The sequence below is a fragment of the Uloborus diversus genome, chromosome 4 (genome assembly GCF_026930045.1).
Source record: "Uloborus diversus isolate 005 chromosome 4, Udiv.v.3.1, whole genome shotgun sequence".
NCBI classification, from domain to species: domain Eukaryota; kingdom Metazoa; phylum Arthropoda; class Arachnida; order Araneae; family Uloboridae; genus Uloborus; species Uloborus diversus.
The window spans coordinates 144,407,639-144,468,586 of NC_072734.1; the positions used below are offsets into that span (position 1 = coordinate 144,407,639).

A 60,948-nucleotide genomic window follows, 5' to 3' on the forward strand; every position below is an offset into this window, starting at 1 on the left:
ACCAATTGTAACCGAACTGATGCATGCATTATTAATGTTTTTTCACAATTCTTTGTGTGGTGAGCTTGTTGTGTTTTGTAGTATGAAGATCAGTTTAAATACATCGCTTTTTCTGTCAAACTATTTCAAATTTTAAAATTAGGTGAATTTCTTAAAATATGCTTCAGAAACATTATTTTCTCCCCAGTCTAAAAATACAGACCCTCCTTCCCAAACTGACACTGACAGTATATGTTGACCTTGACCTTAATTTTTAAACAAATCTGCTATTAATTAAATTAAAATACACTATTAGTTTTTTTTTTTTTTTTAAATATCTTTAAAAACAATTTTCCTGATATTCACACAAAAAGATTAATCATTGTTCCCTGATCCCAAGTGAAATTTAATAAAAATTCCTTTTACTTGCAGAAGAATCTCTTGTTGAGTCTGAAATACTTGTCATGCAGGTTGCATTCATATCAGTCAGTTACCATGTACTTAACAAAACTTTAAAATCATCTGAAATGTATTTTGGAATTTGAATTGCTCCAATAAATTCAGTATTATACAAAAAAAAAAAAAAAAAAAAAAAAAAAACAGAAAATGTTTTCTTTTAAAATATTAGTATATTTTGTGTTATTTTGTGAATGTCAGTCAGTTAACTGTGGAATTGACCATATGGATGATATTCTCATCGCGTTAACTTCTGAGAGTTACAAGTATGAAAAATTCATCTCAATATTAGTTGGCAGTCATTATCATATAAACACTACACATTTAAGTACACAAATCAATGCTCAGAAACAAAAAAAATTTAAATTTAAACTGCATGGAAATATGTCAATACTGTTCCTTAATTTAAATACTTCCAAAACTCATGAAGATGTTTTTAAACTTCTATTTAATCAATTAATCATGAAAAAGAAACCAAAATATGTCATTTGAAATATATACAATTTTTAAAAAGACTTTTAAAAAACACATATCTATACTTTCAAAGAAATATTTTTATTTTTCATTAGAATTTTTAATTTTTTACACAACAAACACTTGTACTTAAATATTTCCTCAAAATGGAAAACGTTTTAAATATTTAAAATTAAAAAAAAATTAAAATGTTTGTTAATTTAAAATGCAATTTTTGAGTACAGGTACAGAAATTACAAAAAATAGACAGAAATGACGAGAAACTGGGGAAAAGTTTTATAATTCTCCTTTTCCTGTGTTTCAAGTCATTAAATCCTTTAATATATTACATATAACCTTCACTTTTGTAACTTGTTTATATTATTTAAATTGCCTATGGTATACAAATGGAAGGAACTTGGCAAGGTGGCATATTTATATGACAAACAATTTCGTTTTCAGGAACAAAAAAGTTCCTTTTATCATATTAAAGACTTAATAATGTTCTTATTTTATTACAGTTTAAAATTCGACAAAATAACGTAACCAAATAAATCAAGTGCACAAAAACCATCCTAAAACCATTCGGTCACTAGTTTCATCTGAAACTGCCATTAAAATAGGGGACAGAGATGACAGGGACAGAAACGACAAAACTATAGTTTTTGTTCCATAGGTAAAAACTTTTTCATTTTTTTTATATTTAACTATTGATATTTTTAAAAACATATTATTACTTTTCGGTAAACCAATTTATTTTTACTTACTTTCAATTTATTGGGTATTGGAGATAGAGATGACAATCAAGTCTCCCAGGGATTTTTCAAGATAAAACAAAGCTCACAGACCTTAGAAAATGTTTCACTACATTTAAATGCTGCTTTTCTGCAGAGAAGAATGTTCTTTGTACACTGAAAGTTATTTTATAATCAATTCGTGCCACCTATAGGACGTTATTGCCCTTTTTTCTACTTGGGGCAGTATTTACATAAGACCTGGGCACACATACAAAATGATGTAAATAACAAAATGTATAAATAATGTGAAAAATATTGATATGACACATTCAAGTACACAGTTATACTACATCATAACGCATATGTAATCATTTTTGCAACTCTCTCCTAATACAGTTAATTTACTCAAAAGTTTACGAAAGTGTGTAAGGACAGGGGACAGAAATGAAATTTTACCTAGTTTATTTTTTTTTAAATAAAACTCAATCCCTAAATATGGCTGATACACATCGTTAATACTTTTTGGGAGTATTTCAAATCAGATATGTCAATAAATAATGAAAATAAATGATTAATTAAAAGATATACAATTAAGGCGCAAAAGTTAACAAATTGAGAACAATAACCCATATAAATGAAATACACCGCCAGCTCAGTCATTTGCAGTCCTTGGCTGGAAATGACTGAGCTGGCGGTGTATTTCATGCATTTCTGCTTTAGCCCTGGCTAATGGGCGGTAATTTACTGAAATAACCCATATATTATTCGGTTTGGTTGAAGAACAAACTACATCTATAATATAATCATACTGTTTAACATTGCATTTTGTTTTGCATAGAATTAAAACTTTAAAAAAACTCGTGTTTTATCATCTTTTTATAAACTTCCATCACAAGAAAAAGAAATATCCTAAATGGTACTTAAATTATTGTAAATCTCGTTTTTTTTTCGCATCAAAATAAATTTTGTGAAGCACAGAGACTACTTTTTTTTTTTTTTTGCCAAGTTCAAATTTGAAAAGCTTTCAAATTTTTTGTTTGTCTAGGAGAGGAGGGTATTATGGAATAGTCGAGAAGTATGGAATACTAAGTTTTCGGCTGTGCTTAGTACTGATATCTCGTGCGAATATCATGAACTAGTTAAGGAAGGCTCTCATAAGGAAGGCTTGCTGTTGTTGTACAACTCAACACAACAAAATTTGTTTATCTGTTTTCCAAGACTTTTTGCAGTTAAGTTCTCAAACACTTCTATATACTTGAACATTCAAGCTAAGCATAAATTTACTAAAAGCATTGAAGTTTGTTATACTGTGGTCGTTTTTTAGCTGACACTGTTTTATCTGGCAGTTTAAATGTTCACTTTCCAAGATGGCATGTCGGGTATTATGGAATACTCCAGTGTCAGTGTGAGATAATTCCAAGTGCCAGCAGTGATGAATTGTTCCATTCTGATGTATCGTCTGTAATGGATTTCATGCCATCAAATAAATAACCAGAAAACAAAGACATTGAGTGTGCATTTTCTGTAATGGAAAATTCTCCGACAATCAGCGAGGGGAAATTTTAATTCAATCCATCGTTTGTTCTCTGTGGGATCACTTTGATTGCACTGGGGCAGAAAAGGAAGATTACATCTGTGGCTTTTGTAATTCGTCCTGAACCAGACAAGACTTGCACATTAATTTTATAAACGTGTTTTATTTTCTAATCAAAATTAACAAGGTTTTATGACAGCTGATTAGTTTTTCCATGGTGTAAACCAATCATTCCATATTACCTGACTATTTCATATTAATCTCCATTTGTATATTTATTTTCAATACATTTTTTTTTTCATTAAAGTGAAACAAAAATGCATTTTTTCAACAAGTAACATTTCGTAACAATTAGTTGGATTATATACTCACGATGATTTTGTGGATTTTTATCAAAAAACAGTACAGTTTTTTTTTTTTTGAAATGTAAATGGTATTCCATAATACACTCCTCTCCTCTATACTTAAATGATTGAAAATCTTTTTTTCTACAGAATCCTTTAGCATTAACTGTTCATAGCTAATCTAATAAGTGAATTTAAAAAAAGCTGTTTTTTAACATAGATGAGTACAAAATTCAAATCACAAGTAAATTTTTTTATTTACAAAAAATAAATATTGATGCAATGCTCGCAACATATAACTGGCCAGTATTTATTTCTTCCAGAACTGGGCATTTTACATACCATGCGTGGAACAATTCAAATAGTTGTGAATATTTAACGGCGTTTTTAGCTCTCACTGATTCTGCCATAAGCAGTCGATTTGAACACTGACTTTATCAAAAAGGCCATCTGTTAAAAGAAAGTTAAATAAATTGCATTTTCCTTATGAATATTTATCAAAGAGTACAGCAAAATTGAAAGAAAAACTTCAACAATTCGTACCCTAATATTTTTATAGACATTTTAAAGTGGTTATTTTAAGCTATAAAAGATTGTCATGACTTATTAGCATGAATTTCAATGCCTTGATATACCTTAACATTTACACTTATTATGCATAAAATAATCGACGCCCTATGCACAAAGATTTTTTTTTTGCAGTCAGTTACGTTTTCTGAGTGGTTAAAATGCAACAAACGATTGATCAGCGTTACGCAATCAAGTTTTGCATAAAACTATAAAAGACCGTTACCTACATTATGTCAATTATGATAATGCAGTTCAATATTTATACAGTTGAAATTCAAAACTAAGAATTAAATTATACCAGGAGTTTCCTGTTCTTGAAAGAAGTACTTTTGAAAATAAGTTACAATTGTTCACTTTTCTTAGTGCATATGAAATTTATTTGATCATTATGGTGTACATTATTTAACTTTTAATGAGATCTGATTTATTAGTGTTCTGAAAAATTAGTTTTCTGAAAATATTTAGTGAATTACTTTAACATCAAAAGAGTAATTAATGCTCAGAAGGCGGAAAATTCTGAAATTCATACAAAAATATTTTTTAGAACATAGAATAATCAATTAAAGCATGAAAGCTTACAGGCACTTAAAGTTAAATGCAATGTTGAGCAAAACCTCTAATGTAAACAAAAGGCAGAATAGCATATAAAATTTTGTAAAACACAGTTTATACTTTTTCAGTGCATTTTGAATAACGCAGGGATTTGAAACATATATTAATGTCAAATACATTTTCTCTGCTGTTTGAAATTTTACACACAGAAAATTGAATTAAAGAGCAAATTTAAAACTGAGAACATAATATTAAAAAAATATGGACAGTGAAATTGCTTTTATAACGATTCCAGAATTGAAAACTCTAGATCAACTCTACAAAGTTTAGATTTCTGTGCTCTATTCTTGTTTGCTACAATATATGGAATTTCATGACAATAGTTAATAAGTAATTGCAGACCACAGACTACAGTATACTCTCAATATCTCAAAAAATTTGATACAACAAAAAATTATTTCTCTCCTTGATTTTACGTATTTATCTAATGTTATTTTTTGTTCATACGTCGAAGAGTTTTTAATCAAAACCTTGTGATGTTGAATATTTTTCAAAGTCAAATATAATTTTTTCGGCAAAACCGCAGTTTATTGTCTTGAAGCAACTCAAGGAATGTTTCCAAAAATGAATCACACTCTTCGTTATTTCTCTTGGAGGTTTCTATTGATTCGGAGAAGTTTATTCACTGTTTTTTTTTTTTTAATTCTAGAGCCTGGGGGTGTCAAAAAATGTATATGTCCTAAGAAGCCCATAAAACCTACCTAAAACTTTTTGCCTCCTTCTCACTCCATTTTGTTGGACCTTTTGACCCTATTTTCACCTGTATGAAAAGGGGAAATGAACGGAAAACCCCTTTAGAGACACAGGGAATTGTGCAATCTTTTGCCCAACTTCTTTTGTTCCAGGGAGCTTGAAATTTATTTGAAACCCTTCTGCAACTTGATAATCCAAATCTTGGATAAATTTAGTCGTTGTAAATCACTACATTTTGCTACTTCACTAGAGCTTTCTTTTTTCTCTATTATTTTTGGCTCATTTTAAAAATTAAAATTTTTGTTATTGTATTGCGACTTTTTTCAACTTTCATTACGTGTGTTCCACTTAATTGTAACTGTTTTGACTAATTTTTAGAATATTTTATTATGATTATGACCTTGTTATCTCGAAAACTGGATATCTCGTTTTTTTACCATCCCTTCGACTTCAAGCTATCAAGAGTATACTGTACATTCTAACATTCACAATGAAATTCTTAAAACATGTTTTTTCAGGGATCTTTGATCCTAAGTGTTTTTTAATAAAATGCTAAATGCTGAAACTGAACTGGCCCACGAGATTGAGGTCTGAGTGAACTTAGGGCTACCACTGCCGATCCACAGTAGTTTGAATAAAAAATATTCATTTTGCTTAAGAAACACAGAATGATCCGGTGGAAGCAGCACCAGTTTTAGACTTGAGAGGGCTCTTCTAAGCTATCTCAGGTAAGTTGCTTTTTGCTGATCAGACAATTTTTATGTTGCTGGAAAGACAGTACAGTTAAAAAAATACCCTATGCATCTTTTTGTTTTCATTGTTTTAATGTTGAATTGACCTTGAAGGGAGAGGGGATATCAGGGGAGTAATTTAAAGTCCCCCCTTTAAAAATAGTGTAAAATATTTTCAACTTAAGGGGGTACTGGGGTTACTCCCCAGTAAAATATTTTGAAAAACAGATACAATTTTTAGGTCATAGAGGAATACTGGAACAAGAAAAGTATCAGAAAAAAAAATAGGCAGACTAAACTTTCTCAACGTTATACTCTTTTGAAAACTAATATAATGTAGACGAAATTATTTTTGGTTTGACAAATCGTTGACAATAATCATTAGAGGGAGGAGAAAAGATAACTCATTGTCACTTGATCACATCGAGTTTTGGCATAATAGTTGATTTTTGAACTCACTGACAAACACAACACTGAATCAAGTGTGACATGATGAAAAGTAAGAAATGCATAATATGGTTTAAAAGAAATGAGGAAGAGTTTCAGAAAATAGAGAAAATAGAAAAGGGGAATGTAACATTCAAGCCATTCAAGCAATTCAACGTTTATACTCTTGGTAATAAATAAAAATGCAGCACTAAATATAGCTTGCTCAGCTTATATAAGGTTCATTCAAATGAAACCTGGTCGATGCATCTAACTTCACATTAGACTTTAGAGGGTGTCATGTAACTGCCTGTATGGGGGAACCATCTATTGGTTCAGAGACTGACGCATGCGCAATGTTTGATGCTGCACAGCGACTGTGTGGTTTCACACCGAAGAGGTGGAGGTTACACACTTGTCGAGCTCCTGGACCGGGGAATCACCATCAATCCAGTGTTATCAAGTCACTTTACAGAATCTTAGACAGGCAAATTAGCCGAAACCGCCAGGCATGTTGTCCAAAGGTGCCCACACACGGTCAATGTCGTGTAGACGATATTGCAGCAGTTTCGGTGGGAAACACTGGAATATCCAAAGTACAGTTCAGATCTTTCACCGCGTGACTTTCAGATGTTTCAGAGGTCAGATGTTTTTGGACTTTTGAAACAAGCTATTTGTGGACATTGATTTGCAATGTAGTAAGAAGCATGTGACTAGATCCAGGAATGGATCTGACGGCAGCCTACTAGCTTCTTCAAAGATGGAATTGATCGACTAATGTTGCAAAGGGATAAATGTGCCAACAGTTTAAGCAACTATTTTTGAATTAATAAATTTGTTTCATTTGAATGCCCCTTATAGATAAATCCTGCTCTCGGTGGAAGACCTTAACTTAAATGTAAAATATAGCTTTTTTAGTACAATAGATCAAGCGATTAATGCTTAAAAAAGTACATATGACTAAATGAATAACCAACAATTATTTTCACTTTAAATTCAATACATATGATTTAAAAGATACCCCTAAAATTGTGTTCATCATAGAGTGCAGATATTTGAGGGAAATGTTGACAGAGAACCATGGGACGAAAACGAGCTTAATTCAGCAGTGAAAAACTCTGTTTTGGCCTCATCAGGCAAAAAGCAAAGAACAATTAAAGAACTTTTGCAAATTTTAACAATAAGCGTAGCAACAAATCCTGCTAGTGGGTTCAGAATTTTACACTGTTTGCCAATTAGTGTGCCAGGTCATGGGTGCCCATATGCAAAATTGTAAGGGGAGGGGGGGGGCTCAGATATTTTAATCATGGTTTAGCAGGATATTTTCCCCCATGGAAGCAGATTTCAGGACAGATTGGAGTTATTAAAATTCAACATTTTTAATAACTTATTCATTAATGGCTGGAGAAGAAATGTTTTTACATTTTTGCAAAGAAAAAGTACTAAAAGCAAGGAAGTTCTAATTTCTAGGGGGGGCTCGAGCCCCCGTTGCCCCCCTATATGAGCGACCTTGTGAGAGGTGGAGGAAGGGTTTTTCAAAATCAAAATTAATAAGAATTTGTTACGCTTTATTTACAACATTTCAAGATAGGTTAAATGGTTTGCTACACCAAACATGAAATAGCTGAACAAGTGGATTTCAAAAAAAATCATTTAGAGAGTTTGCAGAATTTTAAGTCGGAAAAACAATCTTTTAGATGTTTTGATTGTTGCAAGGTTCATAGTTACCTGATATCCACTGCCCCTCCCCTCCAAAAAAAAAACAACACTAAACTATTTTAGCCCTGGTACTCTTTTTTTCTACTAATAATTTAGTTGATAAAAAAATTAGACAATGGAGATTTTTTTTTTTTTTTTGGAGCTTCCTCACTGGCAGTACAAAAATGTCCCAAAGGAATCATGAGACTTAGGTATAGTCTTTTTAATTGACTCCCAGATATTGGTTTTGCGATGGACTTTTCCTTTAGCATCACTGAAACCAGAAGTTCTTCACACCGTTCTATTCTAAACACAACTTTGTTAGTGTAAATAAATAACCACTATGCATCTTTTATGTCAGTTTTTCATTCTAGATATAAGAAGTTAATGAAACAAATTTTCACACTTAAGAATGCTGTTCATCTCAAGTTTGTAAAATGCAAAGGAAAAGCAGAATTTTCTGACAATTAAAGAAAAGGTAAAGATTTTCAATATGCTTAAATAACTAAAAAGTGCTTTGAATTACTGTATCTACTGTGTAGTGCTATCATAATGCTGCATTTTATTTTTACTACATACTGTTTCATTTCATGCCTCTCTCTCCCTGAATCGTAATGGTATTTCATGTTGAATAGCACAATGTTTTTTTTTTTTTTTTTTTAATACAGTAAAAATTCAGTTCCTTAAGCAAAAAACGGAAACATGAACGTTAAGAAATGGGTTAAAACAGTTTGAGGGATGTTTACAAATGTCTAAAATAATTAGGTATATTCATAAAAACTCTCGTATATACATACCCTTTTCCTTGTGAGGGGTCTTGGACTGCATACCTTGTGTAAGTTGAGACTCCACTGTACTGTGATTTAATAAGTCGTCTCAATCAATGTTGTTTCCTGATTTTAACAACAGCAGAACTGTAGATCTAAGTCCTGCAATGAGTTTGGATTAGAAATTCATAGAAATTTGGATTATAATTCTGCTAAAAAAAATAAGTCATCAAAACAAGGGGAACAATGGAGGACAGAGAGATAGTTTTTGGAGAGGGTACAGGATAGTAAAAAATAATTAATGTAGTGGTTAAAGACAGAAAGCAAAAAATACATCTATGGAGCTTGAAAACACATTAAATAAACAGTTTAAAGTAATTCAGTTTGTAATAAATGGGTAAAAGTAATTTTCTGAATATTACTTCTTAATGAAACTTTAAATGAAGTACAGATCTTTGTCATTAACACTGCTTCACAAGCAGTAACAAGTACAGTATAACCTTGATTTAACGATTGTTAAGAAACAGGAAAAGGTTATCGTTAAATCAAGGAAATCGTTAAATCGAGTTGAATAGACATTCAATGCAGTCCAATCAGAACCAGTGAAATGTTTCCTTAAATTAAGGAAATTGTTAAATTGGGTATTGTTAATTCCAAGTTATACTGCACTGCTTTTGTTCTTTGTCCACAATCAGAAGTTTATTGTACTCTTCCATCAATGCCAAATCATGCTCGGCTTCATTTTATAACAATTTAAAACATTTCCATTTAGAGTAGGATACAACCAAAAGTAGCAGCTTCCACTGCAGCAAATTAAGTGCATAAAAAAATAAGCCATTTCTGCTCATTGATTAAAAAAAGAAAATACTCCTTCTGAGAAATATAACTTTGTTGAATGTAAAGCAATCTTTTGAAAATATAATCTTTTGGGAGACAAAGGAAAAACATGATATATTGGAATGAGTAATATAACAAGGAGAGATGTTACTGTACTTGAAATTTAGACTTCCTAACACTTTTATACAGATTTAGTCATTTAGATTTATTTAAATTGACAAAAAGCACCCTAATAATATTTAAGTAAAGAGCTGAATAGAATCTTAAAAATCACAAAACATGACAAAAAGTAATTTTCTTCAAGCTTTAGACTCAGCTGCTCAATTAATCCGATTACAGCGTGCAGATAAAAGAAATAAAAAAATTAAAGAAAATATAAACAAGAGATATAATATACAATGCATATGTATAAAGATATTATGCAATGCATATAAGGGCAGGGGGATGTAGGAATTTCTACATCATGATTCATCGCCATTCTTACATTGTGATATTGTAATGCATCACAATGTACATTCCTTTTTTTTTTTTGTAGCACCAGCTAGTAATTGTATTAAAAAAAAAGCATTAAAAGTGCAAGAGAGCAATAAATATTAAACATATTTTTTGAGATAAAAATGAAACTATTTTTTAACGCAAATACATGAAAGCTTATGGAAGCAATCTGTTCATAGAAAAAAGGGGTTCCTCAAAACAACAAAATACATGTATGCCATCTTTGTTGATATTTTGCGCTTTTTTTTTTTTTTTGTGAATGATTATAAGATAAACTTTGTTCATCAATATATTTTCTGTTAAGAGCTTAAAAAATTGCATTTACTGCCTGTGTTGGGAAAAGTGAAGGTCTCTGTTCGCTTACGATCTTCCACACAGAGATGCCCAGAACTTAAGTTTTTGGTTGGGAGGGAATTTTTAATTTGCCAAATGATGCTCTGAATTTTACCGAATGACAAAATATCATAATAAGCACAAACATGTATCTTATAGGAAATGACAAAAAACATCATTATTTTAAAAAAATGCAATTTCACAAGGCAGTCTCCAAATTTACTGAATCCCTATAAAAAATTATTGAACAAGAACATTTTGGGTAGGCCACAGTGACCTCCCATTGGAGGCTGAAACCAGGAAGGACCTCTCGTTTATTGAAGGTGAGCTCTATGATTTGCATCTCTCTATTTCATATTCTATTTCTGATTTTGATTCTGTTGATAGAACTTTTTGGTTCGAGAGGTGCATTTTCAGTGGATTCCATCTAACGTTGATGTACACGGTAACGAGATGGCCGATATCTTGGCTGAAAAAGGGACTGGTGAGCCATTATATACACCTGATTCCTTGACTTACCTGGAGCTATTTTCTGAGGCTAAAAAAGACGCAAAGTCCTCCTGGACTGTCCCCCCTACCTCCTACCCATAATTGGTACCAGGCGAAGTGCCCGGGAGGTACATTATCTCTCAAGTGTGGTAGGCGAGATCAGACGACCATCACTAGGCTCATTAGTGGACACCTAAAATCATTGACTTATTGCAGTGGAAAAAAGACTTTTCCAACCTGTGTGAAGTGTGCCGACCATCAGGCCACCCCCGAACTTATACTGAATTGTCTGGGACTTTCAAGATTGGATCTTTTGGCGGATCCAATGTTGGTGTTGGATTTTTTGAGAGTGACGAATTTCATAGACCTGGTTTAGCGCTGCTAAACACCGGAGATTTGCAACAACAACAGAACTTTTTGGTCTGAAAACCCTTTGTTCTTTAGAGAATCATCAATTTATTAGCTTAACTTTGTAAAAATTAAAAAGTTGTTCCTTCTGAAAATTTACCAGCGGTAAATAAAAATGTTGTCATCAATAATTCTAGTGTTTCTTTACACAGCTCTCAAATTAATGCTCTAAAATGCAATGATAATCTTGCTCTGGCCAGTTCCATTCAGGCATGAATCTTTTACCCTTACATGCCCTGCCGGGCATGTAAATTTTTGATCAAATATTTTTTCCAAAAACTTTATTATTTCGTATTTTATTGAAAAATTACTGTATTCTTACTTGCAGCTCAAAATTAATTCAAGCCCCACTGCTAAGATGGTTTGCTGTTTTCGGTTTGCGTGGAAGCGATCCTTCCCGTTATATAATTTATTTTGTTAAATTTAAAGATGGCCTTATATGTACCATTTTTTAATGATTTATATAAAAATAATTTGCTTGATTAATTCTGTACAACAAATTCAAAAGCTTTTATTGATATACAATAAGAAAACCTGGGCATGTAAAAATTCGCGCACATATCTTTTAGACAAACATGCTCCGCAGGGCATGTAAAATTTTAAAGATTTTTCTAGCCCTGTTATCATACACTCAAAAAGATTGCGTTAGGCATCTTATTGCTTCCAATGCAGGCTTTAATACTAGAATTTCCAAACCCGTCTTTACTAATACTGTTAGTCGTACAGTAAAGAATTTAATTTCTAATTCAGATATAGTTGTTACCAAAGGTGACAAGGGTGGTCATATTGTTGTTCTTGACAAATAATCTTATGTTGATTTCTTCTGGTCCATACTAAAAGATTTCTAAACATCCTAGTGATAAGGAGTTTAAGACTATTTCTTCTACTGTCAAGTTTGTTCAGTCTATTCCTTTAAATGTTAAATGCTCTGATATTTTGTCTATTGCTAATTCTGGTAGATTTTTATGCTTTACCCGAGGCACATAAAGCTAGCATTCCTTTCAGGCTAATTGTTTTCAATACTGGTACGACTTCTTATAAACTTGCGAAATATTTAGTCTGCTGTGTTTTCTCCTTTTATGAGTTAAAAAACTCTGTACTGTAAAATTTCTTTCGATTTTGCCATAAAAATTCATAATTCTTTTATGGCTTTTTTTGATGTGAACTCAGTATTTATGAACGTTCCAGGTGAGGATTCATTGTTATGTCTTCGAAAAGTAGACTTCCTAAATTTCATTTTACCTCTAAGGAAATTGAGGATTTAATTTTCCTTACTCCTATTTGTCTAAAGCAAAGTTCTTTTGTTTTTAATGATAATATTTTTTTTTTAAATGTCAGATGGTCTGGCTAATGGAAACCCACTTAGCCCCATCCTTAGTGAAATTTACATGCATTACTTTGAGGTCAAGTTTTTTCAGTAACTAGTTTCAATTCTATGTTTGCTATGTTGATGACTGCTTTATTTTTATGAACCATGATCAACTTAGCATTGATAAGGCTTTATCTATTTAAAATTCTGTTGATCCTCATATTTCATTCTCTTGGGAAAAAGAACAGAACAATTGCTTTCCATTTCTGGATGTTCTCGTTTCGCGAACTAAGTCCAGTTTTGAAACTACGGTCTATTGCAAACCTTTTGCTGTTTCCTTACCCTCACATTGTTTATTGTCTCACACTTCAAATCAAAAATATTCAGCTTTCAAAACATTTGTTAGTTGTGCAATGAATATTTGTTCTTCACCTCAGCTTCTTAATGTGGAACTTAACTATTTAAGATAGAGACTATCTGCCCAAGTTAATTAATTCCATTTATAAAAAACTTTGCAAAAATCTTTGCAAATTGAAGTATTCTTATAAAATTATTAGTTCCGTCTTTAGCCCTTTTTTAAAACTTATTAAGCTATATTTTTTTATTATTTTAAAACAAAAAGCCAAATTTGAAACATAATTAAAGGAAAATAGCATTTACAGTTTAAGACCACTTACTAAATAAAAAAGTGCCATTAGGCGCTGACATTCCCAGGGGGTATACTAGATGGAAATAGCCATCTCCATTGAGCTTGTGCCACAAGAAATTTACAAAGTCGTTGCTTTGAGGATGGCCATACCCAGCTCAAAGCTTTCTTTTCAGCAGTAGAATCATCAGTCATAAAAACAGCTGGTAACTGCAAACAGAAAATTTATTTAAGTTATCATATTAAAATGTAAAATACACTGGAATGCAAGACTTATAAAACTGTAACAGTGAATAGCCAAAAAAAATTTCATTCATTTATTAATAGCAAAAAAAAAAAAAAAAGAATGAAAAACAGTAAGGGTACGTAACGCTGTTTTTTTATTTTTCATCCCATCAAAAAAGTTAAATGAGCAGTTTCATTATGCGTTATTTATGCCAGAGCCATATACATTTTCTAAGGAATTAGTAAAACTCGAGACTTCATCCTAACATATGACTCAACTGAGAATGCTCAACTTATGTGTAGTTATAAACTACATGCACATGACATCAATACTGAAAGTGTTTTACTTAACGAGCCAAGTTTAGATAAAGCGGTAAAATTTCCGTTTTCATACTTTTCTATAAGACTATAATATTTATTATAAGTCGGTCAGGTCATTCGATTTCTCCCTCTTATATAAGCTTTATAGTACCTTGCATATTTGGCAGGGTTGGAAAAAAAAAAAAAAAACAGTTTTTTTTTGAAAAAAAAATGTTTTTTTTTTTGGTTGAAACCAGTTCTTTGGTTTAAACCAGGTTTATTAGGTTTAAACTCTGATAGTAAGAATAACAATTTTATTTTGGGATATTCATGAATATTTAGTGATTTAATCGTTAATGAATGTTTAATATTTACATTTGTACTTAATTACTTGATTATTAATTAAATAATTTAAAGTAAAAACTTTTAATTTCATTTTCTCATAAATAGTGCTTTCTATAGGAGAAATATTGTTTGAAAATCTTTAACTACTAAAAAAGTACCATAAATTTAATAAATAGGCCTTGGCACAAATGAATAATCAAAGAAATATTTTGCTGTGAGAGTTAAGACATAATTATAAATAACCAAGAATAAAATCTTGTAAATCAATTTCTTCATAATTATATATAGCTTTCTAAGATAAGTTAAAAATAAAAGGGAAACTAAAATCAAGTATTTTAATCATATATAGTAAATATTTTGCAGTATCTACAAATAAATCACAAGTCTGATGTACATTACACAATTTTAGAAAGCAAAAGACAAACAGATGTTTTTTTTAAAGATAAAAAAAAGCTAAAGATAATGTAAGAATTTACATAATGTATCATTCAGAGGACTTTTACAAATAGGGCAGATGAGGCAGTGAGAAGCAAAGGGATGCAAGTGGACATTTTTAAGTTTTGAGTAAAACTCGTTTAAAGATAATGTCCTAGGGTAAGACATTGAATTCTTTTTTTTCTAAATCCTGCTGTATAGCAGCACTTACCAAGGCTACTAGTACTATCAACGCTTGTCCCAAGGCAGAGGAGAGGTTCTCCTACCATGTGTACTGGTTATCTCCAAATTTCTAATTTTGTCACTTACATCCCTTTGCTTCTCACTGCCCCAAATAGGCTTTAAAAATAATAATAATGTTTTTCATTGCAGACACTATTTCTCCTGATTTAATGTATTTAAAAATACAATTTAAAAAAAAAAATCATTTCAATTAAAACTCTCAAATAAAATGACAAGTTCTGAAGTGTTTTTTCCAATCCCAAACGTATTCCCTACTTTTTACAATACAAATCCAAATAATGAAACTATTCTTTTAACATATCTGAATAATAAATACATTTTACTATTAAAAATTAGTGTTTCTTGATTCTTTTACCATTCATGCATAATCCTTTTATTATATTGGGATTAAAAAAGTTCATTAAAAGGTGAAAACTTGACACTAAGTTTGGTATAAGAGGACAGAGTTAAGGGGATATTTTCTGTTTTCAAAATTTTATACATCTTTTGTCTTTTTTATTTCTCTTGCTCTGACTGCATCCTCTATCTTAGATGTCAAAAAGTGTAAGATATTTTTTTTCCTTGTATTTAAATATTCTACAGAGATTAGATTTATATACACAGCAAATTGCTTAATTGATAATGATACATGATTTATCTCTATAAATCTTAAGCAATGAAGCAAATTTGGTAGTAAAATCAAGTAATGGCTGATATATATAAAGAGGAAAAAAAAAGGAATAGATAAAGAAATTAAACTACTTGAATTTTTTCTCTATCTAATTTTAGAAAAACATATTTGGTCTGCTTTATATTTATGTGCCTGATAAGAAAAGTTGAATTTAAGAAAGAAAAGAAAAATTATTGAGTAGATTTACATTACATTAAAAAAAGATGGAAATTTATTAAGATGTAATTTATCTCTAAAGCTTTGTTTGTCATTTTGCATTAATTGGATTTTACATCTTCCAATCATATGTAAAATTTATGGAAACATCGGAGGGAAAACAATTTAGTTTTTCAAAAAAACATTTAAAAAAAAACATATGATTTAAAAAAAAACACCTGGTTTAAACCATGGTTTACTACAACGTGGTTAAACCAAACAACCCAGATATTTGGCGAATAGAGGAACAGTAATCTCATTTAAATTTAAAATGTTCATCCATGGGACATTCTTGGCAACCCGAAAACCCAAAGGTGGTACTAAGTTGGCAGTTATCGCTTCTTCTTTTCTTTCTAAGACACGTTCAGTGTTTCTTAAATTGTGTTCTGCAAACCCATGGGATGCATGTTCTCTTAAGGGTTTAAACAAAACTTCCATTATTTGTTTGTCTTCAAGTTAATAGCTTAAAAATTAGATAACAAAGTTTGAGTGAAGCTTTTAATCAGTATTTTTTTAATGAATAGCAGAGAAAATATCAATAAATAAAGAAATACCACAACAGACTTACTAAATGTGACATGAGAATTCAACTTTCATCTATAAGTAAAATGAGTACCACTTATCTCATTAAAATGTAAACTTTAAAACTTTTCTTGAAACAAGTTAAAAAGCATTTTCAGAAGCTTTGCGTAAATTTCCAAAGTTACCTTTTAAAGACAATAAATATTATTCAAAATAATTTTTGTTTTATAGCAAATAAACCATTTTCAGAATGCAGCATTCAAACAACTCTATGGAAGGAAAACCAGGGTTTCCATGAAACAAATAAACATTTAAAAGGATTCCACTAATCAAAAAAGTTAAGAAATATTGCTCTATTCAATGTGAATATTAGCAAAACATGAAAATTATGATGCCAAACAAGCTATTCACGTCAAACAGATAGAGCATATGGTGTCAAAATAGTATGTCTGAAATCAGCCCGTATTTTTATGAGGCTTATTTCTCATTGCATCCGTTATTTTACTCGAGTAAGAGTTGCATTCATCAGATTTGTTTGAACCTTGTTTCTTTTTGTTTAAACTTTATTTAAAAGTAGGTTTTGAAAATCACTACGATGTACTATTTTTTGAATTGCATTATTCGCTGCTCTAGTTTTTTTTTTTTTTTAAGTATTGCAATACACTACAAACTAGAAAAAACAGCAGCTACTATAGTAGTGCACTGCTTACGATCAGTGATTTATTGTAACAACAAATTTCCACATCGTAATTCTTTTAATAAGTATGGGAGCTACCACTCCCTGCTCGCCTTAGCTTACCACACCCCAGAAACTTCAAGCAGTTCCATTTGGATTGGAACTCGACCTTCTTGCTTCGCTACATAGCACATACTTACTACATAAATACTGTAAATGCAAAAATATCATGCAATATATTTGTATAACAGGGTTACTCCAGCACTTTTTTAATTTATTGAGAACTAAAGCATTTTATCTATTTCAGACTTTGCTTGAAATTTTAAACATTGATTATGAAATTCAGCCCATTTTACGCAATAAGTTTTAACGATTTCACTGACTGCTGCAATGTTATCATTAGCAAGTACAGGTTTAATAATGACCAAAATACTTCTGGGCAGTTACATTTCTTGCCTTTGGCAACCTTTCTAGAATAAAATGATAATTGCCCAAAATTTGGCAACTGTGTTGAAATTTAAAGCATCAAAATATATCCAACTATTGAGAACCTACTTTAACTTCAAAATATTCCATTGTATGAATGCAAAAATAACATTTAATACATTTGTACAACAGTGTTACTTCAGTACTATTTTAATGTATTGGATATTGAAGCATTTCATCTATTTGAGACTTTGCTTGAAAGTTTAGACGTTGATTATGAAATTCAGCCCAACTTTTTTCCATCTTGAAATTTCAACAATTTCACTGACTGCTGCAATATCATCATTATAATTCTTGTAATATAGTAAAATATGTGTATACCCACCATTTTCAATATAATCTAAAATAGTATTTAACTAGATTTCTTCCATTAAATTTTCATATTGATAAGTAAAGTAAATAAAGTTATTTTTTTCTGTACAGTATTTATTATTATTATTATTAGTTTTAATATAAATTAAGATGAAAGCAATTACTAAATTTTTTCCACTAAAGCATTTAGACAGTGATTCTTTTAACAAATTAAATGTTTTAACATAATTTACTTCAGTTTGAAAATCATGAAGCAAAATAGCTAAGAGAGTAGCACCTGCATTAGTAACATTCAAAGTGACTATAACAGTAGATTTTGCAGTCTCACAGTTTGTTGTAGAGCCAATAACTATTATTTCTTCAGCTGACTTCAACATTTGAGATTGCATCTTTGTTGGTTAACAATTGTAAATCGTTGCACTTTCTCCAGAAAAATTTTGGATCCTGAAAAAATTGGTATTTTAAAGATTATGAAAAAATATCTATGAAACTAGCAAGGAATCAACAAACTTATACTGAAGTAAAAAAAGGAAGAAAATTTTTAGCTGATAATCTCAGTTAAGCAATTTAATGTAACTTAAAAAGAAGATTTAGCTAGTGGCACTTAGGTCAAGTAGTCAGGGCCTGACTAACACATGGACCCAGAGGCCTGGTTTTTAAATCAAAAGGGGCCCAAAAACAACTGTCAGTAAAATAGTTTGAACGTTTGTTCATTTGTATCTTATATTTTTAACAAAATATCAAAAATTTTATACCTACATCCACTATAATACTCTATATTTTTGAATTTCGCCCAATAGTCAACTCTTGATCTATATAGCCTTATAACTATAATATTCATTCACCTCTAGGTTTTCATTGGGTCCGAAACTCTAGAGATGGCTGCCCATAACTTGAAAATTTTAGTCAGTCTCTTTTAACTTTAAGGTATCAAAAGTTGATTGTATCAGCAAAAATATAATAAATAAATAAAAAAAAACAAATGAACCAATAGGATTTTCAGATATCAGAGTTAAGAGGGAGGGAGCCCTGAACGGAAGCTCAGCCCTTAGTTCCAAATTCATCATTCAGCCAGGCGCTGAGAACCAAGTACTTGACTGAGTACCAAGAACTGATCTTGATTGCAAAAAGAACCATGCGAAGCATTTTACTCTTATTAGAAAAGCAGTATAGACCTTAATTAGATAATCATTTTGTTAAATTAAAACCAATTTGAAAGTCCATTATGGACCTCTAAAGTTTTAAAGTTATTTTGCTTTTTTTTTTTTTACGTACTTACAGAAATCTGACATTAATGTATCACTTTCAGACAAAATAATGATTTCGACAACAATAATTATTATTGTCGATCAATTATCAATCGATAATACTAAACAAATCTCAAGATTAGATAAATTTACCAACTTTAAGCTGTACATACTGAGTTTCATAATAAATTTAAAACTTATATTTATGAACAGTATACTTCCATTGAAACATAGAAAGTATAAAGTTAAATAAGACAACATTAATTTTCAGGAACATTTAATTTTCATTGTACAACTGGCATTTGTCTTGACATGCAGCGACTCCAAAAAAATTCCCAAATTTATGTGAGGGGTAGTCTCTTAAGGAATTTAAAACACTCTTTAATCTTAATTTTGAGCATCAAAGGAATTTTCACAGGTTATTTTCTATGGAGATTTTTCAAAATTTTCCATTCACAAGACTCTTTTTTTTTTTTTGCCATATTTCAGATGTAATAAGCAGTTGGCGCGGTGGCAAATGCTTAGTACATGCCTTTGTGATGCCCAATTGGTTGAGTTTAAAAAAAATGCTTCGGAGATGAAGAATCTCACTGTGTAAATAATATTTACTTACCAGAAGAATTAATGGTATTTTTTCCATAAGCTTAAGAAATGGATCAAAAGCTGGCCCAAATTTTCGCTAAGCAAGATTTGAAACAAGTACTGGACCTGATGAGCAGTGGGATTATTGCTGCATCAGCTTTAATTGTTCAATAAAATTTTCCTCCGGCATCAATTTGTCATGATGGTAGGCTCCAGCTTCTGCAGCCGACATGGCAGAGGAAAGAAAATTCTTTAAACTGTTCTTCTGCCTGCAGAACAAGAGACAAAGAATTAATGATAACTTAATAACAGATAGATATTTTACAGAAATACAGTTAAGCCCTTCCTGCTCAGTCCAGTCAAAATCGCAGGCTGCATTTTCATCTATTTACTGTGCCTGTGATATTTCTGGACTAGAGTTACAAAGTGTGCTTTGGCCTATAACAGTTTATGTAGTACAAATGCATTTTAGAATTATAATAATTTAAAATTTTGTTCTTAGTGTTGCCCATAATTTTACCATAAAAAATATAGTAGAAAATGTTTCTTATTGAAAATGCTATGCATATATTCATTTTATTTTTTTTAATCCAATAATTAACAATATATTCTGTTATACTTGAAAGCTGCTAAGAAATAAATAAGTTACATCAAATATTACTTAGTTAATACTTATATGAACAGCATTAATTACTTTAAAATGAAGCTATAAAAATATTGCATTCTTTGAACATTTCGAATTAAAAAAGGACACTAGTTTTTTCGTTAACATCTATCAGGACAGATGGGCCAGTAGTATTATTATTATACCATTAAATAATATTTTTAAATTATATTTCTTTAATATTCATAAAATTTGCTTTTTTTCTGTAGACAAAATTTAACCCATTTTGTAGACATTGATTGAAATTATAAATCCTAATAAATCAGGATTATGCAACATAATAAGAATTGTCCAAAAGTAAAAAAAGACTGAATTTATACCAGTTGATTCTTATTTAAACAAATGCCAATTCTCTGCACATCCACATTTCATCAAATTTATAAACATTCTCTACAGTTGAGGCGAATCTAACCTGGCAGCATTGTGAAGGCTATGCAGATCCTAATCATAGCATTGCAACGTTGCCAGGTTAGGTTTCCCCAACTATAGATAATTAGTCATATGTGATATAAACATTGAAAAAAACTGTGAAAGGAAAGTGGAGGATAAAAGAATTTTCATTTGTTACTTTTAAATAAAAGGAAATAAAAAGTTTCAAAAATAAACATACTAAATCTTTTATTAAATATAGATACTGAATGACAAGCTAAGGAAGAATGCATGTATATTAATCTTCTACAGGGGTGACCACCTAAGGGGGTCATGGCGCAGACTGCACCAATGAAATTTTTAGGGAAGGGTGTTTTAAAGGGTATTTTTCACTTTTTGGGGGGGCTCTTGCTTTTGGGGGATTTCTTATATTTAGGGGGTGCAGCCTTGCTCTTATGAGGGGGGGGCACCCCTGACTTCTACAGCCACTTCTAGCAGAAGAGGCAGTAAAGAGGCAAGGGAGAAGATAGCTTTAATCAGGTCACTGATCTTCATTTAGGATAAAATGACTAGGCCCAGCCTAGTTGGGCTCAGAGTCTGTTGCTAGTCCTCACATTCGTATTGGTATTAAATTCATACAATATAACTTCAAATATATTGACTTAAGTATGTTTAGGTATCTATTATAAAATTATGATTTTTTGAATGGTGGATGATTTCTTGTTAAACTATTCTGTGATTTAATATCTGAGTAAATCGATTAGTTCTTTTAAACATCAACTCAACTGCAGAACGTACTTTTAATGTGACAAAAAAATTTAAAATATCTGCTTTTCTAGTAGTACCAGTTCAAGCAAAAATAAATAATTTGAGAAATTAATAGAAAGATCAGACAGCAAGCTAAAAATGTTGTACACTAATTATTATGACCATATTGAAAATTTGGATTTTTGTATCATATTAAATTAATATTATGGAGAGAAAAATGGACTATGGTGATCTGTGTGTGTTGAGACTTGATTAAAACACCAGTTACAAAAATTACTTCACTATCCTTAACAATACAGTGTAAAGAAGCCATTCAATCACATTTGCCAGTCGGAAACGTGTCCTAAACACGATACACAACATTCCATTTCTCGATCGCGGAGGAAGTAGGAGTTGTTTTTACTGTTTGCCCGCGGCGCCACTATATATGAAGGAGTACAAATATTCGGGAGAGTGTCCGTACAATAGAGTATCCCTTCACAAGCGGGCAAAACGCCAAAAAATATCCAAATTATTCTAATCATCATTCAACTGTTAGTTTTGAAAAAAAAAAAAACGCAATTTTTGTAAATTTATGTTCTGGAGAAAGTTACTTCGTTTAAAAAAAAAATTAAAGTTACATGCATTTATACATGAAACCTTACTAAAGTTAGTGTTTTTGGGTGAGATAATGAATATAAAAACTTGTTAAACAAAAAAAGCATTGGAATTCAAAATTCTGAACATGTTATTTTGTGCCTGGTCAAAATTTTCAATTTTTCAGGCGTGGAATGTTTTTTTTTTTTTTTTCGGGAAATAAAAAAACCATTTTTTCCCGAAATTTTTTCACTTCCTCCCATATTTCCTTCCGACCGTTCTCATCTTTTTGATATAAAATGTTTCGAATCGATATTGGTTCTGGCAAACAAAATTTTACAATAAAAATTGTTCTAAAAAGTAGTACAACAGGCATTTTTTCTACCCACAGGTATGATAAGGATCAATTAATTAGTATATAACCTTAAAATAACATTTTTTCCTGATGAAGAACCGATTAGTAATAATTTTCAAACCACTTGCCAAAGTGTTATAAAGCTAAATTTTTAATGTGCCTCCGTCTTTTTTTTTAGCAATCACATTGCTTATTGTTCTCATTTGCCTGTGTTGATGTCCTATGATTTTATTCCCCCCCCCCCATGCTTCCCCCACATTGCTTACTGTTCTCATTTGACTGTGTTGATGTCCTATAATTTTATCCCCCCCCCCCCCCCCCGCCTTCCTTTGCAGCACCATCACCGTCGACCGGACCCTCCCGATGCTGCTCCTCTAGCGAAAACCGTCTCCAGATTGCGTCTATAACCTACACACACGCTTCTATACACACACACACACATACCCACATACTCATTCCTGCACTCAGACACAAACACATACGCCTACGTACACACACACATTCGTGATTGCGAAAAACATAATTTGAATTCAAGACGTCAAAATTCAAATTAATTTTCTTGTTTTCTATTTTTGCTCTTTTTTTGAGTAATAGACCGTTTTAGACGTCTATCCGGCCATTAATTGTATTTCACCCCCCCCCCCCACCCGCCTCCCTCTGCTGCACCGACGACGACCGGCTCCATGATGCTGCTCCTCCAGCGAGCAGTGTCCACTGGAATCCGTTATTCGTTCCCTGCCGGGCGGCGGCGTCTATATCCTACACACACACATACGCACAAATAGTACTCAGTATGCGTCAAAAACTCCATTTGTCTATTTGGGCGATTTTTCTTGCAACATCTCGTCTTCTCTTTTCTGTCGGGTACTTGTTCAAAATTAGGAAATTGTATTTTAGAATTGTGAATCTTCTCAAGCACGGTAAACAAATCATGCTATTCTTGTTGTTCTAGGAAGTTGTTAAATTTAAAAAATATAAATGGTTGGTAATAGTTATTTTTAATCCTGATAGAAAAACATTTCTATTCTGAACTTTGTTTCGTATTGAGATCCCACAGTTAATTCTTGCCACTTTACTTTGCAATTGTTTTATATATTAAATAGTAAATATTCGTCAAATAACGTACACAAGGACACCCCGATGAGAGGTGACTGTGACCTCCCAAAAATTTCCTGATTCGGAAATTTTTTCTGACGATTCGTCAAAATTGACATTATTTGTCGATTGGAATTGAACTCGGCAAATTTATCATCATTCGGGGTAATTTGTTGTTCCATTCGAAAAAATTATCATCATTCCGCGAAATATGAAGTTTCATTTCACAAATTCCAACTTTAAAAATTAAGTTCGATGCGCCTCTGGATGTAAAACATTCGGACGGAAAAATAAGCCAAGATCACGTTTTCCACAGATGCCAAAGCGCCAGTGCTCTCAATAGCGCATCACTGCGGGTATAAGCACGGTATTACACGGCATTGTGGGTCCTGTAACAGACGAAAACTCGAGCATTTTTACAAACTCTTTCTATTTAAAATGATTTTTTGAATGTTTTTAGCTTATATTAGTAAAATAATGATGAACGATACGAAATGAATTTGGTACGAAATACTCTCTTAGTAATTGTATTTTCCAGATTTTAAGCGTCTTGGTTCCTCATCAGAGATATGGTGAAAACACATTCTCTTTTTATTTATCTCTTTTCACAGCATTTTTCATGCAGTTATAAGTTCCGGGAAGAAACCACAAAAACTTCTCTCCTAACATCGTTGTAAAATCGACTAAGATTACGTTTTTGGAGCTTCAATTGCGAAAAATTGCAAGACTCCAAATGGCGTTTTTCGAGCTACAATTTCGAAAATGTTCTGGGGGAGAGACCCTAAACCACTCTCAAACTAACATAATTGGAGGAATTCTACACAATTGTGTTTTTAAAACTTTGAATTTCAAAAAATGGCCGGAAGATCGCCACCGAATCTTTTGTCCCCCTAACTTTTACTGTGCGAAGATTGTCTAAACTGTGCTCTTAAGATAAATTCGTGGTTTAAAAAACTTCTGTGTGTGGGGGGGGGGAGGTCCTCTGTATCCCTCCTCCTTTCAACATCACCAAAGGTCGCCTAAAACTGCGTTTTAGAGCAAAAAAATCGTTTTGGGAATAGAGCCCCCGAGCTCCCTCACCTTGACGTAATCGGAGATAGCAATTTTTGCCCTTTAAAGATTCAATTTCTGAATATTGACGGGGCAAAGAGCTTTCGAATCTCTTCTCCCTTTGACATAACTGTAATTACCTAAAATGCATTTTTACGACATCAAATTCAAAAATTTTCCGTTTGAGAATCCCTGGACTCCTATTTCTGAGTGAGTGATTAGATTCATATTGCTTACGTTTACATCAGAAGTAAAGACTTTCTTATAGACCAGAAGATAAAAAAAATTAACTTTCTTTCTCTCTCCTTCTCTGCATTTAACGTGAGTTTGAAAAGGTTTTGCCGTCGTTTTGGCTCTGTGGCTGGATTGCTTAGAAGGTACCTGAGCAACTTCGGCAGATATCGCACCAGCCCGGCCTGAAATTTTAGTTACAATTTTCAAGTCCAGAATGCCATGAAATTCCAGATGCATGTCTCAACACTCAAACTTGTGACAGAAAATTAGATAATGAAAAAAAGTTTTTCACCAGATTTGAGCCGCACTTTTCCTCATTTGTGGAGTCATTTTCTTGGAATAATTGAAAACTACAGACATACTTAAATATTGTCTTTTTTGACCCAGAAAAGTCATTTTGTCCTTTCGAGTGCATTATGAAAAGTGCTTACTACCAAATGGCAAGACCATGAGGGTCACAGATCTGAACGAAGTTCTGGATTTAGGTCAATTCCCATTAGATATCAATCCAGATAAAGCGGTTTAACTGCATAGGCTCTACTTCGGCCGTAATGGGGGTTCAAAGTTTTTAGTTTAGCTTAAAAATAGCAATGTTTTTTTCGTTGAAATTAACTTTTTTTACTCTTTTGTTGATACTGCAGTGCACTATCACCTAACTAAATGTATTCACAGTACAGAATAAATTGCACCACCCTTACGTTGTACTAACAAGAGACGCAGCAGATATTAGCAGGGCCAAAATTTCAAATTCCAAAGAAAACGTTATTGCAGTTCCGGAGCCAAACAAGCACATTTAGACCTTCATTGCTGCCGAACTAGAGACTATGGACTCAAAATATTTTACCTGGGCTCATATCTAGTACCAATTGACCTAAACCTAGAAGTTTATGCAGATCTTCGTAACCCTCAATTTTTTTGCCGTCTGAACTAGATTGATTTGCAGGACTCCAGAATTGCAATGGCGTTTTTATTGGAATTTGAAATTTTGGTACAGTATTTACCTTCCCAAGGACATTCGGCGTCTCTAGTCAGTATAAAAAGAGGGAGGGGGGAGATTTTCATTCTATGTTTTGAATGTAGTTAGTTGGCTCATACTGCAATTCAAATGCAAGAAAAGGGTATAAGAAGTTTAATTTCAAAGGAAAACCCATTGCTTTTCTGGACGCAAATAGCAACTTTGGACCCCCGTTGCAGTCGAACTGGAGCCTATGCAGTCAAACCGCTTCACCTGGGTTCATATCTAGTGAAAACTGACCTAAATACGGAATTTCATCCAGATGGATGTCTCTCAATGTCGTGACGTTTGGTAGTAGTATTAAAAAAAAATCTGTTATTTTTTCTTTATTGTTATTCAATTTTATTTATTTATTTATTTTTTGCCTTTCCAAAATATTTTTTGGCCTACCCTGGACATTCATGCCCGTTACGGCCCTGAATATTCTATAATCAAAATAATTATTTAACTATTAATTATTAGTTTGCTCCAATTTTTATCAACATTTTTGCACAAATCCTCGACTAATAGGACGGAAAAAATGCTCGCAAAAATTGGAATAAAATATCTATAGAAGCCCCAAAGTTTTCTGCATCAGATAAAATTTGTTCCAATGTTCCCAGATAATTAGAACGTAAATTACAATTGTTTTTAACCAATTTCATGATAACATATAGGTAAGACTTAAATTGGAAATTCATTGTTGATCACGGTCGTTGTTGAACAATGCTTTTATTAAAATGCATCTCCAATTTTAAAACCAGTATAAATAATGTTTCCACACACGGGGAAAATTTGACCTAAGTAGGAACTAACTAAAATTTTTCTCTGTATACATTATTTGTTCAGAAATGATTTCAGATTACATTTGGAGGATTTAGTGGGTCGCATGTGATCTACGGCCGAGGCACAGGTTGTTGATGTAGAATTTCTAAGCTTTTAAACTGATCGTGTGTATTGTGATCATCTACCTGCATTAACCTCATGGAGAAAAATGGCGTGTTTTCATTTAACCCCTCGTCTCTGGGATAAAAGGAAACAAGATTTCATTCGATAGCTAACTTTTATAAAGTCAAATATTTCCTACCCAGTTACTCTCAAAAAGTTTAGTTTTGGACACAATGCCCAAAATTTTATGTCTCAATTCATTTAAAAGAAAGAGAAGATTTAAAGTTGAAACATTGAAATTTTGTTTCTCTTTGCCCCAAGAGACCCTACTAATGTGGTAAAGTGATTAGAGTTAAAATAAGGACGATATTTTCCCTCTTACATTTTTAAGTTTTACTGCACAACGATTTTATCATCATTTTGAAGAAATTTCACAAACTATTATGTTAAAAGAAAACAATGTTTTATTGAACTAAAATTGCATACATATTATTTACAGTATGAAAAAATATTTACAGAGAAACCGATGAGTTTGACATTTTTAGTTGTCCCTCTGCGACAGTGAGATTTCTAACCTTGGTGACATTGATGAGGTTCAAAGTTTTACAGCTTTGAATTTAAAATATCATGTCATGCTCAGTTACAAATAAAATGTTAATTTGAAATGTTGTGTAAATAATTATTGATCAAGGTCAGCTAATAGCTGGTTATGGGAATTTGGGCTCTTTGTAAATAGTTGCCAAATTTTAGTGATTCAACAGATTGCGGGACCAAACCAATTTACAAATGTAACAGGTTTACCAAGCTTAATGTTAATCACCAAAAAAAAAAAAAAATAATAATAATAACATTTTGCACAAAATTTGGCCCGTCATTTCAAAATTTTCCATTTTGGGAGAGGGAGTAAAACGTACTCAATAACAAATTATAGGGAAAAAACAACAAAATACATATACGAATGTATATTGAAATGGTGTAATTAGGGACGAAAGGTGGGAGGAGCAATAGACCTACCAGATTACCTAAATGACGAGCATGCGCAAAACCCTTATAGTAATATTTTTTGAGGGATATTTATTCTTTAAGAATTTTTGCTGTTATATATCAAAATATTAGGAAAATAAAACTACACTTAAATAATTCTAGAATTGTACTATTCTTTAAATTTTAACAATAAAATAAACATAAACGCAGATTGAAATGATTTCAATACAAAATACAGCACCTAAGTCTCGCATTTATATACAAGTATGGCAACACATTATCACATCAATGCTTGAAAACTAGTTTGCAAACTTCCTCGGATAAATAAGTTGAGAAAGTTCGATGCAAACAACACATTTTCACAATGCACTAAAAACACAATTTAAAGTCTCCATTCAAATAAAAAGTTCGTAAGAAATAAAAATTGCATTTAATTTATATTTGCTCTATAATTTATATTTTATCTTTTTATTATTGTCTTAATAAGTACGATAGTAAGATGGTTAGACAAAGGTTTTATGCAATTTACAACTCTAAATTCAATAGAAATTAACATTTTAAAATGACAAACAAATTTACAAAGGAAAATCGTACTTTTTTAAATCACACTTTAAGCCTGATGGAAACTCTGTCGATTAATTTTTAGTTAACGGAATGAAAGATTTTAAAATTACATAATGTAACCTTGTTGAAGAATTAGTTTTACATTATAATGGATGAAAATCTTAGCATAAAAATGGTTTCATTGGCCTCTTTATGGCACAAAAAGAAGTACAAAATAAGTAGAGCAGTCAGAATTTTCCTGTGGGGGTTTGAGAGGGGGGGAGAGGACCTTACATGTAAATGTATCAACATACCTGAATTGGAAATATGGCTGAAATCCAAGGGTTCTGGGAGTATTCCTTGGTTTCGTGCATGTACATGATGCAAAAGTTGCATACGTTGATTTTATGCATAACATATTGAGAAATAAATAGGACAAAATGAACATGTTACTGACACCAAAATGACTTAAAACTGACGAAAACTAAAAACAGAAGAATAAGATGAAATTCTGGATCAGTATTATCACAAATGACGATTCAAAAGTAAAATGTTTAAATTAATATTCTTATCTCATTGCGCATTCGTCTGTAGAAATGTTTTTGTAACACTGAATGCACTTTAAGTTGTCTGAGTCGAAAACACACAAAGAAACAACTGCGATTCATCAATATTTACGTTTCAATATTAACCACTAAGTCAACGCCATCTTCTTAAAACAATCCATACAGTTCCTTTCAACAACGGGTTTTCAATTAGTGTCCACATGGCTTTTCAGTAAATATATCAAACATATTTACATTTGAAACTTATTGCTCTTAGCTCAGCAGGACACAGGAATTTCATTATCAGTTTCTGAATCATCTTCTACACCTTCTATTGGGTCGTACATTTTTGTACACTAAAATCAAACAAGAGAAGCAATATAACACATTGTATAAATTAAAAAGTTATCAAGAAATGCATTAATAAGACTAGATCTTCAGTAAAATTTTTATTCATAAGTACTTTCTAAGATATTATGTTCGGCGAATAGGAGGTATACCTTACTCTTCGTAGTCGTGGTTGACTAAGTAGAGTAATATAAGCATTTAGTTTAAACTTTACTTTCCTTACTGGCGTAACCGAGGGAAGGAGGATTTGGGGGTCATACCCCTCATGAAGCAACAAAGATATACATATGAACACACATGCAATGATTTGGAATTACGTCTTTCAGCCTTTAATTTCAAAAACTTTCTTATGATCCCCCCTCCCCATGATTATTTTCTCCTTTCGCGACTGTTTAGTCAATTTTGTGAAGGGCGAAGAGTAAGACAATCGTTTAGTTTAAACCCTACTCTTCTAAGTAAAGTCTGGCTGTTGGAAGACGGCACTTGACCACGCCTTGTTTCAGAAGCGTACATTTTTATGAAAGTGCGATGCGCAGAGGAAAATTGAAGAACGGAATTTTTAGTTCTAGAGCTTGGATTACCGTTATCTTACGGCGATTTCAGAAATTAGTCAAAATGGTAAAATATTTTCATTTTGTGCGTGGTGGGTCTTGGTTTTACCTCCTTCAGCAGCCATTGGTCAGAGACTGCAACGCTTCCTATAGTTAATTTGAACTGAACATTTGCGAGAGTAGGGTTGCAATTAAGAACACAAAGCTGGCGGTTTTTACTTTTTTGCAACTCAATGCAGTTACTGCTGCAACTTGAACATTTCTGTACTAAATAAATACGTGAAAAAATATTAGGAGTGAATTTCTTTTTCCGATTCAACTGATACAAAAAATCTTAGATATCAATCATTAAAATTAAGTACGCCATTTTATAATAAAAATAACCGCCAAGAAACTTCAATTAGCTGACGATAAATAAAGGGAAAAATTATTTCACTCAAGGTATTTACTGGATTCTTAATTAAAATAAATTATTAAATAATAATACAATGCTGCAGACTGTAAATTTAAAACGGTTTGCAACAAGGTTTCTTTCTTTTTTTTTTTTTTGCCTCATACAGTCGATGAATTATTTCCTCTTTTATAAAAATTGCTAAAAAATCGCCAAAATGTCGATAAACTCGTAAATATTGTACACATCATTTCTTCTTTCTCTTCCTATTTTAAGGAGTGGGCTAGTTTCTCAAATGATTGAGAGGTTCCTCATTTTTGCGCTGCCAATATTCTTAATATTTTGTGCACTTTGATTTTGTATGCGAGCTCGCAAAAGAACGTTTCATTAAAATCTCATTACACTATTAAGTTGTAAAAATTCATAATTCAAACAAATGTTGGTAGTTTATTAGTTTTATTTGTCAAAATAGAGAAAACATAACTTCACAAACTCAGTTACTAAGACCACAAGGAAGAAATTAGTTACTAATGTCGCAAAGGATCTCCTGATGCTTTGTGCTATTTGGAGAAAAGCTTAAGAGGTTCATAAAAATTATTATCACAAAACTAATCAATTTATTAGCTTTACTTACTGTGCCACCAATTACTATTGGTAACTGATCTTCTTCCACGTATTTTCTAATTGATTTTTTGTCCACAAAGCAAATTTTCTCCACATACTTTTCTGGAATCCACTGCTTGATTATCTTCCAGAAAGCTATAAAGTGAATATTAAAATATAATGCAAAGACAATAAGAAAAAAAAATCGTATAGAAACAAAGCAATATATTAATTATAACTTAATAATCTTCTTTAAACAATCTTTCAGTCATTAATGCACAGCGATTTTTTTACCTATCGATTGTAGTGTGATGATAATAATGAAATTTTGTTTTCGATAACATAATAAAAAATGTTATTAAATATCAGGCTGCGTCGTTAATTTCTCAATAGAATGTGTCGTTTGTTTAAATCTGGGGGAAAAAAACGAAAACAGCTTACAGCTATTGTAGAAATTGTAGAGTTTAAAACCGATACACTAAATTAATTATGTAGATGAGTGTTTATTAAGTCATCATTTAACACAGTCCCTTCTTGTCAGTTCAGTTCAAGATTTTCTAGACATCGTGGCGCACATTTTTTACTTTAACTTTTATACAGTGGCTCCCAAAAGTGTTCGTACACTTAAAAATTTTGTAGTAAAACCAAAATAACGCGAATCTGAATTCGAATATGAAGTCCATTTTTTTTTCTCACCATACATATGCCATTCTGAACAAAACCTAGTAGTTTTTTTTTAATATTGCCAGATTTTAAATTTGAAATTTGTCAAAAAACGAAGACAAAGAGAAAAAATACGCCACAAAAGTCATCGTACACTGAAATATTTTCGAATAAATTCATGATTAAAATTATCATATGTCGTTTTCTCATTAACTTTGCATTGTGTTGACCCTTAAAAGTCATTTGGCTTAAATTTTTTGTTTATTTATTCCTTAATATTGGGCTTATTACTATAAAATGGCTGGTATTCGTAAAAAACCACAAACACCATTCGAAATTTGAATTTTTTCCTCACAGTAGAGGTAAATTGGTTTGAAATGTCTCTAAATTAGATAATTTATACCATTCTATAGTGAAGTGCTTGATAAAATGCTTTAAAGACAAGAATAGGATCGAAAACAAGGTAAGAAAAGGTCAACTGGCAAAGTTAACAATGCGTGATTCGAGGTTTACAGTTAAAAAAATTATGAAAAATACGCATTTAAGTGCTGAAAAAGTTTCTGCAGAATTGAATGAAACATTTCACGTTTAATTTTCACCTAAAATTGTTCGCCAAGTTCTCTGATAAGCTGGAATATCTAGGACCTCTTCCCGCAGAAATTTTCTTGTTCGTGCAAAAAACAGTAAGCTTACGCTTTCCGTCGTAATATCAATGATAAATAAGCTGAAAACGTTTTGGAACAACGTCTTACTTATAGATGAAAATAATTTCATCATTTTGGGATAAATTGTTGTATAATTGTAAATAGAAGAAAAAATGAGAAATTTAATCTTAAGAACTTAGTTGGATCAGTTTATCAGGACGGTGAAGGTGTTCTAGTGTCAGGGTGCATTACAGTATCAGAACTTGGAAATTTGGAATTTTTTGATGAAATAATGAATCATACTGTTCATTTAAATATTTTAAAAAGCAATTTTAAACTATTAGCCCAAAATTTGGTAATCGGAAACAACTTTGTTTTTTATCAAAATAACGATAAAAAGTACACGTTTGCGTTTGGGGCCTCAAAAATTGTCCTTAAGGTTAGAAATATCTCCTCAATCGCCAGATTTAAACTTAATGGAACATATTTGGGGATATCTGATAGCTAGGTTACGAAAATACACCATTAAAACGAAAATTGAACTAGAAACAGTAAGACTCGAAGTGCGGCTGAACACTTACTCAGAAATTGCACAAAAAAAGAAAGAAAAAACAATGAAATCTATTCCCAGACGTTTAAAAGCTGTTGTTGATACTGCATGATATTCTACTAAATAATAATTTTGTAAAAAGTTAGATTATTTACTAATTTTTTGACATTTTTACAAAGTGTACGAAGACTTTTGCGAGATAAAATTTCCGGCAGTTTTTTGTTTTTTATTTTTTAAAAATTATGTTTTAATGTTTTATTAAAAATTTTCATGTAGTTTTGTTAAAGATAGATCATATATATTATAATAAAATACCTGTTCCGAAATATTATTTTTAACCAATGGATAATGGCCTATTTCATTGAAAGTCGTAGGTGTACGAACACTTTTGGGAGCCACTGTATTTCATTTTAACTTTTAGGTTTTTATTTGTAGTCTGTTGTCTAATGATGCAGTCGATTGTTGTCTGATAAAAATAATGACTTTTTGGTATTTATAAACAATGCCAACGAATATCAGAATGTGTCATTTAGTTCTGAAAAGAGTGTTATTTAAAAAAAGAAAAAATATCCTTTTATAAAACTTTTATTTATATTTTCGTCCAGTTAGTCTTACAATTGGCCATTCAATTCATAAATTATGTAGTTTAATGATTGGCTTATCTTCTTCAGAAATGTATTAGTGTGTTTTACAGGAGAATAAAAAATCTAGTTACATACTAAAAATGTTTTACATCCTAATTTTCAGTTATTGCAAATGCCAGTTTGTGAGTTTAATAAATTACACCACAAGGTGTCATTTGATCTGACTGGTTATTTTTCGCAGTATTCTACTGAAAACCAATTTGTATGAGAAATGTGAGATAAATAGACGATCTATGGGAGCTGCGGTAATTTAGTAGGACAGTTGAAAGCAGAAATCTAATTGAAAATAAACAAAACAATTTGGCCCTTCTTTATACTAGAAAATTAATTTCCTTTATTAGTAAAATATCTTTATGATAAACCATATTGCAATTCAATTTCTTCAGTGGTGCATTTATTGGATGATAAACACACGCCGACTTTCTCTCTATAGGAAGAGAAACAAAAGCAGCGGTAAAATTGAAATGCGTTGAGATTGGAGTTTTCATATACATTGAAGTAATAGAATCTTTAAAAAAATGTTTTTAATAAGAATCTTTTAAAAAAAGTATTCCAACAAACTTTCTTTACTTTTATTACAGAATATAAATAAAAAAAACTATACAAAGCATTTCGGCACTTTTTTACCTTAAAAAATTAATTTTATTTACTGGTAAAATTTCTTTAAGATAAACCATATTGCAATAAAATTTATTCAGTAGTGCATTTATTTGGACACTCGCTGACTTTCTCTCTATAGGAAGAGAAACAAAAGCAGAGAGAAATCGATGTGCGTTGAGCTTGAAACTTTCAAAGTTTGAAGTTTTAAAATATTTAAAAAATGTTTTAAAATAGATTTTTTCAAAAGATTTTTTAATAACAAAACTTTCTGAACTTTTGTTACAAAATATAAGCACATTTGCAATTAACATGAAGATTTTTTAGTGGGATAAACACACACAACAATTTCTTCACCTAGAAATATTATTTATTATTTCATATAATTATTATTTAAAATAAATTTAATTCAACAATATTTTGATGACACGGAACAGATTTGTTCATCTGATGTTTGCTAATAATATCAAAATCATTTTTATTGTGAATTAGCGGATGGAATATGAATCTGAGTCAATTTTGGAAAGAAAATCATACTATCTCCAAGGTATTTTTTAAATGTTGCCAATGAAAAAGATAACTTTAATAGTAATAATTAATTAATATTTAATTAAATAATTAGCATAATTTTGAGCAATGATTACGAAAAATCTAATTCATCCACAGATACAATATTGGTGTTAAATGATGCATCTTACTCCCTTCTATGTTTTAAATAAGAAAATTATGCAAGCCATATAGTTTTTATTGTATCTTTTTCCATCCAAAGTGCATTTCAAAACCTCATGACTTTAGACACTTAGCTCTAAACTGTCTTTAAAAAATGTTTTTTTTTTTTAAATTTATTATTATTATTATTAATATTATTTAATTTTTTGTCTTTTTATTTAGAGTCAAAACATCCAGAAGTTGAAGTAAATTTTATAGCAAAAAACAAAATAATCTAATGATAATTTAAATTCGAGTTACTACTGTTCGAACGATATACAAACTTGAAAAATAATTTTCTGAGAAAAGCGAGTTAAAAGATTTAAAAGAGCACGTTTGTCATTGTGAAAGACTATTCGGGAAATCTAGCTACTTTCTTAAGTGGGATTTTTTTTTTACTACAATCTTGATGTCTCCTGTCCTTTAAAGATACAATGCATATTTCAGGGGAACAGAAAATGAAGTTCAATTTTCGTCGATTTTTACGATTTGAAACCTACACTGCCGTAACTGCTTTTTTTTTTTTTTTTTGCATTTTTGTCATCTATTGTGCTTTAGCTTTACTATACAAGCTTACTTATTTGGTTTCCACTAAAAAGAAAAAAAAAGAAAAGAAAAAAGCGAAAAGAACGTCTAATTAAAACATTTCCCTTTTGTTAGATTTGAATCCAACACAAGTTTCTTCAAAAGTCTCGAAAACACATTTCTGCAGATACTGCCTTTTACTTGCCCACGGTAGTACATGCGTATACTTCAAATAGATTTAAATGGACGAATCATTTATCAAATGATCTAAGGATAACTGAATAATTAATTGATACCCATGCCAAGCCTCTCTATTTCCTTTGTTTACCAACAGTAAAAAAACCTTGATTTTAACTGGCAATACATAAGTCATTTAGCAAAGCTGACCTCGAAACTTGCTGTCTGCCCTAACAGTAACAGACCGCTTTTAGAGTTAATATGTGGGCATCATTCCGGCAACGTAACGTTACGAAGGTAATATACATTCTTGGCTGTTATGCCCATCTCTTAGGCTGGACGCTTGTAACTTCAAGGACAATGCTGCTGGAAACCGGATTGGAATTCAACCGAGTAATAACCCTGATAAATTTCCAGAAGCACCAAACTGCCGAGGTCACTTCATGTGAGTACCTGGGATCTAACGAACTTTCGCGTCGTTGTTGTCTTTTTTTAACAGGCGCTGGAGGGCTTATACACGTGCGATGATAGTGCTGATGGAAAAAGTTACGCTTCAGAAATTTTGGGCTGTCTTGGTGACATTGAGAAAAAGCTGGCCTATGGATTAGAAGAATTAACGATGTAATTATGCAAGCATGTGGGAATTTTTTTGTTATGTTTGTGGATGAGTTTATCGCTAGGTTCATTTCCTTTTTAATCAAAATAAAAAAAATATCTTTTCACGTTTAAAAATTATAAGTTAGTTAGAAAGCTGTCCATAAAGGATGTCATTTTTTTCATCATATTTGACATCTTTCCTTTTTGTCATAACGTGTCACAATTCACCTTACCTTTTCTCCTCCTCTTGTCACATGTCAAGCTTAGTATGTAAGTATATTGCGAAAAAAAATCATTTTTTTTTACTCCAACCCTACTCCTTGTCATTGTTCAAAAGGCCGACAGCTTAAGACCAGACTAGTAGATAAAGTTGGTATCACTCGGACGTGATGCACAGGAAACCTCCGTTTTAAAGCACCTTAATATGAAACAATAACAACATTTGAATTCCTTTATCATTTCATCATTCTTTATTTTCAAAAATATGTTTCACTTGTTCTCTTATGGCTAAAATCTTTAATATTTGAATTTTTAAAAAGGGCAAAAAATAAAGAAGTAAGAAAGTACCTCCAGACTTTACTGTTGTGGTGTTGCAGGTTTGTTGGAAATCGGGCTTCTGGGGGCGCTTATAAGTCCAAAGAAAATATGACTAAGGCACCCAAATTTTATTTGTTTTACTCTAACCCTTTCATGATACGTTTTCTCTCCCCCCCCCTTTTTTTTTTTGTATATTTCGTTGCTTCAGAATAAAGTAATATTTATGCTTTAAAAAACGAATTGCAAAACCATCAAAATAAATACATAAATAAATATAAAAAATCACCACAAGAAATTAAACACATTGTAAAACTCCCACTGAGTAGTTCAATTCACAGAGCAGACAAAGACAGCTTATCTTAAGCTGTAACATAACTTACGTAGTGGGAAGCCTTTTATTTAACTAAATGCTTCAATTTAGCAAACATAATGCTATTCAGATGGTAATTAAAACATAGCATTTATATGTTCTATGCATGCATAAAAGACGTGTGGCAGTTTCAATAAAAAAAAAGAAATGAAATCTTACTTGACATATACCAAGGCATATTGTAGACCAGAAAATAACCTAGAAAGGAGGAAAAAGAGGCATTGAAAAGAGGTTGCTTTGTGATATGAAGGACAGATCACATGCAGCTATTGAAGGACGAATTATTTAATTACAACGTAAACATGATGGTATGACTATAGTACGTTTTGAATTTTTTGTCATCGTTGGTATTATGTTAAGCGAAAACAGCTTTACTGCCATAATTAACATGCAATCAGACCTCCCCTTTCAGGGGAGAGATAGGAGCTGTTACTCCCGCTGATTTAAAAAATGTATTTTGCGTGTGATTGTGTGGATTAGTGTAAAAACTCTTTTGTTTGTAATATATATATATATATATATATATATATATATATATATATATATAATATATATATATATATATATATATATATATATATATATATATATATATATATATATATATATATATATATATATATATATATATATATATATATATATATATATATATATATATAAATTTTTAAACTGTAGGATGCATGCTGAATCATTCATTCTAAACAATGTTTCTTTCTACAGTGGTGTTAGTAAAAAAGAAAAATGCAGCTCAAATGATGTCAAACTTTGCGAAAGGACGTAATAGGATTCGATTTAGCAATTAGTTAGCATTTTAGCATTTTAAAAATAAATGATTGCAGGAGCTTATTTACACCACATTAAAACATATGTGCACGTTATTAAATACAGGGTGACCCAAAACGACCGCATAAACTCTGGACAGCTAGATTCCTCGTTGGGAGTACATAAAAACTGTCCAAAGAAGCGTTCCTGTGCGATCCATAGTTTACCGAGAAAAATATGAAAAACAAAGTATGACGTCACTGCTAGTGCAGGTAAAAAAACATTTTTTTTTTGGATACATCAACAACAGTATTATCATGTCTCTGCAGACGATAATGTTTAAAACGTCATTACACGTATTTGTTGTTATACGTAATGTACATAGTATACTGCTGTTGATATGTTCAATAAAGTGCTTTTTTTTTTTTTTTTTTGCACCGGCAGTGACGTCATACTTTGTTTTTCGTATTTTTTCTCGTAAACTATGGATCGTACAGAAACGCTTCTTTTGGGCATTTTTTATGTACTTCCAACGAGGAATCTAGCTGTGCAGAGTTAATGCGGTCGTTTTGGCAACACCCTGTATTAAAGATTTAAGAATCACGGTCTCAGACATAGTATAAAACTACCAACACCCGCTATAAGCAACAGCTCATTCCACCGAACATTCTAAAACAGTAGTGGGTCAACATATCAACATATCAGTTTTCTTATTCGGGGTGTTTCAACACTTTAAATTACATTATTTAGTAAATTCAAGCTTTTCTACTCCAAGTTTAAAAGACAAATTGAATTTCAATACATGTAAGTAAAATAAAAAAAATAAAATAGAAATAAATAAATAAATAATAAATGAAAAAAAAAAGGTTGAATTAATGTATAAATAACCCTAAATCTGACAAACAAATTCGTGCTTCAAGGCATACGAATTATCCATTGGGCTAGAACAGGGGTTCCCAAAGTGTAGGGGGGGGGGGGAACGAAGTGTCCACTGCATCAATTACTCGTATGATAGAGATGTGCTTGGGTGTCGCAAGATAATTCGTGTTCTTCTAAGGGTGCCACGAATAAAAAAATTTTGGGAACCCCCTGAGCTAGAAATGTAAAAATTTTCCTTTCAAAAGTTTTTTCTATGTCAGTTAATGTGCATAATTCGTACAGTGAAAATAGTTTCATATTATAAATTAAAATTTAAGATCAGTACGACATGTTTAAATGAAATATTTTGCTATAAATCATTTACTTACCTAAGCCCCAAGGGTAATATTTCTTAAAAACGTCAAAAATAAAACGGATCAAATCTAAATCCTGCAGAAAATTGAAGAAAAATCAATACTAAAAAAAGATGGCATAAGTAGTCATTACACATCATTTCATTTTAATCCAAAATGCAACAGACAATTGTATTACCATTAACTGAACTACAAATCTTGCATTATTCTGCCATGGACAGGTAAAGAGCTGTAACTGCAAATTTTTCATTTTTTTGATATTTTTGTCATTTATGTATTATGCGTTAGCTTAATTGCACAAGATTGTACAAGCTTGCTTAATCGGTTTCCGCTGGAAAAAAAGAAAAGGAAAAGACTTCAAATTCCAACAATTTCCTACTGTCAGTATGTAATCCTAAACGCGTTTCATCAAATATCTCAAAAACTCATTTCTATAGATACTGCCAGTTACCAGCCCACGGCATCATTATCATTCCTGGTAGCAGAATTTTCTTCAGAAATCAGCGACAGATTAAAAATCCAAAAATAGCCTGCGGGAAAATCCGACATTTAAATTAATCCTAAAATCTAAATCTGCTCCGAAAAATATTGCTTAAATATATTGGATTTTAAATTCAAACACTGCAGGTACATGCTACCAGTGAATTATCTCCTAGAAAAACGGTAAAAAGCTGGCTTAATGCGTGGTCAAACTTATGCGTCAGACATACATTCTCCAAAAATGTTCAAAATGTTTCAACACACTTCCCGAATAAATCCGTCAAGATCCGAAAGTAGAAACATTTCACAAATTCAGTACTTCATTATATCAAAATTAAAAGAAATTGAGAATATACTGCTTATCACACTAGCTCATTAGCTATCATTAATTAACAGAAACTTAACCAAGTAATATCGGCACAAATGATTCAAATGATGGATATAGTAATATGCAATCAATTATTATAAATTTGGTTTCGTTTAAATGCAAAAAATAATACTAACCATATTAGAGATTCCAGCATCAGTACAGTCAAACAGAATGCTGACTGCTCCCCAGTTAGATGCCCTAACCCCTTTTTCTACCCAGTACAGCCAGTACTGTTTTTGAAGCATTTTTGTGTCTTCTCTCTTAATATGAGTTTTTCCTCGAACAACAACTGAAAGAAAATTACAAAAAAAAAAAAAAAAAGCGAATGATACAGGAGATGTTTATTGGAGCAATTTACTGATTTAAAACTAAACTATAATTTAGTTATCATTCAATTTTATCAAAAACATATTCTATGCAAGCAAACGTCTTATCGTTAGTTGTAAGTACACAAAAAGTAGGATTTTAATTACTACCATATTGTACTAAAGAAGGCTGACACTTAAAAAATTATTGTTTTATTTTATTACAAAAGCGAATAAAATAAAAATTTTGTTGTATAAAGATAATAAACGCTCATTGTTATGATTAAGAGCATATTTTTGTCAAAAATATCCATTGATTACAAATTTTTACATGCACTTTATTTTGCTTTGTTTGCTATACAACAGTTTAAAAATTATACTTTCTACTGTTAAATTTCTGTTCGAGAGAAAAACATGTTGGTTAAGTATTTCTTTGAGCAATATTAATAATATTTTAATCGTTAAATTATTCCGACTGCCTAAAAGATATACATAAACATGTTTGTAGCAGTATAAATGTTTTACAAAGCATTCACTAATAAGTTTGAATTACAGGGATTTAAAGGAAAAATATATGCTCTTTGTCAGCCGCTAAATTGTTCTTTCTCCCCCAAATTGTTTTTTTTTTTTAGGTTATTCCAAAATACAATGAGGGAGCTGGAGAGAAAAATACGGAGAATATTTTTTCAGGTAATCGCACTATTTATTTTAATTGAAATTAAAAGTACTTACTATTAAAAAATAAAGCTTGTAAATTATAGTAACTGTTGCTTTTTGTAATTTACAACAAGAAAATATAATTGCACTTAACTAACTTCACGAAATACAATGTTCATATGAAAATGTTTTGCAACTACACCCGAACCTCTTTTCTTGCGGTCTTTTTTGTGCGAACTTTTTTTGTGCGGCGTATGAAAATTTCGATCAGATTGCGACTCAATTAACGATAGTATTTATAAAACGGAGTTATTTATAAAATGAACAAACTTTTTTTAAGCGATTTTTTTGTGCGGTCCCTATCTTCTGCTCAAAAAGAGGTATGGGTGTAGAAAGTATAAATCAGTAAAGTTACCTAAAGGATGATCCCGATGGTCTTTGTTGTATAAAATAACAGCACGAACATTGAAGTATTCTATTGGTAAATCTTTTTTTCGAATTGCTGAAATAAGAATACATAATAAACTTCAAAATATTTAAAAAACAGGAAAAAAAAGAAGAAAAGAAAATAATCTTTTTTCCTTTGAATACAATGTTTTTCATTTGAGAGGAAAACTAAACAAATAGTATAAATAAATAAATTAAACAGTTATTTATTTTCGTTTGATAAAATTTCTTAAATGTGAAAACTTAACAGGCTTTAGGATTTTGTTTTATTATTTTGTGAAATCTTGTAATTAAATTTCGTAAGACTGCAGGTTGGTAATCTTATACGTGCTATAAATTATGGGTCAAATTACATGAAAAAAATTTGGCTTTTCTTCCTCGTCAAGTTTGCTGTATTAGAAACAGTAGACCATACGCTGTGAACTTAAGAAAATACATTTATCTATCATTTTTGTGTGTGGGAATGAAATTTGAATCTTGATTTTCTCAGAGCTTCAAGAATATATCTCGCTAAATGATTTGTATTTTTTTTTTTTTTTTGAAGTAGCAATCTGTCTGTTAAAAAGACCGAGAATGCTATTCTGGGTAATTAAGTCACCACTTTCATTTCTTTTGACCTAAAAAAATCCTGGCAATTTATTTAGTAAAACCTTTCAAAATTTGAATGATTATTCGAGGAAAAAATCGGAAATAGGACTTGATAGGAAAAAGACTTGAGACGAAATTTCTCCAAAAGGCTTTTAGATACTTTAGCCGAGTGGCGTTAGTATTATTCTCACGTTCGTACTTTGTAATACTATTTAGGAATGAAATTGTTCGACTGAGGTTCTCTAAGTTTTAGATTGTCTTATATTTTAGAAAATTAAAAACGTTAATTTTTTTTCTTTATAAAAACTACGAAAATTAATAAACAATTTAAAAAAAAAAAAGAATCAAATTTCAATACAAAATCGTCCGTCCTACCTCTTCTCTGAATTTTGTATAGTCCAATTATTTATACAATTAATGCAGTTTTTAACAGATTTTTTGAAAACTTACTGTTAACCTCATATTCTTTTCTAAATTTCAGGGAATCCACTAGCATTTTATAAGCTTGTTCGATGTCAAATTCTTGGTGAAGGATGTACCTTACAATGTACCAATCGTTCTCTCGTACTCTTTTTACATCTTCTGGATGAAAAAGTGCTGATTCTGAAAAAGCAAAAATTTTTTAAATCAATAATCTAATTTAAAATAGCTGTTCTTAGTTTTATGAAGAAATACGAATACAGCTGAAAACGAATTGATCACACACATTTCTAATGGATTTCACTTCACGGCGTTATTATTTTTATGAAATCTCTGAAAATATTGTTACTATAGCATTTTTTTTAAGGTCAACTATTTTTTTTTCTTTTTCACACGCCATAAGCGTTTCAAAGCATTCCGCCGTACGACGTTATTATTTTTGAGATATTGCTGAAAATATGTTTTAGCTGTTATTGTTTTTATGAAGATACTAGAAAGTCGCCCGTGTCAAAGTATGACGGATGAAAAATGCTTCTACATTTTAACGAAGCCATTGCCTGTTTGGTGATATTTTCATGGTTGAAACTTTAACCCTAACTCCAGTGGATTAACCCTAAACTTCAGTAGATAGATAGCGTTAACAGTTGACCATTTTTTCGTTTCTCCACTCTCCTAAAACAACACTCTTACCAGTAAAACAGTTAAGTGACCGCATCCATTTCAGCCTTGTCACAATGAAGCATTTCCCTGCATGTCAAACGTTACCGAAAAATATTGTCAAATTATCATGCCGTGGGGCGAGCTTCATTGTTGATGACAGCGTTACTCGATCATTCGCTATTTTTTATGAGGATAAGAACAGCGAAAAACATTCTTATACAAGCTGTTCTTATTTTATCTTTTTCCTACACTGCAAGCGCTTCTAATGCATCACGCATTTTTATTTATTTATTTATTTAAACCCCACCAAATCACCACGGTACCAACCCCGGTGAGGGTTTAACCGGATGTGGTGTCTGGGGGGAACATAACAGATCACGAGCGACACTCGCTGGAACAATTTTGATAATTACAAAAACCAATAACAATAATAAGATAACAAACAATAAAAAGAACTAAATAAAAAGAACTAATATACAAGTGAAGAAGCTAAATAAGACTGGGATGGCTGGTAAATACAATGTAAACGGCAGTTTTGAAAGTTTTTAGGCTGGATATTTAAAGCCATCTGCTTGAGATATGAGAAGCGACATTATTTTATGGATATTCTTGATGCATCACGCATGCCGTCTTTATTATTTTAATGATCATCTCTTCAAATATTATACATATATGTATATTATTTCTCAAAGGTGCTTTTTGTAACGACGCCATAACTTCCTCAGTAGTTCATCATATGTAAGGCATCATTTTAAAGATTTTTCCTCACGAAAAAATAAACAGACAATTCACATTGGCGTAATTTTTCGAAAAAACCGAATTATTCTCTTTTATATGAAGCATTGCTTCAATGCACAGCACCCCACAAGAATGGAAGTACAGCTTAGATGGTCAGAGCGTCGTGCTAAAAGCGCGAAGATTGCGGGTTCGATCTCATCGAGGGTTCTGTCGTTTTTGAATGACCTTTATTTCTTGGATCAATCTTGATCCAAATTTCCAAGAACGTATAGTCTAATCTGAACTCATTGCAGGAGTTTTGAACACAGTTGAACTTTTATATTTAAATCTGAATAGAAAAAAAATTTGTTTTGCATGGTGAATCTTTTTTTTTTTTTTTGTGTTTTCTTAATCTTTACTAATAATAAAGCTGAAAGTCTGCATGTATGGATCTCTGGATGTCTGTTACGCACATAGCGCCTAGATCGTTCGGCCGATTTTCATGAAATTGAGCACCAAGTTAATTCGTAGCATTGGGGTGAGCACCTCGAAGTGATTTTTCAAAAATTCCTTTTTTGTTCTTTTTCTCTTCCAATTAAAAAAAAAAATTATCGAGCAAATTATCACGACATGGACGAGTAAATTATCATAACGTGAATGAGCAAATTACTATAACATGAGCGAGCAAACTAACAGCAAATTGGCGAGAAACTCATCATCCATTATTTGTAAATATACAGGCAAATCGAATGGCCTTTTAATTTTCTACTACGGGCAAAGCCGTGCGGGTACCACTAGTAAATAAATAAATGGAAAGAGGATTTTGGTTGAGTTAAAGATAAATTTTTCCTGTGCCAAATATACTTTTAAAATGAAAAGCTAGTTCTTCATAAAGCTGCCAAAGTAGTTAATCGTTTTAGTTTCTTTTTCACCGTCGCAATCAAGCGCGAACGTTTCGCACCGTTCAGCCGTGTATGCTTTGCTATATGAATATCATTTTTGGAGTTCCCAATTATAACAATATGTCATCCGAATCTATTGCTACAAAATTTTGAAATATTTCTTTCCTACTACTCATTTTGAGTTTCAGTTTCAAAAAAGAAAGTAATAATTGACCATTCCACAGAAAATCAGACATTTTGTAAAACATGTGAGTGTTTTGTATATTTTTTTCAAAAGTTCAATAAAAAAATTTAATAAACAAACATTTTTTACCAAAGAAAACATATCTACACGTGTGATTTCTCAGGCAAAAGAAATTTTGTTTATTGCACGTTATGAATTGATATTGTGATTGAACCGTCACGTGTGGCACAAAATAGTCTGCTGTTTCGTGGAATGGCCGTTATAAAATTTACTTATAACAATACTTATTTTACCTTTTTCACACACTAAAAGCTGTTTAAATGCACATTCCGCTTTTCAACATTATTGTTTTCAACCAGGGGAACTCTGATAGGATGTTACGAGAGGTCACTGCGATCTCCCAAAAATTTAATCATTCGTCAAATTTTGTCTGACGATTTGGCAAATCTGGGGACATAGTTAAAATTTTCGACTGTCCGAATGTCCTTTTTCATCAGATGTACTTTTGCGTGCACACTCGTATTTTATCATTCGACAAAATTTTCAGTTCAAACTCAGAAAATTGAGAAGTTCTTCCCTCCTAAAATTTTAAGTTCGGGGAGGCCTTGAAAACCACTAAGTCATTCAACGGACTTACACAATTATTCATCATCTCCGACCTCTGAAAATAAAACCTATTTGGTTAATAGTAAAAAGCAAAATAACGTTTTCGATTTTTAATTTCCCAAAACTACACGCACTAGATTTTTAGAAGAAAAAACTACATTTCCAATGGTGAGGGAAAGCCTTCATTAAATAAGAAAAGTTGAAGGGAGGGAATTAATAAAAGTCACGTGGTTGTGCTGGCAGCAGATGTGGAACCCATCACAGGCCCCCATTACTTTCACTGAAGGCCACATGCAGCCTGAAGGCTCCTTTTCAGAAAAAAAAGAGAACATTGTCTTGGATTTACAAGCAGTCGTTTGAAGTGATTTCTTGGGGTAATCATTTTTGGTTTTGCTTTTTTACTTGTTTTGGAGATCCTGCATTGAGCAAGTTTAGGTTCATTGGACTTGTTTTTCAAACTGTTGGCGAAATGGTGTAGATACAGTATCATCTGATAAATCAGTCTTGAAAATGCTTCGCATTTTTAAAAAACAAATTTTTATTGATTTTCTATTGCCATGTTTTATCATTTTAGTTTTGTACCTAAAATGACGGAAGCATATTCACGAAAGAATTTAGAAAATATAATTGGGATTTTGACAAAAGAATAAATTACAGGGGAAGGGGGGGGGGGGTTGTTTAAAGAACGAAAAAGGATAAAATACGTTAGAAAATGACAGACTACTCAAAAGACTAATAGAGTGCCGCTAAAAATGGAAATGAGTCGAAAAAAAATGAAAAAATTAACCTATAAATGACTTTTGTTTGAAAACAGGCTTATGGAGATTAAAAAATGTACGTTAGAAAAATTATAGACCAGAAATCTGTGATCTGTGTGTACCTGTAATCTGTACATCTCTTACCAATATTTTGATTAAAATGAAACGCCATTTTATAGGTCTTCGCCAGGGTTATCTGAGTTGTAAGTTTCATTTTTCGGTTTCTGTATTCATTTGACATTCAGAAAGCCAATTAAAAGACTTAGATTTGGCTTTAAATTTTACATAGGAGGTGTCTTCGAACAAATTTTACCGAGAACAACTTTTGACGTAAAAATTTTTTATTTTCTTTTTAACTTTGCTTATTTAAAGGCTATTTTTGATTTGTGCATTTTAAAATATTTTTTTTTCATATTTTTCTCGAGTTCTTCTCACCTGCGGTTCACTAACAGCTAGTGAAAATTAATCTATATAATTTTAGTAGTTGTAGTTATGTTTTTAAAGGAAACTTTTGGATTCATCTCATTTCACCTAATATAATTGTTGTGAAAATATTATTTCTATCGGATAAGTTACGTTAAGGATTCAAAAAGGTACCCAAAAGTACTCTGCAGCGAAATGGTTTTGAAAACTACTGCTTTTCTTTAGATGATAGGTTCCCAACCGGGGGTTCGCTAGAGTTATAAAAAGGTTAGGAAAAATAATATAGTAATGGCGGAATTTTAACATGCTTGCTGTGCTGAGTGTTTTTTGTTCATCATTTATTCGTTTGTTACTTAGTCAATCCAGCCATCAACGAAAGGTTTTAATTCATCAAAAATAACCATAAGAGAACAAGTTTTAATAATCCATATTCGTATTGGTCATACCAGATGTATTCACAGACATTTGTTTAGAAATCTCTTGTGCTAGAAAAAAAAACCTTATAAAATTGTATTACCATTTTGGACAACGGGACCATCATGCGGAAAAGGATAAACGCAGAAGCTAATTAAATGCTGAACTAAATGTAAAACTAGCAGCTATTTGAGTCAATCTTTTAGCTTCATATTCAACAACTATCTAATTAAGAGTTCTTTCAAAGTTGACAGAATCTCAGCAAATAATAACCACTGGGTTTGTCCTTTGTTGAATTAATTATGAATTATTTTTCCAGCTGTTGGTTTGGTTTGTAGAAATATTTGTGCTTTTGTATTTTGCAATTATCTTTTCGTTCTCGTTATAAACTATTGAGCAAAATTGCTAAAAATTTATCCCAAAATTTACTGTGTGCGCGATTTTTCATTTTTTTTATTTGCTACTTAATACTTAATTCACAAAGAGTTAATCAACTTCTTTCGTATTAGGAAGGGGTTTGCAAGGGGGAAAAAGTTGGGAACCGCTGCTTTAGATAACACTAAAGAGAATTCTTTCCGTTAAAGCTAATTCATCACAAAATAAAATAACTGATGAACTTTGTGGTAGTTTCTCAGCTGAATCAAACCAAGAGCAAGAACAAATGTAACAAAAACGTGATCATGTAAACAAACAAGACTAGGCAAGTCATCGGAAGTCAAAATAATATAGAGACGTAACAGTGAACGTGATCTCATTTTTACAATTGCAATTAAGTTTCAATGAACTAGGTAACATTTCACGTGGCGTGTGGTTAAACGCGAGCGTTTCTTTCATACCTAATTTCTTCCTCATAAGAAGATAGCGTGAGCTCTTTATTTGGGTCAAGGTGGTTCTTTCATTTGAGCTTGTTTGAATTTAAAAAAGTGAAAGAAATTCTCTTCAGTCTTGAAGACAAAACTACGCGTTTAGTCTGGACGTGACAATTGTCAGTTTAATTGATGGGAACCAAATTTGATTAACGGAGCAAAGAATTGGGAAGTACAAAACTTTGATTTAACTTTCTGACAGTCCTGGGTCATCAGTAAGATGCATGAAATTCTTCCCCATAAATTTATTTTTAGTAACTTACCATGTTAATCAAGTGCCCTACCTTCTATCAATATCTAGCTATCGCCCTGCGCTTTAGACCATTTGACAACGAACATTTAGCATCAGAAAATAGGTGTAAAATGATTTTGAAATGTGCTCGGTAAAGTGTATAAAACTTCAAAACCATCAGAGAGTTAAAATGGGATAGTTTGACATCATTGTAAAGAGGACGATCTTGTTACAAGGAGAGAAAAAAGCAGCGATAAAATAGTGACTTCTAATCTTTTCCAGAGAATATGGAACCGTATATCGTCTTTGTTTTTCATTGTATTTTTCAAATATTTCAACAAATGCTAATTTTACATTTCTATTAAAGATGTATGTGTAAAACAGAATGTAAAGAAGTTTCAATTCTTTAGAAAAACGAGGTGCTTTTAACTAAAAATCGAAAGCACTTTCGTTTTCGCGGTTTATGCAGCAAATCGAAAGATTTTTTTGTTTATGCTCTATTTGACTTCGATGAGACAAAACCACGAACGCGCGTGAAACTGTATATAATTGAGAAAATACTAAATAAGAATTCAGTTCTTTACAAAAGAAATACTGTTTGATAAAAAAAATCAAGTGGATCTTCCTTTTAATCTTTCCTATTATGTGCAAAACAACAAAATAAAGAATTATATCAGTGAAAATTTCTAAATTTTGATGCGCTTACATGTTTTGAGGGTGCTAACAATGATTTGACCACTCTTCGGAAAATATATTTCTGAATGTATGGTTTTGTGGTTGTGGGTGTACATTATTTTTAGGTGCACTTTTTCAAAAAAGCAATGCGAATAATGTAATACAATTCCATACATAAATGATCTCTAATAATAATTGGTGCTGCTCAGTTTTTGCTGCTATTCGCCTTAAATAATAGCACGAAGATTTTGCAAGTTAAAAAAGATTTCTCTGTCTCAAGCAGTAAGGGAGAGTGTTGTAACTTGGGACACTGCTAATTTCTAAGACTCTATTTTTAGCAGCCATGTTTTTGTAACCTCTAATTGTAACCTTCACCACTAAATAGTGCCATAGCAAAAATCAGCATCAAATGAGTAAAATTGACGATTTTGTGAGCGAAAGACAATTTTGTGACTCCAAAGTAAATATTTTCTTCATTTTAGAGTCATTTTCTGTCTTTGTATTTGTAAATTTAATCAACTGAACTTTATTTTGTTATAAATAGTACTTTAAATATTTTGCTTATGAGAAAATAATGAAAGTGCATCCTGATTGTCCGTCATTTCGGTTTTTCTTAAACGGCGTGGTGATTGTACCTTGGGACAGCCAAACATTTTGTACCTTAGGACACGTTCCAAGGTACAACATATGCATGGTTCTTAATAATTAAGAAATGTTTAGGAACATGAAGCAATGTTCTAATCTTATGTAGTCTTTTAAACACATTTAATGTTAGATAATAATACGTAGTTAATTATTCATAATTCATAATTAATTATTTATGACTTAATTTAATACCATGGATTTTTTTTTTCCGGGGCAAAATTGGTTTAAGTATATGATTGTTTCCTGAAAAAGGATGACTTTCCCATGGTACAACAGGATATGTGCCAAGGTACAATAGGATATTGTACTTTGGGACAGCTTGGAATTTTCATTTTAAATAACTGGCAATATTTTATTTTCAAACTGTCTGAATTAAAAAAAAAATATTGCATAGAAGTATGTTGCGGTATTTTAATGTGACTTTTAGGTTTTAAATTTGATTTAAATAATTGACGTTAAAAATTAAAATATGAAAAGTGTCTCGAAGTAAAACACTCTCCCCTAATGCAAACAATCAAAGTTAGTATAAAGATACACCCAAAACTATCTGAAATAATCAGTTCACGGCATTAGTTGTGGCAAAAAGAGTTTCACAACCGAAAGTTTTTTCTTGTTCAATATGATTTCTTTGGGTCAAGAAGGAATAAGAAGATATCGAACCAAATTTAGTAAATAAGTTGATCTCGACAATAACATTTTCCCCACAAAGTCTACTGCATTTTTGTGAGAGATACGATAAAAATCGTAAGTACTACGGTATGTTAGTTTATGATATGAAATGAAAACAAAAAAATCAAATGCATTGTGAACAAAAGTGATAAACTTTAAATTTACTATTTTCATGAATAACTGCCACTCTATGTTTAGAGTTAAGGTGTTTATGTTTTACGAAATATTTTTATTACAAAACTTTAGGAACGTAATCTTAAATCCTTTAAAATTATTTAACATTTGACACAGCAGAAGGTTACATTTTTTTTTCAAAACTATTTCTAATATCGTCAGAGAACAGCGAATCATTTTAAAAATCTCAGATACAGAAATGTCCTACTAGTTGCTTATTTTCAGTGTGATAAGCTGCTTTGAATGTAAATGTTCATACGTTAACTATTTATATGTGTACTTCTATTTTTCAATACAAAGTAAGCTCCGTATAAAAATGATTTTATTTTAAAAATCCAAAGAAAAGTTCAAAGCAAATAAACTTAATATAACTTCACTCATTTGCTTTGGAACTTTTTTGTTTTTATTTCGACAAAAGTTACTTTTCATCATCAAATACAGTGGGGGGAAAAATTTATATTTGTCGAGAGTGAACTGTTTTGATAGCAGTTAACCTAACTTAAGTATGAAATGAAATAAAAGCTGTTTGTTTTTACGTAAATTCGTAAGTTCTCCATTTTTAAGCACAAATAAAACATTAATCAAGATTATTAAGTTTACGTCACTATATTAGACAGTAGAGGTGTCGCCTAGCTAATATTTTCACAAAGGTAACAACTAAACTTTGAACAAAATTATCATAAGCAATGAAAAGCGGAAAATGTATTCAATGTTGCTTCAACACTAAAAGGTTTATTTATTCTTCAATGTAAATAAAGCACCCGAGAAGCAGCAGAAAAGTCTCTTTTTCTACCATACCGGAACAGTTGCTTCTAATGAGTGGCCAGTTGTGTGGTGTATGTCACAGTTTTTGCCCTGTAGACGAACCTACTTTCACCAAGAACACTCTTGGTTTCATTTCTCCCCACCTGGCTACCTGTTATGATAGCTGTGACCGCTCCTTACTTCCGGTCTTAGGAAGAGAATATGCTTTCGAACGTTCTACTTGTAAAAAGGAACTGAAAACACGAAGCGAAAATATACATGTTGATGCTTTTAAATCCATCAAAAAGTTTTATGTATTGTCATGACTGTTGGAAACTTTTTCACTAGAGTAATGAAAATGTTTGGAACTTCTTTAATTTTGGATTATAAATATTTATAACCAATAACCAGGGCCAGGATGTCGATGATCTAAAAATTCTTGAAGAATTCCTTCAAAAGGTGCCAAAAAGCCTCAACAAATCAGCAAAAATGATCTTAAAATACTAAAAAATGTCCTAAAAAATTACAAAAAAGAAAAAAAAAGAGAGTTTTACGTAGATGTTTTTAATTATCATAAATTTTAACGCATATTTATGAATAAATGTAATGTAAAATCATGTACTCATGTATTATAACTTTAAATCAAAAAGAGTAAGAATTAAAATAATAATTAGATAATTTATAACTGAAATGAATGTAAATAAATACCTGATAAAATTGAGAATTTGTGAACTTCCAGTTTCAATATTCAAAGGCATTAGAGTTACATAATGTATTAACGAAGAGTTTCTGATTTTCTTAAAATTGAAAGAGAACCTAATGTCCAAAAGTAATTTCCTCAATTTTATTAATCTTGAACAACTACGTTCAACATCAATATATCTGTTATTGAAGCACAACTAAAGAAACAAGTTTCTCTTACGGTAATTTCTTCTCGACTCCAAAATTTTCTTTCCTGAAGTCTGCTTGAAGGTATGAAAGTCAATATTTTTTTTGCAAACAAAATGCTTTTAAACGTAAAAAAAGGTGGGGGGAAAAAACAGTCGAAAAAGAAAAAAATTGCCAAAAAAAAAAAAAAAAGAAAAAAGATGCATTTATTATCAACGCTTTGCTCTGCTAACAACAATTGAATGATACATTATATATTTTAGAGTATTTTCAGGATTCTTTTCAAAAAATGAAATTATTTTATATGTTTTGAATAAAATATTCAAGTCATAAAAATGCATGTTTTATTTTCGAACCGGAATGTCCATTTTCCTACGTATTTTACCAATTTTGAGTTAATAGGATATATATATATATAAAAAAAAGCTTTGATAAAGGAATTTTAGCTACCGGTAAAACACAATTTACATACAATCCCGAGTTTTCTTTCAAAAAGTGCAAGGACGAACACGTAAAATTCAAATGCTTTAAGTTTTGTTCTAACACCATTCAAGGATTTCTTTAAGACACTCTGTTAGTATGTCTTTATGATTAATTACAGTCCTTTACAGTTTTTATTTAGTTCGCGCATAAAACGCAAAGCTTCGTGTAGTAAACAAAAAAGAAAAAATGTTTTTTTTTTTTAGCACATAGCAATATTCGTGGTCCATCCTGCACTTCCCATCCACCCAGCCAAGTTATTTACGTATTTATAATTATATATAACTTTAAACACGTTTCTACTTTTGAATTTAGGTTTGAAACTGTACTTTGACTTAGTTTTAGGATTGATGATCACGAGTATAATGTTTTTCTTACAAATAAATATCGTTCCTCTTCCCTGAATACCTATCTAACGATTCACAACCCCTATTTCATGACCCTCTCTAGCCCTTCTTTTTAAAGACAGAATTTACCATTGTGTGCGAAAATATTGTTTGCCTTCGTAAAACAGCATTGTTTGCTATTGTGAGATAATGAAGAATTAAAATTGTTTGAAACTCTTTCCGCATGCTTCTGTCAGACAAGCATTACGAGTCATTATCTTTTGAAGCATGGGGCGATTTAATATGTGATAGTTCATTAGTGCAGATTTTTCCTTCAATTATAAAAGTTGTATTTAAGTTCATTTTTATTCTTTGAGAATTCTTCCTTGGTAGTTGAAATGATTTGCATGTTTTTGCACGGTACAAACGGGAAGAAAATGAAATTTCATGGCATTGAAAGTTATGTCGTTAAAGTTACGCTGAAAAATGTTGAATTCAGATTTACAGCTCATCAATTAAGCTCTTTTTAATGCTTTACATTTCGGTGATTTCATGATGGAAAAGTAGAAAACAGAACAACTAATGATAAAAAACAATAATTCCCTGACATATTATTACTACGGTGTAAAAAATCCTGATATGTTTTGAAAAAGAAGGATTTTTTAAAAACGGATCTTAAAAACTTCAGTTATTGATTAGTTTACGCTTAGAAACATATATAAACTTAACATCGATGTTTTTAACAGTTACAAAACCATTGTATTTCAAGCGACAACAAAAATTAGTAACTTCATAATGTGATGTATAATTAATTTTAATGCAAATGAATGTGATTAAAATTAAATTTGATATAGAGTAGTGCACTCTAATTGCTAAAAATGATAAGAAAATAAGCAAATTTAGTAATGCCATATGAGATAAATGTAAAATAAGATTTAAAGGGGAAAAATAAAAATTCAAATTTTAATTTTTTAACTAAAATCAGATTTTAAAATTGAATTTAATTCATAGTTTTGAAAAATAAGTTAAACTATTCATTGTATACGAATCTGATATCTTAAAACCAGTCCGTTACCCATTTTTATGTAGGAAGGTAATCCTACAAAATTATGTATTACAAATTGTTAAGATGTATAATTATGGTGTTCACTTTACAATATGCTTTTAAAACTTCTAACTTTGTCACTTAATACATTACGTTTTTAAATGCATTTTGATTGTCTTATTTATATGTACAAGCTTTTTTTTTTTACTAGAATTAATGACTGAAGCAATATTAGTTATTTGTCTTTAAATTACCCTGTTTAAAAATATATAGCATGAAAAATACATGCATAAATATAGCAACGAGCCTCATTTTCAAATACTTTTTTTCTACCCATAGCTTACTGTAGTGCCTTACGACTGCCTGCTGGTTCATTTTCATCAAAAATAAAGGTATTAATAAATATATAAATAAAGATAAATCAATAAATAAATAAAAATAAAATGAATAAAATAAACAAAGTTATAAAATAAATAAACTAATGCCGGGATAAAATGGTTACTACAAACAAAAAACAGGCAATTAACTAAGAAGCGTCTATTGTCTACTAAATACTATCTAGAAATTAATATTTTTACACTGAGTAAGGAAAGAAACTTTGAATATCCTTAAAGATATATGAGGATCAAATGAAGATAAATCTTAGGGATCATATCAAAAAATAAGGAAGAAAGGTTGTACTAACTATAAAAAAAGCAAAATGAGTAAAATTTTAAATTTTCAAAATTTTTCCACATTTTAAGTTAAAAAACTATTTAAATCAATGATTAAAAATATGTGTGGGTATATATTTGATTTTACCATCCCCGTTTCAAATATATTGATTTAACCATTGGCACCATAATTATTACTAATTAACTTGAAAAGTTAAATGTTAAATGAAAAAATGTTAAAAGTTAATCATGAGAGTTAAAAACTACTTAGTGAATTTTGAAAATCTTTTTAAGAAAGAAACATTTTAGTTTCATTAGAAAAGATAGTAAGTTTAATGCTCTTAACAAATATTTTTATTGTCACTTTCCGTAAAATTAAAAATAAAACACAATCCTAGAATGCAATCAATTTTTAAATTGTGTATAACACTGCATATGTATGTTGAGATATGAGATAGAGAAAACATATCTTCAAGTGCATTGAGAATTTATCCTGTTTTATATTTTTATGTAAGCAATCGCTATAGCACAATAAAGCGATTTCTCAGTTCTTGAAGCAAATCATAGAGCATAAATTAACTCTATATAGAATGCAAGAAAAAAATATCTTATTTAAATTTTTATAATCTGCAAATGGAAAAAAAATCTCCAGATATGCAAGTTTTCTGCGAACTGAAGATTCATGAAAAATCTTGCATTATTTGTCTTTTTCTTATTTTTTTTCTCTAGAAAAGGAAATTCTTTCTTTGCATGTACGTACACATCAAATAACATCTTTATCGGTTCAAATTTTTAAGCTAAGTTTTGGAGAGGTTTATCTCTAAGATGACCAAAAGAGTTTCTATTGGAAGAGAGAAAAACTAGCAATATGAAACGATAATTTTTATTCTTATGTAAATCTTTACACTCTAAAAGTCTTCTATGGTTCGTTTCCTAGTTTTGCTCCCTAAACATCATTCAAATTCTTAACAACCTCACGCTGTGATGAACTTTTCAAGGGTAGGATTCTCCCGCCAAGGCAGTTTTTAAAGAGAGGATGTGAGAGATTTTGGCGGGGATCACGTCCTGAACTTTAGCCCTCGCAGATATGTACTTGTGTATTTATTTATTTAATCAAACGTTTTCTTATCCCTTAAATTAGGTAAAATTTAACAATGAAACGAAATAGGTTTACATCAACTAATTTATTAATGCATCCTCGATAGACTTTTTAGAGGATCTAAAATGTTTTAAAATTTTTTCACATTAAAGTAGCATTTGATGATTTTTTTCGATGCAAAATATTATTGTTATAAATAATAATTTAAATTCACGAAAAGACGTAGAAAATTTGAATATGACTTATACCCAATCTCTTTGAAGTCATTTCTTAAAATAATTAAAATTTCAATTTTTATTTAATACATGCCTTTCTTTAAAAAGCTTTTCAATGATGTATTTGTACCTATCTGGATTTATTTACAATTTTTTCATACGCTTTTTGACCTCGCGGTAATTTTTCGCCTCCCGTTATTTGAATACTCGTACAAAGTATTCATTCTCTCACAATAACAATTTAAATTTTTTAAAAATTATTTTCATATTTTAAAAATATTTTTTAAAATTTGAAATTAATTCTCGAATTTTGTAAATGTTTCAATATAATATTGCTTTTTAACAATCTATCTTTTTTTGTTTCGTTTTGCATGTATTTGTTCTTTGCTCTCTGTTCTATTTACTTATTTTCCCGTCGTTTTGCACCACATTTCAAAATATTTAATTTAATTTAATTTAAATTGCAGCTCACCTTCTGGACTCGAATTCACTGTATTCAAAACCTTCGTCCTGAGTTCGTCTATCAGTTCCTCCGACACGTGCCATTTGTCTTTGAAAACAGGCATTGTTGACAGAATGCACAAAGAAAGGGAGGACACAATTCTTCGTCCTGCTGGTCCGAGTGTTTTAGAACTCTCACTGGCTATCTAATTCCCGCTCTGAAGTATTTCAGAACCGTAAACTCGTTTCACCACTTATGTTTCGTCACCATCGGGTACATCTTCGTCACCTTCGGAACTCAAAAATACCGTTGTGACGTCATTGGCGTTCCCACCAAGGTCGGAATGCCGAAAAAGCGAATGATTTCTCGATGAAAGATTTTGCTCGATGCTCCATTCTAGATTCTACACGCGGGAATTTCGGGAGTCAGAAACACGTGTGCGGTGGAAGGAAAAAGTTTGCCCAAAGAACTATCTGGTCCAAAAACTCCCTGCAGCTGTATTTGGGTCACACAGATAATAAACTTTCGTTTGTTAAGTTGATGTTTGTTTGAGTGGAATATGTATCCACTTTGGCTAATTTTAAGATACTTAAGTTGCGTGCGATATAATTCGAGTCATGAAAAAGCAGTGAGTTGAAAAGGAAAAAAAATGTATTTAGTTTTTCGCAAGAACACAGTTTAGTTAATCTGATGAATTGCATGTGTCCGAAGAATTTATCAAATGTAGTATTAATGTAAAACAGACTTTTTTTTCGCAATGAATTAAGTTTTTTTGTGGGATACAAGGAAGTATCAATGAAATAAATGTTGCCAAACTCAAATGTGAATTTGTGTCGCTAAATTTTGGAAACACATTTCGCAATATTAATAGGTTTGTTTTCATACAAAGCTGAGGAAAAAAAGGTTCCTAATATTAGCCTCCGCATTTTTATTTAGAACAAAACAAAAGTTTAAGCCGCAGCCACATACGGGGGCTGGACAACACAATATGAACACATTACAATGTAGAGAAAATATCGAACAACTTAAGCACTACTCAGTGAATGGTTTTCTCAGTGAATGGTCTTTGGTAGGCCTAATCAGGATGTCGGTAGATAAATCTTTATCTTTACTAATAATAAAGCAGAAAGTCTCTCTGTCTGGATGTCTGTAGGATGTCTGTGACGCACATAGCGCCTAGACCGTTCGGCCGATTTTCATGAAATTTGGCGGAAAGTTATTTTGTAGCATAGGGGTGTGCACATCGAAGCGATTTTTCGAAATTTTGATTTTATTCTTTTTCTATTTCAGTTTTAAGAACATTTTCTGGAGCAAAATTATCATAAGATGGACAAGTAAATTACAAAATTATCCATTATTTGTAAAGGTACAGGCGAACCGAATGACCTTTTAATCTTCAACTACGGGCAAAGCCGTGCGGGTACCACTAGTAAATAAATAAATAGAAAGAGGATTTTGGTTGAGTTAAAGATAAATTTTTCCTGTGCCAAATATACTTTTAAAATGAAAAGTAATGTTGATTATTTTATTTTTATTATTACTATTTTTCCAGGTTAACATTCGTTTTGGAAATGATAATCTTGAAACAATCCTTCTCCATTGTTGCTCTTCAGAGAACGTTTAGAATATACTGTAATTTAAGCTACAAAATTTTCATGATATTGAACTGTACTTTTTACATAAGTTGCTAAATACAGGATTCTATTTAAATAATAATAAACAATAACCGAAATCCAAAAACTGCGGAGAATTTTCTCCATAGGGATGCAGTTGAATTATTGATATATATTAAAATAAAAGGTAATGAATAAGAAGAAAGTACAATAGAGGCCACTAATCCAAACCCCGTTTAACCAAAGTTCTTATTTTCTCGAATTATCAAGAGAATCAGAGACAAATCTTAGTAAAACGCAAGTTTAGTGAAAACATCTTTTATATTGAAGAAAGGTGCAGTAAAGGTCTTGCTGTAAAAAGGAAGTAGTTCAAAATTTCAATTTTCAAAGGATCCGCATTAAACCTTAAAACACCAAATCATTTTTGGTTACATTTTTTATATTATTCCTCGTGTAAAACTGTACTGAAAAGCATATAAGGAGAGTTGTTAAAATAAAAAAGAAATAAAGAAAGTAGATAGATGCTTTAAACTTTAATGCAAACCTTTTGAAAACATTGAAGTCGAAGCTACATAATTTTTTGAGCAAGCCCTTCTAAGAATATTAAAGGGTCTGATTGTAAGAATGTATGTATATTTTTTTTTATTCATTCCGAAAATGCAATTCAATGTTCAATTCTATTAGAGCTTTCTTCGAACAAAATAAAATTGTACACCCAGTCTCATATTCATCCTTCCCTTCAATTAAAAAAAACCCCACGCAATTTTTGTGCAATTTAAAATAAATAAATGATCATATACTCGAGGCTGACATTTCAGTGCTTAATAATTTATTATTTAACCGCCGAATTTGAACAGGATATGTAAGGTTTTTGATGGAGTGATTATAATCGCTCGCATGAAAATAGTTCTAGTTTTCATTCTTTTAGTGTTATAATATGAAGAGTTCAAAAAGATTAGCTTTAGCTTCCACGATTAAAATAATTTTTATTCTCATGTTCAGCAACTTGGAAGAAAACTGTTATCGAAAACCTTAAAAATTACAGATATACTGAATACATTCTTTACAATCTGTTTCTTCAAAAATAAATAAATAAATAAATAAACTTGTATTCTTACATTCTTTTTTCCATTTTGGGTTTCACAATAATTATTTATGCTATTTTCTCTGTCATTCAGAAATCAAATGGTTCTTTGTATTTCAAAACTTGAATGATTTAATTATAATTATTCATTGCTTTTAAATTATAATTGGTGTCCTTAATTTCCTTTTAAAATTAACTCATTCTTGATTTTTTACGGAAGTTGAGCTTCTGCCATGAATCAGAAGCTCGCCAAAAATTTTATTTTGTGAGTTTTGTCCTTATTTTCACCATATAGTGTTGCAATGCTAGTAAAAAAACTTACGAATTACTGAAATATGAATTACTTTCAACAAATTGAAGGAGTTAATCTGCTTTCGTGTTAACTGCAGCATAAAAATATGTTTCCCTTTTTGCTGTGTTTTGAAATATTTGCCATTTAATCGATGAAACCTCGTGTGCAATTTGAAGAGAAACAAGAGACCTGTTACATCTAACACAAGGTGAACATTTATTTTTTGCCTTAAAAAAGGGACATTTACCAGTTTTTGCCACCTGCATGTGCATTTTTTTTTTTTTTTTTTGAAAAAGTGCTTTTTTTTACAAGTAGTTAGTGACATAGAAAACGGAAATGAGCACTTAAAAGAGAAGAATTGATGTATTTTTAACGCACAAATGCACTGATTAAATTTAGGGTTTTTTTTTTTTTAAATAAGAATGAAATCGTTGACAAATCTTCAGACAACGGTTAAAATCAATATTGCTTCATGATCTACGATTAACATCTGTGCTTTTTCGCTAGTCCACAAATTAGTCTTAAGCGAAAATAAGCTTTTTATAAATACATTCGGGCAGGCATGCATAAAGTATATTAAATAACTATGTATGATTAACTTTTTATACTATCTCATACAACGGTAGAAAGTAGTAAGTATACTCTTACAGCTTTCTATCGTCGCTGGTTAACACATATCATCATACTAAACTAGAAAGTGAGGTAACTACGAATTGAAAGAACACTGCTTTTTAAGTAAAGACGGCAATATTAACAAACTACAGAATGGTAAAAAAATAATAATAAAAACAAATAACTTTTTTATTCTGAGATTCTGCGTTTTCTTCCAACGGTTTAATTTTATCATTTAAGCAGGAAGATGATTTATTAACTGGAAAAAAAAATGCTGAAAACCTTAAAAGTTGTTCTTCAAACAACGTTCTACAACTTCAGCAGATAATCTGTTATTCTAATCACACAAAGGTTACTCGGTTGTTTGCGGAAAGTTTGTAACAACAAATGATATCGACCAACGCGAAGGAGAAAATTCCAGTAACTATGTCGCCGGGTTTTTTTTAGAAAGTTAAGAACGTTCTTCTTAGAAAAAAAATATATAAAATTTTTAGTACAAAATTGGGTGCAAAATAAGTATAATGAGATAATAATTTGTAATTTTGTCCTCAAAACACATTTAATCGCACACAATATGTTTAAAAAGTTACGTTTTATTATATCTGGGGTCGCCAAATGGTATTCTTGATAAGAAGGATGTATTATTCTTTTTCTTTTTTAAATTTATAACGTAATTAATTTATCAAGACGTAAGACTAGATACCAAAAATTTTTAAAAAAAATATTTTTGTCACATTTTGTCGACAAGTTAATTCGTTCTCATCTACTCATGCTCTCCACAACCGTCTAGAACAATTTTGACTGTGTTTTACATGAATGGTGAAATGGCTAGTTTCATAAATTTAAGTAAAAGCAATTACTTAGCACCCAAACAATGACAAACAAAAATAATACAAGAGTCTAAATATTGTATAAGTACTTCAACTGTCTAAAAATTCTCAAATTTTTGTTTTATTATTGCTAAATATTCTATTTTCGCAATGTTTAAAAAGCAAAATTCTTCACATTATCTCTGCACTATGCTTTGTATGAATTAGCAAAATGTGAAAATGCAGAATTTTAAGAAAAGGTTTCAATAAAAATACAGTTTTTTTTCCACAAATTTCAAATGCTTTGTCGCCACATATCAGTCTCTTCGAGCAGACGCATATGTGGCAGTGAGAAGCAAAGGGATACAAATGGACTATTTTAAGTTTCGAGTAAAACTCTTTTAAAGATCAGATCCTAGGTAGGCTTTCATTGAAATTTTTTTCTAAATCATGGTGTATAGCAGCATCTACTAGGGCTACTAGTACAATCTCTTGCCCCAAGACAGAGGAGAGATTCACCTACCATTTGTACTGGTTATCTCCAAATTTTTAATTTTGCCACTTGCATCCCTTTGCTTCTCACTACCTCATATGACAAAATAGTTCTTTATACAATTTACACTGTAAATTCATTTAAAAAAAGTTCCTGAAAATAATGGACAACTAATGTGCCCAATTTCTGCTAGCAACGTATCTTGCAAAAACAATGAACGTTTCCCCTAAAGAAAGTAT

The 60,948-nt window shown here is 31.0% G+C and overlaps 1 protein-coding gene and 1 long non-coding RNA gene across 3 annotated transcripts; both read right to left on the minus strand.

Annotated features, from left to right (window-relative positions):
* Positions 1-9,029: 9,029 nt before the first annotated feature.
* LOC129221426 (uncharacterized) lies at positions 9,030-21,922 on the minus strand. Of its 2 annotated transcripts, XR_008580512.1 has the most exons (5): positions 21,834-21,922; positions 19,787-20,024; positions 18,204-18,370; positions 13,549-13,727; positions 9,030-9,162 (listed from the first exon to the last, which is right to left on the minus strand). It is a non-coding gene; the product is annotated as an uncharacterized LOC129221426 (long non-coding RNA). The 2 variants fall into 2 exon arrangements; XR_008580511.1 differs by lacking the exon at positions 21,834-21,922 and having other exon boundaries at positions 19,787-20,211.
* A 5,267-nt stretch (positions 21,923-27,189) lies between these two features.
* On the minus strand, positions 27,190-56,015 carry LOC129220375 (motile sperm domain-containing protein 2-like). Its single transcript, XM_054854782.1, has 8 exons — positions 55,837-56,015; positions 42,020-42,172; positions 40,950-41,036; positions 39,707-39,861; positions 38,738-38,798; positions 36,885-36,923; positions 30,745-30,869; positions 27,190-29,176 (listed from the first exon to the last, which is right to left on the minus strand). The coding sequence occupies exons 1-8, from the start codon at positions 55,928-55,930 to the stop codon at positions 29,099-29,101; spliced, it is 792 nt and encodes a 263-aa protein (XP_054710757.1). The 5' UTR covers positions 55,931-56,015; the 3' UTR covers positions 27,190-29,098.
* Positions 56,016-60,948: the final 4,933 nt, after the last annotated feature.

Bases quoted from the DNA above. Each gene is read 5' to 3' on its own strand.
- LOC129220375 (XM_054854782.1), bottom strand. From the start codon at position 55,930: ATGCCTGTTTTCAAAGACAAATGGCACGTGTCGGAGGAACTGATAGAC. The intron at 30,870-36,884 runs GTAAGATTTCAT...TTCACTTTATAG, and splicing joins TATGCCTTGGTATATGTCAA to CTTTCTGGAAGATAATCAAG. The intron at 29,177-30,744 runs GTAAGTAAAGCT...GTTTGATTTTAG, and splicing joins CAATAGTAATTGGTGGCACA to TGTACAAAAATGTACGACCC.